This window comes from Colossoma macropomum, unplaced genomic scaffold (genome assembly GCF_904425465.1).
Source record: "Colossoma macropomum unplaced genomic scaffold, Colossoma_macropomum, whole genome shotgun sequence".
Classification (NCBI taxonomy): Eukaryota; Metazoa; Chordata; class Actinopteri; order Characiformes; family Serrasalmidae; genus Colossoma; species Colossoma macropomum.
This window is the reverse complement of record NW_023494785.1, coordinates 24,342,941-24,403,888: the sequence shown is the minus strand read 5'-3', so window position 1 is coordinate 24,403,888 and position 60,948 is coordinate 24,342,941. Positions and strand designations below refer to the sequence as shown.

Genomic DNA, 60,948 nt, shown 5'->3' with positions numbered 1-60,948 from the left:
GCCTCTGTATAGTAGAGCCAGCTGTGCTGGATCTGAACTCTCCATGTCCAGGAATTGGGCACCCGTGGTACAGTAGTTTTGGATGCAGCCAATCTGGTTTTTTTTTCTAGCTCAGCCAAATCAGATTTTAAAATATGCGTTTTATAACAATCTATTAGGTAAAAGTTTTAGAGAAACCTCATCATCTCCTGTCGTCTTTACAGCTGCACACCGGTTCCCTTTAAGAGCCGCCCACTGGTTCAGCCAATCAGCGCAGCGCTCGGCCGTTCCTCCCCTGACGTAGCGCTCCGTCTTCCTGTTGAGAGCGGCTATGATGGCGGCAGTGCGGCTTCTGTGCAGGACTGTGAGCTCCTCCTCATCCTCCTCCTCCTGTGTGCACAGCGGTTTGGGTGCAACGCTGCTCAGATTGTCCCCGAGCTGCTCGTCCAAACCGAAAACGCAAAAGAGGCATGCGGCTCACTTCACCTACCAGCCTGACCCCGTACCCACTAAACATGGTAGGACACGCAGGCGCTGCTGCTGGATTATGGCTTCACTTCGCTCCCTGTTTACAGCCAAGCACAGTCTGCTAACCACCACTGAGCTCATTTCACTTTAACACCAGTTCTGCTCTTCACTCAGAACATTTACGGTGTAGCTCACTGCAGAACGAAAGTCGTTTAGCTAAACGAGTTTTCCTTCTTTGACAGTGAGTTGTCTTTGAGCTGCATGATGGTTAAACTTGTAGGGCCTTTAAGTCAGGCCACTTTCAGCAGATGTTTACAGATTTTGTCACCACGTTTTTGCAGCAGCTAGTTCACTAACTTAGCCAGCTTACAATCCTTTACAAACCGAGTCCTATGAATACTGTCACTTGTTAGTTAAGTTACTGTAAATGCTTTTCAGACCAGTCGAGGTCCCTGTGATCTGTTTTGCCATCATGCTTTGTTTATTCAGTTTTCCATATTGCTTCTTTACTGTGTGGAAAGTTCTGATTCAGTGTGACGCTCCATGCACAACAGTCTATGCATTAAGACTGTTGTGCATGGAGTGTCACACTGAACCAAAACCTAACCATCAAACAGGGGATCAACTCTGATTGCTCTTATTCTGCTAAATTCCTAATGCTTTTTTCATCATGGCCATAGTCTAGCCTGTGTGTTTATTTCCTCCAGGCCCCACCGTGAAGATGAACCTATTCCAGTCTGTAACCAGTGCCTTGGACAACACACTTGCAAGTGATCCCACAGCAGGTATGACTGATCTTATCTGTTCTTCCTCACATATTTGGTTTGCTGAAGGCGCTTTTATAGGTTTAGGGTTATTTTTGCTCCCAAGAATCCATATCAAAAGTTGTATTGGTGTTTGTTCATGTTGCACAAATGGTCACTCTTTGCAATCTTTGGCATTCTTAGACATGTAACTGACTTGTAGCAAACTGTGGTTAGAAATATTAGTGAAAAATCTGGACCTTGGATGTTATTTTATGTTTGCCAAGTTAGTCTTCTGAATAGGTATAAATATGAAAAACACAAGAAATCTTTTAAAACAATATGGTAGCAGTGTTTTCACTGCATTCAAGGGAAATTCCAAAGATTTTTCAAAATTTCAGCAAAATTGCGTTGTCAGTATGTAAACAAAGTCTGAGAAATGTGTGCATTGCAGAGAAACCTACTGGTTCAGATTTCAGATTTCTTTACAGTGGAGGAGATCGGAACCCGTTACAGGGCAGTGTTGATAATGGTGAAATAGTAGTAAATCTGTGATGACATTAAATCTTACATGATTTTTGTTTCTGTTTAAAGTTATATTTGGGGAGGATGTGGCGTTCGGAGGAGTGTTTCGATGCACTGTTGGACTTCGGGACAAATATGGTGAGTGTCTCAGATAAATGATTACTCATGCAATTGAAAGATTATGGCTCAAGTTTACTTGATGTGTATTTCATAGACAATATTTAACACTAGATGGCAGCATCTTCCTACTTCTGAGATGCAAAAGGCTCATGAGACTGATTTAGTGATGAATAACACATTGATTGCCCTCTTGAGAGCTATAATTAGAGTTTTGATTTCCTATTATAAATATTTCTGTGTTAGGATCCATCCAGTCATTTGCTGAAACTTTATCACCCACAGAATCCTATTAAAACCACAATAAATTGTGAAAACTGTTCTCTGATTTTTCTTATGTAACATTTTAATACGTCCAGTGTTTTCTTTTCAAACTAAGCTTAAAGCACACACTAAACATTTTATGCATGACAAATATGCAAGTATACCAAATATGCAAGAAAAGACTATTTCTTGCTTTCTTTTTGCTAAGGGCTGTGTTCTAGTCAGTATTACATTGTCATCTATAATGTTACATAGACAGAGCCAAACTCAGTCGGGCTTTTTGGTTTTGTTCAAAAATTTGTTAAATAGTAAAAAAGTGTTTTATTTTTAAATTTCATCAGGTAACGTAGGTTCATTCTGTAGCTCTTTTGTTCAGTTGTCTACTTTTAGCCTTCACTACTTGGATATTAATAGCAATTTGATATTTTCAGCATGCTTCCATTAACATGATTATATTCACATTGCTGGACAAACATGGGATGATTCATGCATTGCTTAGCAACTTATAGTTAAAATAAACACAAGTTGGGTACTCTTGCTCCCACCGTCCCCATCTCTCTCTCTCTCTCTCTCCATCTCTCTCCGTCTCCATACCCCTCCCCCTTGCCTTTTGTTTTCATTGACGTCAGAGGTTTTGACCTTTTGTGAGGAATCATTATTTTCCATGCCAACTCGTTAGACAGGAGAGATGGCACATCAATGACTACCTGCACGAGTGACGCACAAAGACACACTCATACACACACGCGCACTGCTGAGCATTGCCTAGTGCCACTGCCGTCCACCTGTATTCCACATTTTGAGCTGTCATTTCTCCTCCCGCCAATCCACTTTAAATTACTCTCTCTGTGAAATCGATTGCACACGCCAGCCAGGAAACATTGCATTATCTCTGAAATGACTGTCACCATCTTGGTAAATGGAACCTACCTTGTGCACCGTATTCGCTTCTTTCCGTCCAAGAGAGATAGATTCATAATTCTGTGTTAATGGAGACGTCGCCTTTGGAGTTGACTGGAACTCTGAAATATCCATCAGATTCCTCTTTCTTTCCATAATTTCTCAGATTTTTTTTTTTTGTTCAAATGTCCTCACCTAATGGTCCATTTAAGCTACGATTTGTATGATTTCAGGTGATCAGGTGATATATGGGCAAGCCATGTTGTGAAATCAATTTGAATGGTTGGGTACAATGCAACATAGGCCAACACTTAGAGAAGATCAAACCAGAAGATCAGAATAGAGAGGCAGCTTGCGGCTTGGCATAAATTAAAAATAGACTCGCTGACCATATCTTGAGTCTAATTCTTGTGGTTTGTTGTTGGATTATAGGATAGAAAAGGAAAACACTGTTTTTGTGGTTGTGGATGACTCTGCTGTTTAAAGCTGCATTTACCTTCGCTTTGTTTCTTTACGTAGTTAAAAAAAAAAAATTAAATGACCAGTATTGGATCTGGTTTTATTCAAGTTTGTGTTGTCTGTTATGTCTGTTCTGTGATCCTCTGGCATCTGTATTACAGGTAAAAACAGTATCCATAGCTATCACTAACTTATCAGCTTTTCCCTCTCTGCTTTTCCTCACCAGGAAAAGACCGTGTGTTCAATACTCCACTATGTGAGCAGGGCATTGTAGGATTTGGCATAGGTGTAGCTGCCGCAGGAGCAACTGCCATTGCAGAGATTCAGTTTGCTGACTACATCTTCCCAGCTTTCGATCAGGTGGGTGCACAGTTATGAAGTGTGTTGTAAGGCTTTGAATTTTATAATGTTTTATTGTATAGATTTGACCTGTTCATACTAAAGAGTTGCATTGTGACAATAGCAGTGTTGTGTTTGTTTGTAGAAGTGTATGTACATCTTGTAAGCCTGTGCTGATTGAAGATTACCATCTCATATGAAACAAAAGATCCTGGTGTAGAGGTGCAGTGCCTCACACCTAGCAGTACTTGTGACTTTTACCTTGTAAAGATGAATGTGCTGTTAGCTGACTGACCTGTGGGGATAACGTGCGGATTTTGCTTACCTTGTGCTGAGCCCTGCACGTCCTTGCCTTACATAAGATGAATGATTTTTCGCTCCTTCATCAAGGCAACAGAGAATATCAGATGGGATAATGGGGGGAATATTTTACCACAGTGGGTCCTCATGCCTGAGTGATGACTGAGCTGGCCTCTGAGTCACATTGCCTCTCTGCGCTCTGTCAGGATGGAAAAGTGGCGTTACAGAGACCTGTGCAGCAGCTTAGGACAGTAATGACGTTTTTGCGAAGTATAGTCATTGTCTGCTTCTCTGGCTGTAATGTTAAGATTTTTGAGTGCTGAAAAACTGGACTTCGTTGTCCTCGTTGTCCTCTTTGTCTTGGTGTTGGTGCTGTTTAATTACTGAATCATTGTTAGCAGTTAAGTTAACCAGCTGCTGTTTAGTTTGTCTGAAGTTGATGTACAATCTGTTTATTTCTGTGGACTGTCAGAACCACTGTCCACAAATTATGTCACATGTGGTGATGGAATGGCTTTGAATAATAATAGATGTTGAGTTTAAAGACAAGAAGTCTGCCAAATTTCATACACATTAACCTTTTAAACTTGGTTTAGTGAGAAATACATTTTTAACAAGTGAATCAAAATACCTAGAAATAAGTAAAAAATTTGGCATAGATATCTTGTACTTGTTTTGTTGTTCATTTCGCTGAACTAAATAATTCAACAGCCACTACAGGGTGTTGGATTCTGAACTTGTCACCTTCTTTCACTGCTTGTGAATTTTCTTGTCTGGGAGCTACTTAGTAAACTTGTTTTTCCTTTCGAAGATTGTAAATGAAGCTGCCAAGTACCGATACCGTTCAGGTAACCTTTATGACTCTGGGAACCTGACCATCCGAGCACCGTGGGGCTGCGTGGGCCATGGGTCCCTCTACCACTCACAGAGCCCCGAAGCCTTCTTTGCCCACTGTCCTGGCCTTAAGGTAAGCCTTTACGAAACCAAGCCTGCGACAGGTTGCCCTTCATAATTCTACTTCTGTGATCTTTCCCACTAATGTCCTTTCCCTAATGTCTATAGGAAACACTTCTAAGCTCATGATATGAAGGAGAGACTAATCAAAGCAACAGTGGGTCTGAAAATAATGGAAAATTGGATATGAAACAAGAAGTGGAAGCAAAATGGGAAATTGGGGCTGCAATTGAAAGCTGATGCTGTGGTTACTTCTCAGCCACATCAGACCTAATTTTGCCTCTTTTGGAATTAATGTCAACAGGGTAAAAACACAGTGCCTAATTTTGTGTTGTTATGATGTACCTGTATGTAGACCAAGGCATTTTTTCACATTAGAGTGACCCTTGGTAATCATGAGCAAAATGAGCTGTAAAAAATATGAATTGCTTATCCTTTTGATCTTTCCTTCACAATATTAGCAAAAACCTAACCTTTATTTAAGGTATAATGATTGAAAGAAAAAACTAAATCTCGTCATGGAAAAAAAAAAAAAATTGGCACCCCTAGAAATTCTTAAGAATTAAATCTAACTGAAGAGTACTCCCATTCGTATTTTATGTTTTTATGTTCACCTGAGCAATTAGGAACACTTAAATGGTCAGCCATCGCTTCCTGTTTCACTGAAGTATAATTATGAGATGAAACACAGGCTAAATTCCCTCGGTCATCCATCATCATAAGAAAGACCAGAGACAGCAGCGATGTGCGACAAAAGGTTGTTGAGCTGCAAAAACCAGGAAACGGCTACAAGAAAATAGCTAAACAGTTGAAAATGTCCATTTCCACTATCAAGTCAATAAAGTTAAAAACAACTGGAGATGCTAAGAATCCGTCGGGAAGAGGATGTATGTCTATACTGATTTCACACACAGATAGCAGGCTGGTTTGAGTGGACAAAAAAATCTCCAAGAAACACAGGTGTGTAATTGCAGATAGTAGACACCAACTGTATAACCACAAGTCATTTAGAAGGGCTGCCAGAAGAGTGCCTCTGCTGACAAGGCCCAACAATATCAAGCTCCTACAGTCTGCAAAATGTTACTAGAACACAGTCCTATTGAAAGTTCTGTGGTCAGATGAGACCAAAATAGAGGTTTTTGGCAACAAACACCAGAGGTGAGTTAGTTGTAGACACAAAGACAGCCATGCAGAAAAGTACCTCATCCCCACTGTGAAGTATGGTGGTGGATTTGCGATACTGTGGGGCTGTTTTTCCTCCAAAGGGCCTGCACTTTTTATTTAGATACATGGTATCACAGACTCCATCAAGTACCGGCTGAAATAAAATGAAAACCTGACTGCTTCAGCCAGGAAGCTTAAACTGGGCCATAGTTTGGATCTTGCATGAGGACAGTGATCCAAAACACACATCAAATTCACCAAAAATGGTTCACTGACCACAGAATTAAGGACTTGCTATGGCCACCCCAGTCCCCTGATCTAAACAGCACAGAAACCTGTGGGATGAGCTGAAGAGGAGAGTCCACAGCCGGACCTCGGAATCTGAAAGTTCTGGAGAGGTTGTGTGTGAAGGAGTGGTCTCAGACCCTTTGCCATGTGTTCACCAGCCTCATTAAGCATTATAAGAGAAGGCTCAGAGCTGTGGTTTTTGCAAAGGAAGGCTGCCCAAAGTATTAAATCAAGGGGTGCCAATGATTGTGGCACAGAGATTTGAGAAAAATACTTATTTCCTGATATATTTAAGGGTTTATTTTCAGTTGTTGTACTTCAAGAAATGGTTAGATTTTTGTTAATATTTTGAATGAAAGATCACAAGGAAATACGATAAAGCATGTTTTTTAGATCCCGTTTGCCATGAGAAAGGCTAACTGAAATGTTAACTGCTGGATCCTATTTGACAGATACTGCAAATATCCATTTTTAATATTGTATTTCCAGAGTTTCAAACAACATCTGATATTCAAATTAGTATATGAAGTGTTACGTTGGCTCTATTTTTGACTCTGAGCTGAAAGCCCTTTTCAGGGAACACAGTCGCACAAATAAATCACTTCTGTGTGAGTAAAGAATGAGCTGAGCATGGATCAATATCAGACTCGCAGTAACCTGCATTTGAGCCAGCAGGCCTGATCTGACAGCTTACATGATTACGAGCCTGGCATTTAATGATTGCCTTCCACGGATACTGAGTGTCAAAAATGTCAACACTTTCTCATTGGAGTGGAGAGTGGACCACCCAGACCAACAATACACACTGTACAGCTCCTTAACTAAGTCTGATTCTAACGCTCGATAACGGACTCTTGTTCTGTTGTGCTTAGTTTGGAAAGGTCAAGCTGGTGGAAGCAGATCAAATCAAAATCGGGGGGAATTGCGTTTCTCGAGCATTTGTTTCTTGAGGCAGTTTTCTCTGCATGAATTTTTTTGCATTCTATTCCAGTGTAATTACATGTTGAGTTATGCAATAAACTGCATTTATAGTCGGTATCAATAGTTTCAAGTCTGCGTTTCTGGCATTTATTTCAATGTCAGGCAGTGACAAAATGTGGCGTTTTCACAAAACAAGGCTGTACACAAAAACTTTGTTTTTTATTAAATCATAATATAATATAATATAATATACATTCTGTTCTACTCCTGAATGTAAATGTGGATCTGCAATTCTGACAGAATTTCTCTACATGTTTCAGCCATAAGGGCTAAGTAGAATTACATGAGGGCTAATAGAATTACAGTGGTGCATTACAAATCTGTGATTTTTTTCATTTAAACCTGCAACCAAACGACAAAAACCTTTGGAAAAAAAAAAACGAAAGAAAAGTGAAAAGTAAAATGAAGAGGAAATATTCAAGTTTTTGCACGATTTTTAAGTCACTATTCAAAATGAACCAAATTTGTGAAATTGATCATGTTAAAGCCTTTGTACAAAAAGATTTATTTATTTATTATTTTTTTTTAACTTCAGTGGAACTCTAATTCCTTCCATTGAAATATGTTCATGCAACTGTCAGGGTTTGATGTGCTGATCAGAGGCGTTTGCACAAATTTATGCAGTCCAGGCCAGCTTGAGTGTACACTGTCAAACTGTCAGAAATTCTGAAATTCATTTAAACATTCGAAGATTCTACAGTTCATTTGAATTGGTGTATTATTTGTAATGGGAAAAAACTTTGTATGAAATAAGAAAGGAATGCAAAACAGAAGCATTTTCACAAGTAGTCTCAGACTTTTGGACCCCACTGTACACCATGCTTTTGTTTTCACCAGCGATATGACTTCTGAGGCTTAACCATGATTGTTATTTTTCTTTCCCAGTCTAACATCTGATTGCTTTCTCAGGTTGTTGTGCCTAGAGGTCCAATTCAGGCCAAGGGGCTGCTGTTGTCCTGCATTGCTGATAAGAACCCCTGCATCTTCTTTGAGCCCAAGATTCTATACAGAGCAGCAGGTTAGTTCCCGTCATGTATCTCAGGACTTTAAAAGTATTGTCTTTAAATCAGCAAGGAGTTCTTTGCAGTTATATGAATTGTTGTAGAAATTGATGCTGGTATGAAAAGTTTGAGGTTACTCCAATGTGGACAAAAAGCTCTCCCCCTTTTTTTTCCCACTGACGTGATTAAAAATGGACCCAAACAATTTGAGACAGTGAGGAGGGAAGGCAGCCTAAAAATGTCACAAGCCAGGCACTGCTCTTAAGAAATATTGCTGCTGTTAATTCCCCTTGTTGTGCTCAGTAGTACCGTTACTTGTGTTATGCAAGTTGACAAGGGTGTGCTTATTAGATTCATTTTACTGTGGAAAATAAGCTGGCTGTCAAAGGTATTTGTATGCGGCACATTCCAGGTGGACAAGGACATGCCATAAACGGCTGTACTGTGTACTGTGAAGAGTTAAGCCTCCTGAGCTTTTGGGCGTCAATAACTTATTTCCATGAGTGTTTCATGCTGCTGTAATGTTTAATAAGAATTTTATGTGTATTAGTAAAAATAAGGGCACTGGGCTGCTGTTGCAACTGCAGGGCCAGCATGGAGACAGAAGTGTGCACAGATTATCTGTTCTCTAAAATACAAAACAGGCTATTAACAGTGGTAGATAAGTTGTGGTATATGCTAATGTGGTCCTCAGATTGTTTCCACTATAGGTAGGTACATAACGTACGGTATAATGGCTCATTGTGATCATCTGTTTGAGTAAAGACAAAGGATCATGAGGATAATGATTGGCCTCTCAGTATGTTAATATTCTCATGTTAAATCTCTCAATGTAACAGTTTATCATGATAAAGCTGTGAGAGTGTGCATCATGGAGAATGACTGTTCCATTCGTTGTCCCATCTAGTGAAATTGCATTGTTTGAGCAACAAAGTTTGCAAACATTCAACGCCACCTAACTCGCTCCAGCACTCCTCCTGCCGCCCAGCTCTAGTGTTGTTAGTAAGTTGTGCAACAACATTTAGAGGCTTCATTTTTCCTTTGAATTTTGTTCAAAATATTGTGAAAATACTGAATCATGAACATGGTCAAACCATTTTGAGTACTGTCAAACCCCATCATTTATTTGTACTTGAAAATCACTTAATTTTAGAGCCTGAAGGATGGATCAGGTTGCCAGTTATATTACCGGATATTGTTTTGTGTTTTATCAGAATCGGCGGAAATATTGATAACAATTAGCCATTTATTTATTTATTTATTTATTTATGAGAGTCGCTTTGCTGAAAATCAAACTCACAATTTCTTGACGTTTTAAATATCACTCTTGTTTAAATATCACTCTTGTTTAAATATCACAGCAGTATAGCATGAACTGGTAAAAAACACTTAACAGAAACACTATCATGATTAAAATAGCAAAAACTATTCAAGCCTAACCTTCATTGTGAGTAATGCTGTAGTGCATTTTTTATGAAGAGAACTAATGTAAAAAAAAAGAAAAATAATACATAAGTATTATGTACAATGTAGCAATGAATTCTGGCTAGCTACATTACTTTAACATTTGTAAATTTCTGAAGTTTGACAGTTAAGAATATAAGTTAAAAATTATATTGTCTGCTATCAATTAACAGAATGTTTGGCCTTTTAAAATTGGTATTAGTATTGGCCACAGAATTGTCGTTTTGGTTGGAACCTGCTTCATCTATTATGAAGATGAAGGATTTTTAACAAGATCTAGATGCAAGAACCAGTAGTCACCAAATTATTAAAAATTTCAGATTTTGTAAGAATGCACATAAAAATACTTTGCTTGCTGTACACAAGTGAACTGAGCAGTGAGAAGGTGACGAAATCATTAATGGAAGGTTGTTGTTGTTGTTGTTGTGAAGCACCATTCATTCTCAGCTAGACCCCCAACATCATGAACAGGAAGCATGACAGCATCAGAGTAAATGATCTTTGTGAATAATTAGAAGTGATATCCTAAATTTACAGTGGTCAAAAAATGTCTCCATGTTTAATAAGTATTGACTTTCAAAGAATGAAGTGCAATTTCTCCTTCTAACTTCTCTCTTCAGCAATGATGTCATGCTGAAGTGATTGCAGTATGTAAAATATTCAGGAAATTTCAGTCAGATACATTTGTATGGGGTGAAAGAGAGAATAAAAGAGTGCCTTTGTTCTGGTTTAGGCAAGACATGTCAGCCCTCAACACTGTTTCTTTTGTATGAGTGGCGCACACTTCAAAAGCCACGCCTCCTCCTCCTCCTCCTCGCCATGCACAGACTGTACACTACAACTCTTACCTTTCAGCCATCAATTTTCTTAATCACAGCTATCATGGGTCGTTAAGGGTTTTGTACTTTATCTCAAATTCTAAATTATCTTCACAGCTAAATGCTATTTAATTACAGACTATTTTCATCCCTTTTGCTAAAGGTTCTTTTTACCTTATTGGCTCGTTTGATGTATTGTCCTCGTCTAGGTTTCCCTATCTCTCTGGCTGTTGTGGCAATATGAAGGGAAAAAAAAACAGCTCTCAAATGGATGGAAATTGCACATTCTGTGCAAGTACTTACAATTCCAGAAACGACCACTAAACATTATATTAGGTCTGCAAAGAGTAACTGGTTATTTACATATTAAAATATAATTTTTGCTCTGAAGTAGGGATTCAGTAGGTATTGAGCATTGGATAATTCTGTAGAGATCTTTGGCCAGTTTTTTTCTTAGTGTGGAAAACAGCCTGTGATTAATTTCAGTTTAAACATGACATTTCCCGTCTTACTGAGCTCATTTTTCAGTTGGTTAGTAATTTGTGTACAGTAGTTTCAGTCATGTCCAGTTGCTTGCTATGAAAGGAAGTTGGCTTTAGAATATCAGTAGTGCATTGTTATTTGTTTCACACCAAACTTGATATTAACACTGCTGCCCATCTAACTGTATTTACAAAAGTAGAGTGGTAACTGCAGGACACAGTGCCAAATCTCGATTCTTATTTTGGGACCTCGCTGGGGTTCGTTTGCTTTGAGAGTGTCACAGAGCAGAACTTAAAGTTCTGAGAAATAGGTTTAACGTGCCAGGCCTGTCAGCTCATAAGTTGATTTAATTCTTGGACAGCAACTCAAAGTCTAATCCTCTGATTTTGTTATAAAAATCACTTGAATATATCTGTGGTCTTTCTCGTTGGAAATGCTGAAACTTGCTCTTGGTTGAGGTTTTCATGCCTCAAGAGAAGGAAAGTGGCAGTCAACCAAAAGGTTGTCTGGATATGGAGACGAGGGGTCATAAGACTTCTTTGAGTGGTACTACTACTGCAGCCAGCAACCACTGTTATTGATGCATTGCTTGATTTCTCTGGAGCATTTTTATACGATGTTGAATCAGCCTCTGATGCCTAGCACTCAAACAAAGGGCTTCATTTAGGACTTGGTTTGAGAAGAAAATTAAAATCCACCTACTACATTTATTATATTCTTAATCTTAAAGAATTACATGGGTTCTCCAAAATCAGCCATTTTCTGTTTACATTTTTCTGTGGTAGCAGAACTTTTGCAGTCCAGATTTAAATTGGTTTGACTTATGCTTCATGACATGGTAATTTGTTGGCACTACATTGTGCAAGTATGGATTCTCTTTCAATCAGACTAACCCCATAAATGATTTATCCCTTGCTTTTTTTTAGTCATTCTTTTTGGCTTAACTAAAATAAACAGACCCTTTAATACATCTGTTGTCATTAGTGATTGGAGACATTTGCCTTTTTGGACATGTCTAAAGGGATGGCTTTGATTTATGGAATAGAGGTATGCCCTTCGACTCCCAGTGACTGATGAAGTCTTATGAAAATGCAGATTGTCCAGATTCTTTGGAGTGGTACTCTACTGGCTTCATATTCAGAGTTTCCAGTTGACATGTACTCTGTCATTATTGGAGACTCGGGACTCCCCCCTCCGGTTTAACGGCAGTATTCAAGTAAAAGAGTATGTGATCTAGACTGGGGTTTTTTATGCCATGGTTTTCTTGAAGCCTGTTTTCATGCATATGCCATTTCTTTCTGTTTTCTTTGTGCAGTGGAGCAGGTCCCCACCGAACCGTACCACATCCCCCTATCACAGGCTGAGGTTGTGCAGGAGGGAAGTGACATGACATTAGTTGCCTGGGGAACACAGGTAGGCCACATGAGCAGCAGGAGGAGGGCAAATGGGTTCACGCATGTGGATTCAGCCACAGCAACACGTGTGGAGCGGTACAGCAGGCTGAATGGACTCTAATTTAGACTCTGAGCTTTGTGACATTTCCAAGTAAAAGGCAGAACCATGGATTAAAACATGTTCTATCAAAAAGCTCAGCTCTCTTAGCAGGGGAGCTCCAAGGGATGTAGCCACTGGACACAGCGCTGACCTCTGTCCCTGACCAACTGCATATCCCTTCTCTGCGTGAACAGGCCGCGTCTGCTCGCTGGTCCTTTCTCCCTCTTATCTCCTCTATGTGCAGGATGGGATTATGATTTCAATAGCTCTCTGGGTGTCCAAAGCCTCGGCTCTCCCACTCGACAGGTTTATCCTGCCTGAAGCATAATTTACCTTCTCCCAAAGAGCAAAGGGGAGTAAGGGGCCGAGGGGAAAGTGAGAAAATCGCCTTCTTTCAAGCCAGTGTTTTGAGGAGTGGAGGAAAAAAAAATCTATTGAAGCAGTGGAAATCAAATCTTGTTGCGAAACGAACACTCTCCTCTTTCTCACTCCATTACCTCTCCTATTCATCAGCACTCAGACTCAATCTGTGGTGCTGAGACAGTTAATGAAGTAAAACTGAAGAGTTCCTCACTGCTTAAAGCTAAATAATGCATGAAGTGGATTGTTCAGGTCTGTCTTCTGTTGTTTCATGTTTGAATATATTCAAGCAGATGCTAAATCTCTACCTATATTATGTAATGCACAGTTTTGAAGTTTGGAGCTCCTCTGTTTAAAGAATAATCTGGTGTTCTTCAAACTAATTTCTGTGTGCCAGATCGATATTGTACAGCTGTTTACTGCACACAGTTCTCTATACTTAGTGAGAAGACAGAAGACCCATTTATTAGAAGCTCTTCTGTAATAGACGTGAATGGGCAGGTTCTGAAGCTTCTTTTATAAGCATGTTTTAACTGAACAGATTTTCTGTGCTATTTTTTAAGAATTGAGAAATGTTATTGAAATTATTATTTGTGAATAAAACAGATGTAGCAGATAGAAGTGAGGTTTAAAACACTACATCATTCTTTTTATGAGCACAGGAAAATTGAGTTACATGGTGTACCACTGCAGTGTTTCTTTTTCCAGGCTGATGCCAGATTTAATCTGATCTGTAGATTTGGGAGGAGAGTTGACCTGATGCATTCTTCTGCTCTGCAGGTCCATGTAATGAGGGAAGTTGCTACCATGGCACAGGAGAAGCTTGGTGTATCTTGTGAGGTCATTGACTTGCGGACCATTTTACCATGGGACATAGAGACCGTATGCAAGGTAAGGCACAGACTCTGTCTTTCACACACAAATGTTATTGTAGGTTAAGTGCAATGTCAAAGAATTATTGACCTACATTACTCAAGATGTATCTGCATAGGTACAGTGCTTCAGTGTGGGGAGACCATTTCAAAGAGAACAGACATCTGTGGTTTGTCCTCATGCAACGTTACCTTTGCTTCGAAATGTCAATGTAAACATAATTTGCTCATGCTTCAGTTGTATGCCATGCAAAATGTGAAAGTTTATATACAACTTCATGAACCTTAGACCTGTTTTTTACACAGCATAAAGTGCTTTCAGACAGTAAATTCTGTCTTTCTTCTATGTAATCTGTAGCATAACTCCATGTTTTTGCTTTTTAAAAGCTTGGTGTGATGTAGACTCAAATACTCTGTAAACTGTTGTCTTTTCAAATAGAGAATGTCTGGTTAAATCCTGGTTGTGTTAATGTTAATTGTTTTGTCATGAGTCATGAGGCAGAACTTAATAGAGCTCACCTCAGACAAACGCACTGTTAGCTAGTGATTACCTTTCAGAATTTTGAAACTGTGGCAGGAGAGCCCTGAAAATACGCAGGCCAATTGGTATCCTTCACATATTATTGTTTTGGCATTAGAGCTGAAAAAGTCTGCTAGTCTGTCACGGGTTGTTTGTTCGAAGCCGTCTTTTCAAATAAACAAAGTGATGTTCAAATATCACCCTATTAAACAGACTCCATTAAATTGAGTAGCATGTTTATGAAAATGTGCTTTTTGGCACTCCTGGGTAGTGGGAAGCTGACATAATGGGGAGTGAAGCTGTCTTTGCCTAAACAACAACTGTCGTATCCCCCTTTTATCTACCCCATGTTGACTTATTTTTTTTTTCTTTCCCATCATCTTTACTAGAGTTTGCTAGTGTTTCTAATTATAAGAGTAGAGAGTAGTAACAGCCATACAACTTTCAAAATTAAATCAGACGTTGCATTATTGGTAGCTGTGAGGAACTACCTTTAATCAAGCAATTAGCTGGTAGGGGGTTGGAATTAATGAGTGCCAAAATAATGAAATGAGCTGTTTGTTTCCATCCCAACTCTTGCCTTTTTTGTGTCAGAACTTAAAGCAGAAACATTTTGTAGCCAGATGTGCATTAAGGTCATAGAAAAGAGAAAACAAATGCAGAAATCTCAGTTGAAGCTTCCATAAAGGACTGAATCCATTGGAAACAGAGGATTTATATTTATAGATGTTTTGGGCTTGGGTGACTAACGGATGAAAGCATTGCTCTTCAAGTAAACAAATGCTAGAAAACAAGTTTGTCTGAACTCCTTTTTCCCTCACAAACATGCATCTCAGTATTTAAAGTTAAATGTGGAAACGTATCCTTGCCCATACATGTGGCTTGATATGTGATTTCCAAGCACAGCCATAAAGCATGAGGAGGTAGTGTGGGAAGGCCACCCCGTTGAGCTCAGAAAGCATGAATGTGCCTCTTCTAAGGGCTCTGATTTATTTTATTTTTTTTTCTTCTTTGTTTTGATCTTAATGTCTTCCCACATGGCTGTAAATGGTGATGAGGACCTTTGCGGGAAAATTGTGTTTGTGTGATGTGTGCATATTTGTGGAACACCCTAATATTCAGGGGGTTGCGCTTGAAGCAGAAGCTGAGTACCACCACTAGAGGTCCTTTTGGGAGTTCCTCACTGTGTGCTGCCGCTTTCATGTATGCCCACTGAAGCTGGCACGTATGGTGTGTGTGTATGTGTGTGTATGTGTGTGTGTATATATATATGTGTGTGTGTGTGTGTATGTATGTATGTATGTATGTATGTATATATGTATATGTATACGTGTGTATATTATATATACATATATCATTTTTTTTTTATGTACCTGCTGCATTGCTAACTCAGAATGAATATTGAGTGGTCATTGATCTGTTTTGGCTTTTTATTTTTAACCTTTGGCCTATCTGCCAATTTATTTTGCAGTGTTACACAGAAAGGGTGTTGCATTTTTTCTTAAAGCTAGTTTGTGTCGGGCTTACAGATCTAGAAGAAAAAAAATCAAGCCATGATGCCCTTGTATGAGGGCACCAGGGAATGGAGGAGATCAGATTGTTCCCTGAATTTTGTGCAATTCAATTAGCCTATTGGCCTGTAGCTCAGCTTTTAAAATACTCTACCCATAAATCTCCATAGAACATACTTTTGCCCTCTAAATTTTGTTCTTTTTCAGCTCTCTCTTGCCTTTCCCCCCCTCCACCAACTGTGTGAATAATGCATGAGAATGTTCTATGCCATGCTGTTTTATTTTTATTTGAAGCCCTCAAATCTGGCCATTTTCTAATGGCAAAACGAAGAGTTACAATTACCCCGAAATTTGAATAGTCTGGCAAGTCAGCTAGCATTTCTGTGCAGACAGTGAACTAAATCTAATGACCTGGCTCGCGTTCATTAGTTATTGCATTACCTTATGAACTAGATCCAGATGCTAAAATGAAATTGTGTCCAATTGAATGTGACTGAGTCTCCAGCTCACTATGAGTCAGAGTTTGCTCATGCACGCTGCTCGGTGTCCTCTGCATGTATGGAGACGTGGGTCTCGTCTGTGGATCAGTGTCCCGGTCATTAAAATAGGACTGCACTGGAACATGTTGTTTCTGGTTTCCTGTTGCTTTCTCTGGATGATCCACAGGACTGGTAATCAACTCTATGATCTATATATACCCGTGCCGCTTGTTGACAAAAGGAATCGGCTGAAATTGCAGTAAAACTGAGAAAAGCTGTTTTTTTTCCTCTCTGGTGTCTGGAACTGTTCAGTAAATGTAATAGTCGTTCATTTAAGGGATAAACAAAATGGCCAGTTTATCTCTGCCAGACCAGCAGCCTAGATGATATAATGTGGAAATATTTTGTTCCTCTTTTTTCTTTTTTTGTTTTATTAATCTTATTCCTTTATTCTTGCACATTACTTTGCTTACAGGGTTACCTACATTCTGCCTTCAGCCTGGTCCAGCCTCCAGTTTACATATAGAGTAATCTGCCTTTAAATGGCATATCTAGCTACCACATAATGGACACAAAAAATTAGCCTACTGACCTCAAGCTCACTTTGGAGAACGGGCATTCCATGTTGCCCTTGTTTTTCCTGCCACAAACGGCTCCAGCCTTTCCTCCTTCATTTTTTTTAAACTTTTTTTTTTTTCCCTCTTCCAGGCAAAACATTGCCACTTTTATGCTGAGGCCTTTTTCAGCAAACTGAACCAAACTGAATGTCATTCATTTCTTGCATCATAGGGCTGTTGCCAGAATATCTTTATTGTATAATCTGAGTTTCAGCACATGTGAACATAACTGATTTCACACAATTAGCCGCAGAATTTTGCCAAGATTTAATTTTCAGTATCTCATGCAGTGTGACAAATAGTAAACATATAAGACCGATGTTATTGTACAGATTACAGTGACTTATTACATTATAAACCTTCAAAAGCACTCATTTTTCAGTTATGCAACAGAGAACTTAAAGAAAGTCAAGCAGCCACCAAATTAGTTAAACTTAAAATTACCAAAAATTCGACATCTGTGTTCTTGTATTCTTCTCTTTCTTGGCACTCTTGTGTTTTTTCTTCTTATTATACAGGCTAGTGATGATGTTTGTTTGTTTGTTTGTTTGTTTGTTTGTTTATTTGACTGTCAGCTGACTAGTCAAGAGTGGACTTATTTAATGACGTACCAGCTGTAAGCTTGCTAGCTTTTTCTGCACAGGAAATGGAGTGCTTATAGCTAAATATAATAATAAACCTCTGAATTTGTAAAATTTGTCATTCTGCTATTCATTATGCTCAATGCAAAGTCTAAAGCACTCTGTTCTCTTGGAATAGTCAGTCTGTGACTAACATAACTTTATTTGTCTTACATAGCCACATGATTTTACTTACCCTGATATATACATACATGTTTAATTACAGATCCTTGACAAGACTCTGGTGGTGCTCTGTTTTTTAGGCTGCGTAATGACTCTTAAGCTTGAGTCACTCGTTGGGACCCGCTCCAGCCTCTCTTCTGAATCTGTGACTAAGCTGCAGGTTTTTATTAGCATATGGAAATAGGTACACTAACTGGAGGGACGTTTATTAGTTGTGTAGGTAATTGTGCTAAACAGTCTGCTTCCAAGCTTGACTACAGTGATGGGAGAACCGTGGTGCGTTATTGAGCTGTCTGTCCATTCGTTTTGACTGGGGATGGCACTTTCCTTGCAGTATGAAGGCCAGCAGGCAGTAAGACTTGGAAGAACTCGACTCCTACTACAATAGGGGTCTTGTTTCCATCTTAGGTCTAAACCCTGTATTTTTAATACTGCTTTGACTGCTCCATATTCTGTAAGTCACAACAGTAAAGCAACCCTTCCAAAGCAAACGCTCCAGCTTCTCCTGGTTAACGTGATCAAGATGTGCCTGGAGCTCAAAGGTTCACTGCTCTTGCGTATTCCCCCTAGTTAAACGCGTGGTAAAATGGTGCAGTAAGTTATATTTACACAGTGCTGCAGAGACTTGATTTGATATGTGGAAGAAGTTTGGATTATTCTGTTTTGACTGTTTTGTTCATTGGCGGTCCTCAGAATCTGATGTTTACGTGTCATAGCTTTTGGTGTTTCATTAGTGAACTAATGGTAACACACAAACACAAACGTCGAACACATGAACTTGAAGGGTCACTTTAAGGTTTTGACAGAAACATTTGATCTGATGTAGTCAGTCTGCTGGTCCTGTCTGTCTGCTGTAAACATACATAGGTCCTGCCCTCTGACCTTTGTTTCCCCAGTCATATAGTGTCCCTAGTTGACCCCTAGGGGTTTGTACGCGTGTCACTTGTATCTTTCACTGTTCGGGGGTGACAGATCAGGCCTTTTTTCTCATGTTGAGTGTTATGCTGTAGACGGACATATAGAGTCTTTCTTTCTTTCTTTTCTTTTCTTTCTTTTCTTTCTTTTCTTTTCTTTCTTTCTTTCTTTCTTTCTTCTTTCTTTCTTTTCTTTTCTTTCTTTCTTTCTTTCTTCTTTTGTCTTGCCTCCTCCTGCTTGTTCTTTTTGTTTATAGTTGTATTAAGGTTGTTTTTGGGAGTACTGCTCTCTAGATTAATTCCAAGAATGGGCTTTTAACTCCATGTGAGTCATCCAGAATGAGAGCATTGTTTTCTGTCACATTTTCTCAACTGGTCATAGTGAAGTTTAGGCTATCGCCCATCAGTGCGGCATTCAGATGTCCTCGCCCTGACCATGGGCCTGCGAGTGATTTTGAAATACATTTTCTTTACAGCAGAGTGAACCGTTTACACACCAGCTATCTCCCGCTTTGATGGTACTTCACTAAAATGCACGCAAGTTTAGCTACCCCCACAGTTTTCTTCACAGGACTGCTGCCTGCCTTCATACAAACCCTATTCCAGAAGAGTTGGGACAGTAGGTAAATGCAAATAGAAAGAAAAAGCAAAACAGAAAGCAGTGATTTATGAATCTACTTTGACCTGTATTTGAACAAAAACAGTATAAAGACAATATATTTAATAATTTATCAATTTTATTTTTTTAATAAACTTATAGAAATTCTGATGCCTGCAGCACATTCCATAAAAGTTGGGACAGGAGCAATTTAAGACTTTGAACACTGTGAAATATTCAAAAAACATCTTAAACAGGTGATGCAGTCATGTATGGATATAAAACCGCCATGCTTCTGTGATGGATATTACCACATGGGCTTGGGAAATCTTTGACAAACCATTCTCAGTAAAAACTTCATCGCTGCATCCACAGGTGCAAGTTAAGACTGTATTATGCACGGTGGAAGCCATATGCCAGCATCAAGAAATGCTGCCGACTTCTCTGGGCACAAGCTCATCTGAAATGGAATGATGCAAAGTGGGAATGTGTATTATGGTCTTACAATTTATGGGAATAATGGATGCTGACCATTCAGATTTTTACCAGTGTGAAGTTCGAAAGCTATCATTAATGCTGATCCCCATTTTGGAGCAATGTATGCTGTCTTTTAGGTGCTGTCTTTTAAAGGACACCATGCTTATTTCAACATGACAACAGCAAGCCACATTCTGCACGTTACAGTGGCGTGGCTGTGTAATTGGAGAAGGCGGGTGCTAGACTGGCCTGCCTGCAGTCCAGAACTGTCTGCCATTGAAAACGTATGTCTTATTAGGCTCATAATACAACAATAAAGGTACAGCGCACTTGCACGTGTGACTTGCATAACAGGAGAATGAATCTGTAACATGTCCCAACTTTTTTTGGAATGTGTTTGCAGACATATTTGGAATGAGCATATATTTACGAATATACAATAAAGTTCATAAAGTAAAACATTAAATATTGTGTTTTGTACCATTTCCAATTTAATACAGGTCAAACAAAATTTACTTATCACTGCTTTCTGATTTTATTAGCGTTTCACAAACTGTCCCAACGCTTTTGGAGTTTGTAGAAAATTAATTGGAAGTGGAACTAAAAGGCTGAAAATGCAATGAAAATGCATCGTTACATTCACCTTAGAACTTTTTGGCATGTAGCCACTAATAAAAAGACGGATGCCTTTGGTGATTTATTTATTTTACTCGAACATTTCTTGTAATGTGTAATTGGATTGTCATCTTTTGGCCTGTATTTGACATGTGAAAGGGGGGAAAAATAACTGAGGCTGTATATTGATGCAGTGCTGTTGGTTTAGGCTTGTTGGACTTCATAATGAAGGCACACTTCATTTAAGAACTCATTTTGGAACATGCTCTGGTATGCTTGTTTGTGCTGAGACTTCAACACTTACGATAATGATAAATCCGATTAATTGGGCAGGTATGAATGGTGTGTGTGTGTGTGTGTGTGTGTGTGTGTGTGTGTGTGTGTGTGTGTGTGTGTGTGTTACCTCTTGAGTCCTGTGGCTGTTGTGATTCTAGGAATCAAGACAGCTGACTACGTGCCAGACTCACCTAGCTGCCTCCCTCCATTTGCACAATGCTCACCTTATCAGCTTGTGTGCCTCATTTACTAAGTGCTCCTGCGCTATAATGCACATCTTATTGAAAGAACCCATAGTTCAGACCTGTTTATTTGTCAGGAAGCCAGGTGCACGTAATAAGAAACCGTATTAAAAGGCAGGGTTGTGCTTTAATGATGGGTCTGAAGTTCTTTTGCATGGGGGAGTATGTAAAAACCCATATTAAATGGACGTCCGTCTTCACTTGGGTAGTGACAATTCTCCTAAAACCATCTGTTATATAATATTAAAGGAAGCGTATTACTGTCTTTTCCACTGGAAATAAAGCCTTATGGCTTCAAAGAATCTTAATAAAAGAGTGCCTGAAATCTTATTGCTATTAGATTTGTTTTACTCTTTTATAGAAGCTCTGCTCTGGCTGGAAAATATGAAAACCTGAAGTTTGTTTGGCAAAGTTTCCCTGTTATGCGGCAGAGAAGAGCCACACCACGTTTCACCAACCTCTAGCGTACTTTATGGGGATCAGTATGTGCATACATAAACGAGACCCTATCAGCAAGTCCAGATGTGATAATGATGGAAGAATAAATAAGAAACCACAAAGCTCTGCAAACAAAAGTTTCAAAGGCAGACCTTTCTGCAAGTACACTCTGGTGCTCTATGGTCTGTTATCTACCTTCAAAGAGCAGTACAGTAAACAAAATTTTTAAAATGTCAAGCACCTCTTCAGAAAACCAAGGCTTCATTTTTGGATATAAAAGCGTTGTCCCTGTAAACTTGAACATTCTCTCACAAACATGCAAACGTGGCACTGTATACATTTTCACTATGTATTGAACTGCTGTTGACTGCCTTTTTAGGAGCATTTCCACTGTCTCACTCTTAATGGCCAATCAGACCTGCGGGTGACCTCACATCATGTAGGAGGCTGAAGTTTGCAGTGAAGTTTTTTGGAGGGAATAAGGCTGAGCTCTCTGGGGTGGTTGTGACTGTGCCAGTGCAGGCTCAGTCTTCCTCGTCTCTGACTCAGACTTGAGAAATGGGCCATGTTCCTTGCTTGATTTGTGTTCTGTTGCAAACACAATGTGGTCTGCCTCCAGTCTCTGGGTCTTTGGAAGGCCACGTGGAAATGCGTTGCAGTACGCGCTTCAATGCTCTTACCAGCACTGCACACACTTTATTAATTAAACACTTTATTGTTTGAGAGGCAGCCCGACAGAGCCAGAGAGAACAGTTTGTGCATGCAGTGCCTGTGTGTTGAATGGGTGCTTTAAGATCTTAAAGGAAATGGCTGTAAATGAAGAGCATTGCTTTTTGTGAGTAGAACAGAGTCTGGAAAATGTCCCTTGCATTTTGGCAGAGTCCTTTTTTTATTATTTGATTAAGGTGCTAAACAATTCACCTGTATTCTGTCAGTGTTTGTGTAGGTTTTTGAACATAATAGTATTCACTCATTTGTTACACTTTTCAAGGAGCGACACATGTAAACCTCACTGTAGGTGGTTCCAGTGCAAAAATGGCTCACTACTGGGGGTCTGACAGCATATTGTCAGTTTTGTGTCTTGAGTGTCAGGATTCAGTAATGCCATATTTAACGTAGGGTAAAGTTATTGTGGTCACTTCAGTCAAACAAGTTTCAGTTTCACCTGAGATTCTTTAGATGTGCAGATCAGCTCTGCTTTTACACGCTTCCACTACGCTATCACCCTCTGATCATGTGATACAGTCCCTCCTCTGAAACAGTCACAACAGCCACAGCATGGCAGAAGAAGCAGACAAAGCTTTTTCTTCCTCAGAAAGGTGAACACTCACATCTCACACAGCATGGAGAAGGAAAACAATGCTCTCTCTTACAAATACTTGGATGACATACAGTCACATCCTGCATGTGTGTGAAGTAAAATCAGGAGTTCATACTCAACCTTACTTGAGAACCTGGTTGTATTTAACAGTCAGCTTGGCTATCAGGCTTAATTTGACAAAAGTTCGTGTATAGACTCGAGCCGCATTGTGGTGAACCAGCAGCCTGAGGGGGAAAAGAGAACAATGCAGTTAGCTTAAAGATACAAATAATGGAAAATCTAATATACACACTAGAAAAATTTAGCATTATTGCTATGGGTGTTTTTTCATACACAAAGGCTGCTAATAAAGTAGATGTTTCCACATTCAGCCCTGTTACATAATGATATGCATGGCATGTTCATGATTGTATGATGATGAAGTGCAGGATATGCCACTTTTATATGGTTGTGTAGTAGTAGTAGTAGTAGTAGTAGTAGTAGTAGTAGTAGTAGTAGTAGTATGTTTCTTGCTTTATTTTATGTTGTTTGTGTTGGAGCACTGTCCCAGCTCTTGGAGTTAGTTGCAGCTCTCTTTGGTGGGGTTCTCAATCCCAGCCTTAATGGAAAATAATCCTGTATAAGAATGATGAGCATTGTTATATGAACAGTGTTAAAATGACATTAGGGTAAAATTATAATGAATTATGGCTACAGATAATATTTGGTAATCTTCAATAACTCAAATAATTTTTTGGATTAACAGTGTTTAGAGCTTTAACTCAAGTGACAGTGTTGGTCTTAACATCAGATAATCTGAATTTTTCCTGCTGCTTCAGATTACTAACAAGTTAACCTGTTCTCAACTGCATTTATTTCTTAGAAAACCTGAGAGTGCGTTAGCTTGCAGAAAAACTTCTTTGGACCACGCATGGTGCTCAGTTTAGTGCATGCTCTAGTAGGAAGAAGTCTTTAAACCGCATAAAAACCTTGAACATATAATTGTAAAACTTTAAGGCCTTGAAAGATCAGTGCTGATAGAACCCAAATAAATGAGCCTGTCTGTGTTTCAAAATACTGACGCCTTGAAGAGTAAACAGAATAAACCACAATGTGTTTAAATTCAAAAATTGACATTAACTATAGAACAGTGGCAGGATACGGGTTGTCTTTTTTTGGACACACTGTCACTCCCCTGCTCACTGACAAAAGCTGACCATTAAAATATATATATTTTTTTAACTTAACAAAGGTTTTCTTTTCTCTCTTTCCATATGTTTTAAGTTTCAACCTTATTTAGATTGGTCCCACAAAAGATACATATCATATGATTTATACTCTACTGTGGATTTTCTTTTATTAAATCATATAAATGGAGTACATTTCTTGAGCCTGTGACACTGATGTGGTGGTGGTGTGTTAGTGTGTCTTGCACTGGTACAAGCAGAGCAGATACAGCAGTGCTATATGTGTGTGTGTGCGTGTCTATCCAGAGAATATATTTCTCTCATGTTTTTTCTGACCAGTGGTTCATGATTTGACAGCTGGTCCTACTTTACAGTAAACTGGAATCAATCAGCATTTTTGCTTTTGAAATGTCATTTGCATTAATGATGTGTATGAAGATGCAGTCAAAGCATCTGCATTCAATGTGGAGGCGTAAGGAAGCCTGGTTAGTGTAAACAATGGCTTAGAGGCTGCAACATTTGTAAACCAGACAAATTGAAATCTAAACTTTGTGTACAATACTGTGCAAAAGCCTTGGCCATATGAGAAAATCTAAGAAACTCTAACAACTAACAATAAATTTCTGATTTATGTCAGTGCTTTATTTTAACAGTTTTCAAAGCCCTCATTTCCATGGAATCCCAGTATTTTACAGTTACTGTCCAGAAGCTGTTCTGTATTTATTCAGTATTTATGCTTGTCTGTGGTTATTCTAAAGCAATGTAGTGTTTTATTTTGTGGAAATTGAAAATAGTATTTCTGAGAGAGTGCCAGTGACCTGTGGTGTCCCCAAGGGTTCAGTGCTTGGGCCACTCTTATTCACTTTGTACATGCTGCCTCTTGGCCAAATACTACAAGACTGTGATATCTTACCACAGCTATGCAGATGATACGCAGATCTACTTGGCCCTCTCCCCAAACAACTATGGTCCCCTTGACTCACTTTATAAGTGCCTTCAGCACATCACTAACTGGATGGAACAAAACTTTCTGCAGTTGAATAAAGATAAAACAGATTATTTTGTTTGCCAATAACAATGACAGGCACAGACTAGCTGCCTATCTGGATTCAAGAGCCCTAAAATCTAAAGAACTAGTACATAACCTTGGTGTACTAGGAGTAAAAGATGGGAACACATCACCCCCATTCTTAAATCCTTACACTGGCTACCAGTCTGTTACAGAATAGACTTTTTAAGATACTATTACTGGTCCATTAATTGCTCAGTGGTGTAGGACCAGCATATTTATTATATATATTGCAGAGATATGAGCAGAACTGGAGGTGAAGACTAAACATGGAGAACCAGCATTTATCTACTGTAATGGAACCAGTTGACAGAGCAATAAAAGAGCTCCGATACTAGACACTTTTAAATCCAGAGTCAAAACGTTCCTATTTGAGCAGGCTTTCAGCACAGTTTAAAACACTGTTAGCCTTTCTAATCAAACCTCTAATTTTTTTATTTGATTTATTTAACAATCCTAATCTAACCTTTAATTTAACTTCTAATTTGATCTTTAATGATTTTCTCTTAAATTTGTTTTATTTGTTTTAATTGTTTTAATGTTGTTTTCAATTATATTTTTCTATTTGTGTTTACTTTTTTGGAATACAACACTGTATTTTCTGACTGTGTATTTGCTCATTTGTAAAGCATTTTGAATGACAGCAGTGTATGAAAGATGCTATACGAATAAACTTGCCTTGCCTTACTGGCAAAATACACACTTATTGCTGAGGTTTGTAAGCAATTTTCATGTTTTTTGCACAGCACTGTCCATTATATTTGCTGAACATTGATTTGTTTCTAAGCTAACATTTGGTTCACCAACAGATTTGATTATCCTGTATAGTTTACATTATTCTCTCTCTGGCGTTAACGAAATTGCAAAAAGTCTCCCCCTTCCACCCCATGCGCACCAGGGAAGGGTGGTGTGCTGGACTAATTTGGCTTGTGTTCACCACCTCAGTCATAAAGTGTGTTTGTTTTTTCTGTCTTTCATAAGACTCTGAAAGGTTTTGGTTTTACTCTAGAATGCTTTAGTGGATGATAGTTTTATGTAGTGAATTTTGTTTAGTGCATATTTTACAGCATCATAGTAAACACAGCTTGACTTACCACCTTTTTAATGTATTAGATGAAGAAGTGAAACTTTGCAGCTCGTGTGTTTGAACAACTATTTAACGTCCTGGCAGGGATCCTTCTCTCATTAGGCTACATCAGTCGATTACTTCAAACCAAACCAAACCAAAGCAAGCAAACAAACCTGGCGCAAATTTCAGCTCCTCCAGGATTTTTCAATTATTGTAATTTACAGCCAGCCCGTACTAGCTAGCCAGTCTGTCACCCATTGTCTTCTGTTGAATTCCACAGTATATAAGTTGGCCTGGTAATGATTAGCAGTCGCACTTTTCTTAAAGGGAGGGCACCAGTGCTGCTAGTCACAAGGTTAAAGTGTATATCTGCTGACAGGGACTCGCGATTGTAATATTTTTGGCTAGATACTTCTGAACATCACTGGAAACAATCGGGAGAAAATGGCAATAGAAGAAAGACTGGTGGCTTGGTTTTCATCCTGCATGTTTTATTATTGAAGCTGATATATATAATTACATTATTAATCCCCATCTGTCTGGCTTGGCCAGCCGGGCTGAGCTGAGGTGGGGAAGGGGGGCAGCTAGTACTGCAGAGCATGCCGGTTGGTCAGAGTATCATAACTCTGTCATGTGTTGTATTGCGGTGTTGTTTTGGTGGTTATATCAGTGGAAAATTACTCATGGTTGTTTTTCGGTGGCTGATCCAGGCATCAGCTTCTCGCGCAGGCTGAAATGTGGAGTAACCTGAAACCCGCCCTAAAAACCTACTGCACTGAGGGTTTTTTATTTTTATTTTTTTTATACATTATTTTTTTATGCGGTCCACACATAATCTCTGTATTCCTGCTAAAGACCTGCTTAGTGGGCCCTAAGAGCCCTGTGGCTTTTCTAAAGGTTCCCTCAGGACGTTAGGAGTAAGTGAAACAGCAGGCGAGCTGACTTCTCCACATGAAAACAGATCGTGGTCTGCAGAGCGCTGCACGTGGGCAGTGTGGCTTGATGCCAAACATGCTATCTACAGGCCATATTTATCAAGAATTCTGACAGGTTGTACACAAATGTGTACAACATGATTGGATCGATTTTAAGCCTCTCTTCCTGCTTTATTTACTGGGTCCTGTCTGTTTTGTTTCTCTTTCCTTTTCTCGCTTGGTATCATTCTCTCCTGCCTTTGCTTGCAGTGAGCTCACGTGCTATGTGCTTTCTCTTGCGCTTTCTCTCCCTCCCTCGTTCCTCTCATCAGATCTGCTTTTCCATTCAATCTCCTGCAGCTTCAGCCAGTGCTCACATTCCTCTGTTCAGCACTCGTGAGATTTCTAAAATTCCTCTCTGTGTCACCGGTTGGAAGCGAGCAGGCCGTCTGCACAGGCTCGTAAAAATGAGAAAAAGGACAAGTGGTTCCTTATTTTCAGCGACTTCTTTTCTCCATTTCGTTGTTTGGTTCAAGACTTCATTGCCTTCTCTGCATGCTCACGGCATGTTGTGAAGTTTATAATGATGTAGCTCCAAATATGAAGCACCTTTCTCATCAATCCATCTCTGCCGGCACTGTTTCCTCCATGAACTGTTACTAGAGCCAGCGAAAGCAGGAGACTGTAAATTAAAGTCGCCATAAATTGCTATCCTCATATCATGTCAGGCTTTTGCACACAAGTGTGTTTTGTGCATGCGTGTGCGTGCAAGTGGGAGACAGGCAAAGCCTGGATGCTCAGTGAGGGCTGCTGGCCATTCAACATCAAACCCCATTATGTTTGGCTATTGAGTAGATGAGCTGCTTGTTTCACTGTTTTCCACTCGCCGTGGTTGGAGTTTTTGGACAGTGCTTTGGACAGATTGAGATCATCGAGGTCACCGTTGAGGCAGATATCAGGGCTCTTGTGGAAAGCCAGGAGCTTGTTATTTGTATGCATACTCTTGTGATCCAGGAGGGCTTTGGTGTGAACTCATGGCCAGACTGCATTATGCATGTGGGGGGTGTTGTTTTTGTCTCATGGTTGGGGGCAGCATGCGTTGAAGAGAAGAGAGGCTCCATTTAGCCTGTGTGAATGGAGTGAGGCCTGTGTTGGCCCATGCTCTGGTGTAATCATGGGCTAACTGAACTGTGTTCCAGGACATGCATCAGAACCCAGAGCTAAAAGTGTCCCTCATGGCCTCCGTCCAAACCCTCTGGAGGTAGCGTCTGAGGAGCCATGTGGAAAGAGAGCCTTCGACGGTTCAGTTTGAAGACAGAGTATGCAGTTTCTATACTTCCCTCATCTGACAGAGATGCAAAACAGACTCATTCAGCTGATATTTCCCAGAGTGCTGTAAGCCACTTACTGCAAACACCACAAACAAATAGGCAATCTGAGCAGTCACTCGGGGACTGTAATCTACTGGATGTACATGCTCAATGGCAGATGGCAAAAAACAAATATTTAAACAAAAATTACTGACAGAATCAATGTCAAAGCAAAGAGGGCTTGAACTGAAACTGCTACTAGTTTTCCTTGTATGTTGTATGTCCACTGTTTTAAGCCCATTGCTGCCCAATTCTAGAGGAAAAAAAGCCAGGAAAACTTCCCAGTGATCCCACTATTCCTGCAGTGAGTGACTGGAGAAAGTTGATGCCGTTTACAGTGTGTGTTTAATGAATCTGTTTCCCTCTCAGGTCTGTGGTTTAAGCTGGTGGGTGGTGATGTACTGTAAGGGCTAAAGGTAGAGTACATCAGGCTTTAACTGGCCTGAATTGACTTTAATGGGATTTTATGGGATGTTTGGAGTTATTTCTGTCTGAGGTCTCCCCCTGGCATGCAAGCTCCTCAACAGCCAGTTCTGGCTGTGTGTGTGCGCGCTATGAAGAAACTGTGTGCTTTTGATTTTGATTTTGATCCAGCCTGCCTCTTTTTCTTTCTCTCTCTCTCTCTCTCTTCTCTCTCTCTCTCTCTCTCTCTCTCTCTCTCTCTCTCTCTCTCTCTCTCTCTCTCTCTCTCTCTTTTCTCTCTCTCTCTCTCTCTCTCTCTTTTTCTCTCTTTCTCTCTTTCTCTCTCTCTCTCTCTCTCTCTCTCTCTCTCTCTCTCTCTCTCTCTCTTCTCTCTTTCTCTCTTTTCTCCTCAGAACTAATCATGCCCTCCCTCTTTAAAGGGCTGTATAAGAAGTCAAGCTGCACTGAACTCTATTTGTCATGGAGATCACATTGTGGCATGTGAGTTATGACCAGCGGTGGCCCTCCAATTAGAGGCCCTATAACCACTCAAAGACAACGCTCTGTGGGCAGCCTGACTCCGCACTGGCGGCAGAATATTTCAACGCTCACTTCCTGTCATATTTTGATAGACTGTGCTCTGGAGGAGGCTCTGAGATCAGAACGGAGTGACAGACAGCGTTGCTGCATTACCCAGAATTAGGGCAGGGCAATATAGCAATAATATAATATTGCAGTACATTCTCACTTATAGATTTATTGATAGTTATCTATAATGACCACAAAATCAGTAGCTAGAATTTATCGTTTTTCATTCTTTTTGTGTGAAATAGCGTTCTTTAATCTGATCAGTGATCTGAAACTCCAGTCCTGGTTTTACTTCATTTACATATGCAACAGTGAGTGTGTGTGACTGATGCCACACAGGGAAAACAGCATCAGATGCAGTACCTTCTGTACAGTTTCTGTTTAGTGTAATCTTTATTCATTGTGAGTTCAATTCATGCTGAGTCTTTTTACATATAAAAAATAGATGAGATTTGTAAAGCACTAAAACTTTTGTATCAAGTCTTATACACTTTATTAGCAAATAACACTCTGATGGCAGGGGAACTGTATCTATTTAGTATTAAAAGTAACAAAGTTATAATTTTTTTTTATCCAAAGAGGTAGACATTGGGTAACAGCTCAATTTGTTTTCATTAAAGTTTTCTTACACACACAGTGCACCAATAAAAAAAACCCTGACAAGCTTGATTAATTGATAAAGATGAGGAAAAATAAATGGCATTTATAGCTAGTCAGCTCTGTGATACTATGAAATTTTAATTTCCCACTGTGGCACTCTAACACTGCTTGTTGTTTACAGTGTCTGTACAATTGGTCTAAGCCTGTATTTTATTTAAAAGCGTGCACATGGCCAGTGTCTTAGAAATATTGACAATAAGTTGATCGGCCCAGGAAGGCACATCGTACATAATTTGTCGAATATCGTGTGTGTGTGTGTGTACGTATGCGTGTGTGTGTGTGTGTGTACGTACACATACTATGAATGTGGTGTCAAAGTAAAGCCTAAAAACTAAGGCTCCATTCACACAGCAGGTAAAAGTGGCCCAAATCAGATTTTCTCACCAAATCTGAAATTTTTTATTTTTTTTTGGTTTGGCTGTTCACAATATCTTTCAAGCGTGACCTGTACGCGAATTAGTCTGAACAAATCACGCTCCTAAACTGACCCACATGCGCAAAAGAACAATGCTTCACGTTTCTTCACAGGGCGTGCCTATCCAGAGGTAAACAATTACGACTGCCAACGAACTCCAGTCAACTCCCAGAGGTTTCCCTTTCATCTTCACCAGCGTCACAGGAGCAATCATGAAGCTTCTTTGACTGACAGCTGGGCTCATTACCTAGAATGTGTTCGGGCTCACTGTAAAAAGGGCACAGTCACTTCTTTGGTTTGTTTCCTCAGATTCTTTAAACTTTGCTTTCAGACTTTTAACTTTTCTTTGACGCAGCAGCCTCGCTCTCCTACGGCCACGTTCAGCCGTTTCTTTCGAAATGTCTTCAAACTTGGAGGGGTTTTAGATAAGTCAGAAACATTTGTTACAGAAACATTAATTGTGAAGTTGGATTGATGTAAAAGTGGCATGAATTTCGATCTGGCTGTTCAGACTGAGTTGCGTTGCCACATATCAGAGACGTATCAGATTTCAGTACCACATATGAAAGTGTCTCAAAGCGGAATTGAAAATATCAGATTTAGTGTGTTTTTTTTGTTTTTTTTTGCTGTTTGGACTGCCACACAAATAAAATGTCTGTCACATATGAAAAAAAAACTCAGATTTGGGCCACTTTTAGCCTAAAAGCTTGTAGCTACCCAATGATTTTATGAGCAGCTTCTATATTACACACACACACACACACACACACACACACACACACACACACACACAATATGCAGTCCCTGTAGAGCCTTTCTGTCCCTGTGGTTTTTGTGTTAGTTTGTCAATGTGTGTGAGAGAGGAGAGAGAGCTTGCAGATCTGGTGAGTGTCCAGCCAAGGGCCTGGCGGCTGCCTTTTCTCCTGCCGTGGTGTGGTGGTAAGCGTAGGCAGAGTGAGAGCGACTCTCATTATGTTGGGTGTGTATGGGAATGGCTGTAAACATGACATTCCCCTTCTGCAAGCGGCCTGGCTTAATCATAGCCCTGTGGCACAATGAGCAGTAAAGGGAAGCCACCGCTGCCTCCGGAACCGAACCTTAGCACACAGAGGCACAGTAATGAAGGGCAGTGAGGACATTAACCCCTCTGACCACTCCACCTTCCCTTCCGCCTGTTCTCTCTTTGTCTCTCTCTGCCTTTTTCTCCCTCTTGCTCTTACTTCCCAACTCTCACTCTCACCCACATCTGCAGCCTCATTTGTCATGTCCTGTCATGTTCTTCTCACTTTGGTACTGTGTCCTCTCATTGTGTAATATCCACATAATAGCGCATAGTCTAGAATACCTTTTCTGTTGTTGTCTGGTTCGTTGTGTTTTTGCTGACTCTGCAGTTCTGCTGTAAATTTATCATGTAGGCTTAGTAGATGCTGAAGAGGCCAAGTCATGAACAGTTGCAACAAGTAAATCATTATGAACATAATTTCCCTGTGAAGACACTTGCTGTCAAACACTACCTTTTGAACCTTTTGATTTACACTCTTACTTTTTAGTCAAGTAGGGGAAAGATATGCCACGGGTTTGTTAACAGAATACAGCTGTTTACTCATATGTTGTGTATCGTTTGCAGCAGGAAAAGCAGGTTTTATGTGAATAATGATTTGACATTTGGTTTTCTTTTTTAAACTGCTGTAAAAGGCACATTTTGAAAATAATTGTCCTAAAGATGTTTTAAAGATTGGAGGTAGAGCAATCAGAAGCAACAAAAACACTCACACTGTATATGTGACATTACAACCACAACTAACTGGTGAACTAGCGCACTCAGTGTTCAAGCCTCAATCCAAACACAGTGGATGGTCTCCTTTTCTCGGCCGAAAAACAGGCCTGGAAATTTATTTATAGAAAATTATTGCACTTAAATTGCAATCGCAATTAAATGTTTTTTTCCCAAAGCATACAACCCTAGAATTTATCATTTTTGAGAGGTCACGAAAACCAACATATTTATGTATATCCAACATATTCAGCCTACTTTTATCTAGTCCACCCATTTTTGTTGAAGCTACTGGGAGTGATTTAAGGATAAGGAGTGTTTTATAAGGGTTAGGAATGGGACAACGGAAATATAACGATTAGCCTCGGCACGTCGATTTAAAGTAGGAGGGCTGCGCCTGGTGAATGCATGGATTACCCTGGAGAACAAACTGCAGATAAAAAAAAAAGAAAACTCATCCACAGTCATCTAAAGTGTAGAAGTATTTTAGACAGAGGCCTAGCTGCAAATTGTAAATGGCTTATCACAGCAGTGAAACTGCTGTACATGAACACTTGAAGCGAAAGCAACCTGGAGCACTTATCAAGATAGCAGCAAGACAGCACTGTAAAGGCCACAGCACACCAGACACGCCGCCCAGCACAGCATTGTGTAGGAGAGCACTACTATCAAATGCTTGCAGGGAGACGATGAACGGCAGGTTCTAGTTCATTTTTCCACTCCACTTGTATAAGTTGAGTGAAATAAAGCTTTCAGCATCCCTTACCACGCTTGGCATCAGTTTACTACCTCTTGATAGACTTCTGTTAATGTAGTAGTAGAAAATGCTAAGTGATGCTCTGTGACTTGCTGAGAAATTGAACAGTGTTCGGTGTCATCGCATATTACTCCAGTGATGTTAAATAAATCTTTTTTTTAAGTCCATTTTAAGTTTTCAAATCAAATACCTAAAGTAAAAAAATTATTCTCCAGTTCAGGGAAAGGTTTCCTATGACATGAGAGAGATTAATTTAAACAATGTGTCACAGCAGTCCTTTTGAATTTTAGGTCCAGTATTTTTCTGATCAAAGATCTGACAAATAGTATAATCAATAAATTACTGTTAGATTAATCTACTAATCGAAAAAGAATTGTTAGATTAATCAGTAACAATATAATTGTTCGTGCCAGCCCTAATAAGGTAATCAGAATAGATCTCATATGTGTTAAGTAAAAAAAAAAAATGTGTTATCAGTATTAAACACATATAGAACATAAAAGCACATTAATTTCTAAGTGGAGGGAAAAATGAACTAAAATGTCCTCATAGGGGAACAATAAAATACATGAGAAAAATGCATGACACGGGCCCTCAACCTGAAAGGTTGAATGCCGATGAGAGTTGAGATATGGTATATATTAATTTGGTATTATTAATAAACACTGTTCTTATCTGTTGTCCCCTCATTTTTGCATTTTTTTTGCAAAAAAGTCCAATTTTAAACAGCTTTCTATTCAACATATTAAGCTGTTGCTTAAAAAAGAAAATGTGCTTGTGTATTAAAAGCGTTTTTCATAATCATCAAACATTTGGGAGCAGTGTGAAATTATTTATTTATTTATTTATTTTTTTTTCAATTTCGCACTGTTTTTGCTTCGAGTGCACGTCTTCTCAGACTGGTACTTTTGACTATTTCAGTCTCCACAGTCAATTTACATCATAATGTCGAGCCTAAGTCTCCTGGTGGCAGAGAGAGAGTCTCAAGAATATAAAAAATCTTACAAAACCACACCCTGATCCCTGCTTCTCAGAACTCTTACCCTACTCTGGAGCCAACAGGGTTAAAGAACTGACCACAATTAGTATGTTTAGAACTCCCTGCTGTTAACTTCCCTTTAAAAACACAAGAGACCAGAGTTTTGTGCATATATGTGTGTGTGTGTGTGTGTGTGTGTGTGTGTGTGTGTGTGTGTGTTTGTGTGAGTGAGTGAGAGAGAGAGAGAGCACAGGAGCAAGTGTCCAAGAAAAACCTCCTCTCTCTATTTATTCATCATGCACAGTCCCGTGGGTCAGGCAGTCACTGAAGTGAGCAAGTTGGACAGCAGTGGTGTTGAGAGGCCAGAAGTAAATAAGCTGTTGGCTGACACCACTGACTGTTGCTTGTGCCCTTTTAAACGACCAAGGCATTGCAGAAGCGAATGTGTAGCGGCTGGCAGTTGAGAGAGAGATAAGTGCTGGAAAGTGTCGTCTCATGATGGACCGCACATTAGCTCTGAGTGTAGTGTAATTTAAGTCGTAACGAGGAGGATGTATGTTTCAGACGTGCCATTTGATCCCTTGTGACACACAATTGAAAACTATAGCCTTCTCCTTTGTCACTGTAGAGATTTGTGTATTCCTCCCAGTTATGATCCCAAGGACGGTTTGTTTCTGGCAGGACATTTTGAAGACGAGGCCAGTCGTAGACAGGCATAATGCAACTACCTGAGAGATGAATTTGACAGCAGTGTTGACAGGTAACGGTGTGATCCCACAGGATGTTATTGCTCACTCATAACAACAGACACTCTTTATGTCACACCACATACACACTTAGGCATGCTTTTTACAACTGAGTCACCGATGCAGGTCTGGTGGTTCACTTACAATGATGTTTTCTCATCAACAGCTTTTAACCTTTGTGTGGTGGTGTTGTTTTTGTTACTCAGTGGTCTAGTGGACCCACCGCATTATTGTTTTTAAATCAAAACAGTAACAATTTAAGTAAAAATACCTGATGTTTAAAATATCATAAGTGGTCAGCGTACTGTTATCCTTTTGCAGCTGTAGCCAGTCAGCAGCCTGTCCATGTTGTCCACCCTCACACACATGCACACGTATACAAACACATACACACACACACACACACACACACACACACACACACACACACACACACACACACACAACACACACATACTGAAGAGACACAGAACCTCCACAGTTTTAATAATATTAATTATAACATAATATTGTGTAGGAGGTGTACAGTGTGAAGTCATTGAAAATGTGTTATTTTATATGAAAATGAGCAAGGGCCAATGAATCTGGGGTTGAAATAATAATAATAATAATAATAATAATAATAATAAATCACATCATTTTTACTTTTGATAAACATTGAACATGAACACCATGCAAGGGTTAAGAAGGGTATCAGTCCCAAGCAAACCAACCATATGTACTTAAAATGGTTGAAACTGAGCAGGTGTGCGTGTGTTTTTTCCCCCTCCTCCCCCTTCATTCAGACATTTAGCAAATTTGAAAATTCAGAGGACAGAATGGTTTGGTTATATATTTAGCGAGTGATGCGTTTGATTGATGGACTAACAGTGCTTTGTGTACCCCTGTTATTGCATTCAGAGAGCTCTGTCCAACCACACATTGCATGATTCATGGTATAATTGGTTTTTAGCGCCTTTGTATGACACAGCGGTGTTGCTGGAAAATAAAACAAAAAGCTTGAAGCTGATCCTTAAATGGGCCACCAGATTCTCTCCCCCTGAGGGAAATTGAAATTCTGTCCCACCATACTGTAATAACAGTCCAGGATTCTTTGTGTCAGAAGCATCTGAGGAATGTGCTTGAGTTGATTTTGAACTGAGGTAATCTCTGCACCTTTCACGAGTGAAGTCCTAGCTGTCAGTCAGGGTTAATTCTAATGAAACCTGTTCACGCTGCAGCTGTGACACCTGTGGGGAGTGAGGGGTTGGGGTAAATAGAGCAACTTCACACTGGAGCAGGGATTTTTTTTTTCCCCGAAGTCATGTGTAGTTAACAACTTAAACATTCCACAAGGGACGGAATGTGTTCACTAGAGATGGTGGATACTTTTTCACTATTCATGATTTGAATCATTTTGCAGTTTGATAACCGTCAGTAGCTGTTATTAATTATTAATATTAATTTTAAGTACCTTTAAGTACCCTGATGTTTGCCACTCAATTTTATTTTTTTTTTTTAACACCACTTTTGTCATGCATTATTGGTTCATGCACATGAGAGCTAACAAAACATTTAGGGTGTTTACTTCAGGAATTTGGTGTTGCTTGAATGTGAAGACCAGTAAAAAAAATAAAATAAATAAAAAATGAGTACTGATAAAAGCAGATCATCGCAAGACAAAAATATTACAATAAAGCAGAGATGGAGCCAAACATTGGGTACATAAAAAATGAACTGTTTAGTGCATTAAGATGCATAAGTGCACTGTTGAGCTTAGCAGTAGCAAACAATTGGAAGACCACTGGAGAATGTTTTCACAATAATGAAAAACTATTGAGATCAAGATCACAGTCAAAGATTGTGTACTGATGGTTCAAATACTACCATAAAGTAAAGGGAACACCTGCAAGACCTTCGCAGAAAAGTGTTTAAAAAAATTAAAAAATAAATAAATAAAAACTGGTAAACCTCAACAAACTTATCTGATCTATCTATCTATCTATCTATCTAGTATATGGATTGTTCTGTCAGAGTTGAAAACACTTTTGGACATTTAACTGGTTTGGACTGTAGACTGAACTTCTGTTGCTTTGAATGACCCAACACCTTCATTATGTTTATTTTATTAAAACGAATGACTGAACATTCAGTTTTGTCACTAACAAATCATAACACTACTGAAACGTTACCAAATGTTTCAGCAATGACTGTTTCGGTAGCGACAACTTTGGATAATTTTAAGCATAGCTTAAAAAACGCTAGCCGGTACACGACTAGAATAGGAAACACAGCTTTGAAAAGTACTCATATATATGTGTGTGTGTGTGTGTGTGTGTGTGTGTGTGTGTGTGTGTGTATGTGTGTATATATATATATATATATATTTCCCCATTATTTCAGCTATGTCGGTATAAACCCAAGCCTCTAAACCTAAATCTAACATTTATAGCCATGTGTTACTCTCTCTAACCTACCGGCAGCTCTGGAGCCTCAGGTGTGTGTGTGTGTGTGTGTATATGTATGTGTGTGTATATGTATGTGTGTGTGTGTGTATGTATGTATATATATATATATATATATCTATCCCCATTATTTCAGCTATGTCAGTATAAACCCAAGCCTCTAAACCTAAATCTAACATTATAGCCATGTGTTACTCTCTCTAACCTACAGGCAGCTCTGGAGCCTCAGGAGGTTTGTTGTGACACTAGGGAAGTTATATGTGGAAAGGGGAGTGGGCTGCGGTGGGAGATGGTATCAGGTTGCCGTGGGGGCCTGCAGGGTGCTGCCTTGTGTCTGTACCTTTCACGTGCCTTGGCTGAGTCTCCTTATTGTGATGCACCATGTGGGGGGGACTGATGGGTCCAGAGCTTATAGCTCCTGCTCCTTCTCCATCTGCATAGGCCATTATCCGAATGGACACCACACCTCACACTGAATTTGAACAAATACTAAGCCCATGGTAATGTCATTAACTGTCAGAAGCTGACACAGTGTAACCCATGCTAAAAAGACTGAATGCTGCAAAGGAGATGCTATAATGCTCAGCGCAGACCATAGATCAGCTTCTGCAAGTCCTGCAGGTCTCCACATCTGCCAGTCAGTGTGCTTCTAGCCATGGACTCCTGCCAGTCGAACACTCGAATGAGCCTTACACTCCCAACAGAATACTTTACCACAAAAAATACTTGGACATTTTCACAATGCATGTCACAATATTGGGTTTTTCTAAGATTTAACTCTTAAATGCTGACAGAAGAGTGTCTCTTCCTGACATTTACCCTGCTCTTGAGTGTTAATGACCTGATTTTTGTTTGTTTCTTTTTGTCACAAACTGCTTTATTCAATAAGAAAACATATGAATGGGAATACAAGTCACACATCACTCACACTTTATTGCTTGGAAAAAATACAGTGCATCCAACAATAGAAGATACCTCATGTGTCTTTTACCGTGATAGAAACACAGTGTCACACAGACAAGTCCAGTTCTACATGCCGAAAGTGGTAAAATGATTCTACTGGGGATATGCATGTGACCTTTTCTGGCCAGAGCTTGTTGGGTTAATGTGGTTAATAAGTTGAAAGAAATGCAGAGTACCAAGAGATCAACTATACCACATTAACCTGTTTCTGCAGGCCCTCTAGTGGTCCTTCCACTGGTATACTGGAAGTCGGCTTGGGTATTTTTCATTAATATAATAAAGGTTAACTTTTTTCCCTGTAACTTGGTTATCAGATTTAACTAAGTCACTGTCCTCTCTCTCTCTTTATTTCTTTCTCTGAATTGTATCTCTGTGTTGGGCTGCTAGTGAGCAATAAGAGTTAAAGGCAAGGAGTGATAACCTCATGCTGTGAAAACAATTTGGACAGCACAGCTGTAGCTTTCTTCATGTAAAAAAAAAAAGCTACCATAATAGAAATTAGCATTTAAAAGTAATTTTATAGAAGTTGGCTTGGCTTGCTCAAATACCAACATTTAGCAATGAGTGTTTTAACTGTTCTTGTCTGAATTTGTCTGAATTTTTGAAAAGACGGGTATTTGAATGCTGTATCCCCAACAAAAATGTATTTAATATTATTAAAAATGAGCAACTGTACTAACACTAACAAAGCTCTGAAAGTACTCTGATGGTGATAACACAGTAATAAAACATTTAGCATGGGATTACTTATTCATTAACTCTTTGCAAGATAATTCTGAACCTTTTTATTTTGCTGTTTAATCTACAAACATTTACTTTTAAGTGGCCTTTTTTCTTCTAGCATAATGACATTTTGTTATGTTAGTGCCAGTGGTTTACTTTCACTTTCACATACTAGGTTTAACTTAAACACTGACATTTGAAGCTGGTAGGTCATTTAGTAAATATTCTTCTCTTGCTTTTACTTTGTTGTAGTTTTACAGCTGCCAGCTCCTTCTGTAGAGTTGTTTCCTTCAGGCACTTTATGTACATACATGTCTGCCATCAGCTGTAGTCCTTGTGGTGTGTTAGAGTGCAGATTTTTACAGTAGACATGAGGAGACAGTGAGCTGAAGGACGACGATCATCAGATGGCATTAGTTAACTCTAGCTCTTACTCGTCAGCTTGATGTGTCTGAGCTTCTAGACAGCTACACTATGTGGGAAATCTCTTGCAGTCAGTCTTCTTTAAGCACTGATGACACCCATGATGTGCTTGGAAAAGCGTAATTATTCCGGCATATCGCCTGTCCCTACTTGATGGGCCAGAATTCATTCATTATTAGCTACAGTTAGTAGAGTTTTTAGGTTAATTATTCCTTTAAAGCTGAAGCGGGTTCATTTCAAACTGAGGTTTTGTGTCCTAACAAATCAAGTAGAGTGACTGAGTAAGAAAATGCTGGAATCCAGGGTAATGGAGGTGCAGGCAGCGAGATAGAGCTGAAAGACGCAAAAGTATATGTGAGACAGCAGAGCCTTTTGCACTGTGGTATGCTGTGGGTGGAGCCTCTTCCTCCTGCAGTAATGTGGGGCTTCAGTGGAGTCAGATGAGATGCCTGTTGTCCTTGATCACTGTGTTCATCAGACTGTAGCAGCATGCAGGCCTCACTTTACATTCACATCACATCATTATCCTCAGTGGACACAACACGGAGAAGTACCTAGCTTCTTATCAAATCAACTCAGGGTGTGTGGCCTACTTATTTTTATTTTTCTTCCTCACTTGTGTGCGTCTGTGTAAATTGATGTGGCTTGTGTGTAGCATGACTCAAGTGCAGACTTTTGATGGGTAGAGAGTGTTATGCTTTTAATTACCCAGATTGAAGAACTCTTAATTAAGACCTTGCTTATTTGGGGCTGCCAAACCCTCTGCCTCTGTAAGCACTTGCTTTATAGAGGTGTGTTTTACCTCCATCTCCCTGAGTGTAAAGGGTCAGATGCTCTGCTGGCAGGATGACCCTTCCCTGCATCGCAGCCTCTGACTAATCCTGCGGTGGCTTTGTCAAGGGCAGCCAGCTGCGGCTGCCTGTTTATTTTTAACAGGCTAAGAGCAACATGGGGTGTTTTGAGTGAATTTGTAATCTGTATTTAAACACAGAGACATATGGTCATTATAAGGCATTACGGCGGCCCTCCGCCGAGGCTCAGGTTGTCATAGAAACATAGCAGTTCGTAGCTGTAGCTGTTTTTGTCTTGTAGCTGTTGTTACACTAGCAGCAGATGTTACCTGTTTTTGAGGTAAAGAGTTTAAAGGACATTTTGGGTGAAATTGGAAGAGAGTGATTGGATGATCTTTTACGTGCTGAATTATACAAATCCAACAATGCATTTACAGAGCCCAGACTTTTTATTGGTCGCTCTTAAGGCATGGATCACTGTTAGCTTTCAGTTTGATTCAGCATGTTAAAATGTAATAGTAAATATTAAGTGTGTGTGTGTGTGTGTGTGTGTGCTTGATTTTGTGCACCTTTAGCAGTGGGTAAAACATAAGAACTCAAGAAGAAACATACAAAGTAATTAGTAGGTGTGTCTACCTACTTTTGGTCACACAGTGCATTCAAAGTCACAGAAAATCAGGGTGAATTTGCCATCAGAAAATTCATGCAGATTCGTTTTCAGGAATTCTTAACAGTTAATTGACTAACTGCATAGGTGTTGTAATCATTGAGTAAATCATTAGATGATAACTAATGTTGTGCTCTGTTTCTGATCTGTAGTCGGTGGTGAAGACAGGGCGGCTGTTGATCAGTCATGAAGCTCCAGTGACCGGAGGCTTTGCTGCAGAGATCAGCTCTACTGTTCAGGTAAGAACCAAAGAGACTTTCAGATGTGGTATTTCAGATTTTTCAGTTTACAGTTTGTCACGATGATGGTGCTAGACAGTGTTAGGCCCAGTGTATTAACACATGGACCTGGAAACTGTTAATGCTGTTATTAATAGAATTTTATACATCTTATATCTATGTCTGTTGTGAAGAACTAAATTAATTAACTACAGTTGTGAGAATGTTCGTGAACCATTTTGAATGATCTGGATTTCTGAAGGTAATGCTCCTAAAATGTGATCTGATCATCACCCAAGCCATAAAATAAATAAATGGTTTGAACAATCAAAGTAGTTGTTGAAAATAATTATGTGAAGCCCTGGGATAATTTCCATTCAGTTCTGGCATGGTTTGACCTATAAATATATTTCATTATGTACTGCATGACACATTCTTGTTCAAGTACATTATGGTTCAGCTAATCACTTGTGAATCAATGCACCAGCAGCTGCAACAGGAATTGACTGAACATTCACAGGGTATTTCTGAGAGGAAAAAATGATTTCTAAAAACTTGGGCCTCCTTACATCCATTTACTTAGACAGGTAGTTTTACCAACCAAAGAAAAAGAATTAGGCAAAATCAGTGCAAGGCCACACCATACAATCTTTAAAGTGACAAAGAACCCTGGAGTGACCACTAAGGATCTGCAGGCGTTTTTGCTGCTTGATCACATCTGTGTTTGTGAGTCTACCAGAAGAAAAACTCTGAACAAGAGAGGTGTTTATGGGATGTTACCACCGAGGAAACCACTGCTCTCTATTGCTCTTTGGCTTGCAGTCATTGAGAGATTAACGAATTCCAGACTACATCAGACAATCGACTGTAGAAGGTCAGGGTGTCTGTCTGACCTTTCCTGTCATAATGAAATATATAGAGAAAGATTTAAAGATTTATTATTATTATTATTATTATTATTACTTATGATGAACATCAGAATATCCATGCAAAAATCTAGATAATTCTTACATTAATACAACATCTGCATAGAACAAACTTGAATGACACATTTCTACAAATTTTCATACATAATTACTACTCATTTACTGGATTTAATATATTAGGAAAAAAATACTAATAAAATACGTTATGTTCATAAGACTGGGCACCCTTTCAATCACTCCACTAGCGTTCTTTTATATTTTGTAAGGTCTTCGAGCCAAATTTAGTTAAATTCAGCAAATAAATAATAATTGCGCATTACAGTTTACAGAAGTATGCCATATCTATGTTTGCTCCATGCAGAGGTGGTGTTAAATTCTTTTCCCTTCGACATCAACAGAATGTATAACTTGATCAGGGGTGCCCAAACGTTTGCATACGTCTACATGTTTTATTTATTTTATCATATCATTTAGAGCAGACTCAGCCTTTCAGTAATACCAGTCGTTAAACACAAATTTTACATTTTAAAGATAAGCTGGTATGCAAGTGCAAAAAACTACACAACGGCAAATATTTTTTCTCAGTTTTTACTGAAAAAAGCGACAAAAACCTGTAGAGTGAAACAATTTGATTTAATAATCTTAACAGTGAACAACATTACCAACGAAAAAAAAATATTGTCTCTAGTTCAACTTCTTGAAGTTTGTATGTATTTAAATGTGTTTAGTTTAACTGTATTTATGTTTAGACATGTGTCGAGCATATTGCCGGTGGAATGCTGGGTCTTAAAGGGTTATTAGGGATGTTCCTTCTTCCCTCCTAACTATTTTGAAAGTCTTATCTACAAGCCATAGCCTCATTCTCCCTACAATGCATCATAAATCACCAGTATTTGGATATTTTAATGCTGTTTTGCCTTTTGTGTAGTTTTGAAGAGCTCTTAAATCTTAGTGTTTTTCTCTCTTGCTCTCTCGTATGATTGCTCTGTGGTTCTTGGTGAGGGGTTTAATAGGGTATGAATCATCTTTCTCTGTCTGATTCTGTTTTGGTCTTAGTTCCATTAGTCTCATAAATATACCATTAAAATGACCACCATTATTTCATCCTCTTGCTATGAGATGTCTGATGGTAAAGTTTAATATTAAGTGGGGTATTCTTTGGGTATTTATTGATGTAGTTGAACAAGTGAATTAAATAGACCTACCTATAAGTTAATGAAGTGTCTCAGGCCTAAATTCCGCCGTGGGTGGTGGCAGAGATTTGATTAGGCTTGATTTTATTGATCTTGTTAGACACCCAGAACAGAAATGGGCATACTGTTAAATAAGCAAATAAGTCATGTTTTGATTGTCCTCCTTGTCTGTTTGAACACGTATGTGTGTGTGTTTGTAAAGAAGCAGGAGAAAATGACCCAGGTTGAGGGCAGGTCTCTGGCAGAACAATGACTGAGTGATCGGACGTGGTGAGTCAGCTAGATGGAGCTGCTCTGTGTGCAGATAATGGGACGGAACAGGAAAGGTGCTAAAAATAAGGCTTTTAGCGGGACCATGCCTTGCGGTTCTTAGAGTGTAGCGTTTTAAGTCTACAATAACAAAGACTAATGAGCACGCCTTCATAGAAGCAACCAGAATGGCAAATCCAGAACCTATCAGTGATTGTCTGTCTCAAGGAACTTGTCTACAAATTAGGGTGTCAATGATTTAATAATTTTTCATTTGCAATAAACAGTTCTGAGTTGAATATGCAAGTTAATCATTCAAGATGAGGAGCATTTTGAATTGTAAACATGAGGCTGTTACTGGCAACTGGTTCCACTAGACAGGCCTAGTGTTTTTCTTTTCAGGAAGATGATTGCACAGCTACAAAGATGTACCATATTGAAAGCAAATATGGTAGATTTCTTTCGCACAGGGCTTTGAGGAAATCACATGTGGGTTGTGCAAAATTATAGAGAAGAACTGAATAGACAGTGACTGCTTTTGAGAGCTACGGAGGTACACTGAGCCAAAGCTAGCCCAGGTCATGGCATTTATTTATTTAGTTCTTTTTAACTTGGGCTACTTATGAGTGGTAAACTGTAACTGTAGAATTTTAGAATTTTAAGAATGTAGAACTTTTGGGAGCTCATCATTATTTTGTGCGCATGTTCCAGTCAAATTGTACAGCTTTATAGTATTTGGTCATATAATCATTAACATCTTATAGTTAGTAGCCCTTTAAGACAAACAATTCAAGAATAACATTTCTCTGCATAAAATAGCAAAGACCTTTTGCTTTTCATCGTCTACAGTACATAATATCATTAAAAGCTTCAGAGAATCCAGAGAAATCTTTGTATGCAAGGCTGAAAACAAGTATTGGCTGGCTGTGATATCCGGGCTCTCAGGCACACACAATTCTGTAGTGGAAATCACTGCATGAGCTCAGGAACACTTCTGAAAAACACTGTCTGTGAACACACTTCATCACTGCATCCACAAATGCTAGTTAAAACTCTATGTAAAGAAGAAACCGTATATAAACAGGACCCAGAAATACCGCCACATTATCTGGGTCTGAGCTCATTTAAGATGGACTGAGGTGAAGTGGAACAGTGTGCTGTTGTCCGCCGAATCAAAATTTGAACTTCTTTTTGAAAATCATGGACACTGCATCTTCCGGGCTAAAGACTATCAGGCTTGTTATCAGTGCACAGTTCAAAAGCCAGTATTCATGATAGTATAGGGGTGCATTAGTGCACATGGCATGGGTGACTGGCACATCTGTGAAGGCACCATTACTGCTGAATGATATATACAGGTTATGCTGCTGCTGCATATGCTACATCTTTTTCAGGGAAGGCCTCACTTATTTCAGCAAGACAATGTCATCCACATTCTGCGTGTGTTACAGTAGCCTGGCTCTGTGGTAAAAGAGTCGGGGTGCTAAACTGGCTTAGGTAGACTCAGCGAAGTATGGAATGGAGAGGGGTATGAGCCCTCACCACTCCCTTCAGCGAGTCTTACAGTGACTCCCTGAGACTGGAAGAGGAGTTCTGTGTCCTGTTATTTCTGGACTCATGGCTGGAACAAGAGGATTTTTTTAGGTCAATCTGGCTATTCCTGGACACCTCAGTGGAATAGTTGGATTATTGTTTCTCTCCTTTTCGCTCATGAAGTAGTTGGAGATGTGTGAGGCACGAAGGCTTCCTTTCCTGACTGGAGCTGGAGTGTCTTTGTGTCTTTGATTGGCATGGTGAGGTGTGTGTGCGTGTGTGTGCGTGTGTGTGCGTGTGCGTGTCGTGCGTGTGCGTGCGTGCGTGTGTGTGCGTGCGTGTGCGTGCGTGTGTGTGCGTGCGTGTGCGTGCGTGCGTGTGCGTGCATACGTGTGCGTGCGTGTACGCCTGTGTGTGTGTGAGGAAGAAGTTATGGGTGAGCTCATGTATGTATTTGAATGGGCCTCCGGGGCAGATGGAGAGAAACGGTGAACAGTGTCTTTTTGACTTTTTACATAACATATTAGAGATGGTAGCACCTAAGCATCAAAAAGTGTTACTGCTTCATTAAGGTATAGGGATATTAAAGGTCGAAACATAGTGCAATATCAGTTCAAAAGGATTAATGCCATGTTTTTCATCCTCTGACTCTCTATCACATAAATAACCAAGCTGATGCTCTACCACAAGCTCAGAATGTCAGCATGTCTATACATTCCAGAGTGACTCCAAGTTCTAGGAAAATGTTAAATTCCTACCACATGCTGTATGGTCTTGCCATAACCTGCTACTCCTCGGAGCACACTCCTCAGCCTTATGCCGTCTTCATAGCAGACCTACCACATTTTACAAGAGCCCAGCTTTGCTGGTCTTCAATTGCAGCCAGAAGCTTGTAATTTTAGATCAATAAGAATGAAGCGTTAAAGTACAAGAGCACTTAATGCGGAGTTGTGGAGATGAACAGCACATGAAAGTCGGTTAACCCCACTCAGACCTTGCTTGAAGGGCACGGTCATTTGTCATCATTGTGAACAGGGTCAGACCACCTCATTTTTGGTGTATATTTATACAGCACATTTATGGAGGAAGCTTGATGCACATTTTAGAAAGTAATTCAAACTGAATACTTGAGTTTAAAGTTGTACAGTCTCTGTGGGGAGTAATGTGAAAGATTGCTAGAACACTGTGAAAACAGCAGTGAAACTGGAGATTAATTTGAATATGATAGCACCATCTATCTCTTTTTTTCTTTCCTGAAATTAGTGACCCGGAGAGCTCTGATCATTTATTCATTTAGTGCTGCCAGGACTGTTAGCTAAAAGAGAGAAAATTGATGTGTCTAATAAAATAGTCTAATGTTTTTGCTTATTTGGTTTGAGATCTGTTGACTTAATGGGTCAGTACATCCTGCTTATCACTACCTAGATTTGGCCAGCTGATTAACAGTATTAAATGTTCCTTTCCATGTCCAAGTAATCAAGTACATCCTTCATCAGATGGTGGTGTAGTGAGAAATATTATTTTAGATTCTTCGAAGACCTGCTTTATTTTCTTTTTAATGCATAGAAGGTATTGATTGCTGTACTGTTCAACATCTACATCAGTGTTGAGGCAGTTTTGTGGTAAATATGAAACGAATGTGATGCTAGTTCATTTAATGGCTCCGTAAGTTCATTCTGGATGTAATACATTCAAGTTATAGATATTGAAGGTTTCTCTGGGGGGAAAAAAGGGAATTTTGTGCAGCTGCGGTCATGTAAACCAATCAGGTGTTCCATGGTTTGTGTTATAATTTTGTAGATTTTATTAAACAGTAGAAGCTAATTGCCGTTAATAAATAAGTTATTACGAAGAGAAATCTCAAGGGCTTGTGCAGAAGTCACTGTTTGGTACAATTTCCGTGAGATCACAAACGTAGGATGAGGCACAGAGGTGAGCTAAGTTATGATTCCAGGCTGCTTGTGCCTGCAGTTGACCCATGTGTTCAAGCATTTTAGTAACATTTGCCCTCTTTGTCTTAATATTCTTCAGTCAGACAGAGTTCAGCAAAGACTCACCATAAAATATTGTGACTTAAACTGTTTCTGAATGAGTGTTTTTTTGTGCGCAGCAAGCATGAAATCACTATACACTAAATCTTCTTCACAAATAAGAAAATGCCAGACAGACAGAGAGGTCCAAAATGTGGCTATCCTCATCTGACTTTGGGCTCCACAGGGAAGCAGTTCTCAATTGTCTTTTTTGGCTTTCACGCTTGGTAATACTGGCATTTCCGCATCACTCTACACTTTCAGTAATCTCCAATCTGCGGCTGTCACTGACAGAAGGTGTTTTTTTTCTCTGACAGTAGAGTAGACAAAATTTATAACTGCAGCTTTGAGCTCTGAAATCATATTTTTAAATCATGCCTCAATGCAAAACTCTATCCACATTCGCCTTGCCATGTTGCCATATTTTTATACTGACATTTAAAGTACACTGCATGTAATCATGCACTTCCCGCAGATAAACACTGATTTTAGTGAAACTGGAGTTCTGCGGAAGTTCGCTGTCCAGATGCGGTGGCTTGCTACCAGACTGTACTTTTCTTGTGCCCTTCCTGTAAGCTTATTTAGAGAGATTTTTTTCTTTTTTATTACAGAAAAAAACACTCTAGGCTGTGGAAGGTCAGAGGAGAAACTGTTGTCTAGACATATGCTGGCTTGGCAGGTGGACTTAACTGTTTTAGGGCTAAGTAAAGACTTAAATGACATAAAATTACGCCTTGCTGCAAATCATGAAGAGATGGCCTCTGGCTGCTGCTGGGTTGGTATTGGGGAGATGTAGGCCCCCAGGAGAGAGCTGGAGAAAGGCTCCTCTGGGGTTTTACCGAACTATTGACAAAGGAGGACTTTTTATTTTCCTAAATTTATAGTCTGATCATAGAATTAAGCCACTTCACTCAGTGCTAACAGCCTGAAATCTCATCTAGCAGCAGATGTTTCTTTAAATATGTGGGCTTGATGGGACACATCTGTGTAAGAGTAATTGTCCTGTGTTCTGTGAGATTGCTTGTGTTATATGACAGATATATATTTGTTTTCAGCTGTGACATAACAGCTACAGCGTGTCAACATTGGACTATTTTTTTTTCGTAATGCTAGTTCATGCTTGAGCTTAAGCCTTCACAGAAAAGCCAAACTTATTATTACAGATATCTGCAGGCATCAACAGTAAGAAACTGACAGGAAAACAGTACCGGCACATAAATCCAGTGATCTTGAATGCAGTGATTTCTATGGGGTATATATTTAAATACGCTTGAATTCAAGCAAACATTCAAATATTGATATCAGTACCCTTCTGTAGTAGGATTCAGTTAAAATAGAAGCTGAAACACTTCCTCACCAGATTCTACACGCAATTTGTACTTGCACATCGCAAAGCATGTGTCTGCGCTTCAGCTGTGCTGTGAGAGTAGTTTAGGGAATATATCACCATTATGCCATTTTGTTGTTTAATAGAAGTAAAATACACAAGCTGCTCTTTACACGTCTAGATAATCGACCAACAGAACTGGTCTAAAATTACTTAGAATAAAATTGTATTATATTCATCTGCGTTGAAAGTTAAGAGATTTTATTTTTTTTTCTCACAGATTTAATGTTTGTTTTGACAGTGACAAGATGCTGTTTTGGGGACAGCCTTTACTCATGTTGCTAATAAAGAGGAAGCGAGTAAAAAGGAGGAAAGCACTGGTTGAAATGTCCCACATCCATTAGGCCAAATGACTGTTAGTTAAGTAGGGCGGATTGCCGGAGGTGAAATTTGTCAAGCGTTTGGATTGCAGGAAGAGAAGGCCTGCCAAGTGGATACAGGTCAAAAAAGAGAGAAACATGCTATAAGGTATGTGGGGAGGATCCTGCAGGCTCCCCACTATAGATAGTCTCCAAAATAGCTGATGCTGCTTAGGCTCAGTGTGCTAATCTGAATCTGATATATCCTGTTCTCCAGTGTGTTTTTTGAACAGGCCATGAAATAATACATTGCCCAAGGGGCTTCTCTTAGAGCTCGACTTTTTCAACCATTGCCAGAAAACATGAGCGCGGGCATGTGCTGTTTGACTGGATTGAAAAGCCACGTGTGAGATGATTCACACTGCTCCTCACCTCACCTTGCTTAAGGGCAGTCAGTGAAGGGTCAAAGAGGACACCATCATGTAGTTAAATTACCTTTTTTTTTTCATTCTCTATAAGGGTCACCAAAATAAAGAAAAAGAAAGAGAAGAAAAAAATCAGACGTATTGGCTTTGTGCACTGTCTGATACAGCAGTGTTTTGAGTGGCTTTGATGAAAGTGAGTGTGGGTCAGTCTGGCTTGGGCTTTTTTCTGGCTCCCCTTTACTGGCTCAGCCTCCCTCTTCAGTTGCCGTGTGGGACAAGACACAAGACAACTCTGCCAGAGCTTATGAAACACACATCCCTAACCTGAAGAAAGAAGAAAGTTTGCATCAGTTTGTTCTCCTTCTGCAGTCCTAGATACAGGCTTTATATTTACTACTCTCAAAGCAGTACTCTTGTGGCTTTTAGTTATGATTGCCAAGAAGAAAAACAAAAACAAGGCAATTTCCTCAACGCAGATTAAGTGTAGCCCCCATTGGGCTTACACTGAAGAGTGAGCGAAGCCCATAACACAACCATCAACATTTTTGCGTGCTTGGATTAGCCAGATATGCACATAACAAATGCACACAGTTCATGCAGTTGTCAGTAAATTATGTTATGTTTGTATTTGCAGGAGCAATGTTTCCTAAACCTGGAGGCACCCATCACCAGAGTCTGTGGATACGACACCCCTTTCCCTCACATTTTCGAACCCTTCTACATCCCAGACAAATGGAAGTGTTTTGAGGCTGTAAAACGAATGATCAACTACTGATATCAGGTAAGGTTTAAATGCAGAAAATAAGATTCAAATCAAGGTTGTCCAATTTTGGTGTGACTGCAGATTTTCATTCCAAACAAGCAGCAGCACAACTGATTCTACTCATTAAATCAGTTGGTCTCATTCTTCAAATAGCTGACCGCGTGTGCTCATGCTTTATTGGCATGAAAACCTGCAGCCATGCTCTCCCTTTGTGGATACAACTGGACACCGACACTTTGTGGATAAGGCTGGGCACCATTTCTACAAAATAACTACAATTAACATGCAACAAAAAACAACTTTTTTTCCCCCTCATAACGTAATTGAAAACAGGAACACAATTACTTTCTGCTTCCAGAGCGAAAGCCGTGTGGATCATCAAACCAATAAAAAAAAATATTGCTATTTTAATATGCCTAATATCATTACGGTACACTATATCTAAAAACCATTATTCCATTCCAACCAGTTACCAGCTGGAGAGAGGGTGCCGAATACAAGAAAAATGTTTCATTTCTAACTAGAGTGAAATAATGGCTGTTAACCAGTTAGCTACCATTTAATGCTATTTTTGTTGCTGTTTTCTATCACATTTGTTAAAAAAAATCCTCTTTTTGAGTTTTTGTTTTTCTTTCCTGTACTATTTCAAATCCCTGCCTCTAAGTACATCAGTAATCTTTGTGGAATCCCAAGAAGCTCTTGAGAAAGTTTTCAACTAGAGGCTTCAGTCAGTCTGAGTTTACCCTCATTAGCTTGTAATCAGATTTATTTTTTACTCATGCTTTTATTTTATGGTAGTGATGTTGCCCATTTAAGCCTGAGAAACCAATGAGTATTGTGGGATTAAATGATCTGATGTGGCATCACCACTTTTGTCTTCCTCTGACTGGTTTAATATATGTTTAACCGTGGGTGTCATTTTAAGTACAGTCATAAAAAGCAATGGGGGGGATGTGGTCATAAGAATGAGTAGGAATTAACCATGAGTAAAAGTTTCCCTTACATTATTTCTCACTTTTCTTCAAAAGTCACTAAACTTTAATCCAAGAATTTTGTCTTTTTTAAATGATGTGATTTGATGAATTGTGCTTTGTATGACCAGTAACATTTTGATTTCTAATTATCTTTAAATGCTTGCTGTGTTGAGTTTTTGCTGTCTCTGTGGAAATGTGGAACAAATTTTTCTCTCTTTAGCTCTAGAATTTATAGGCACTTTATCATGCAGCTCTCTCTCTCTCATGCTTTCTGTCTGTAGATTGTGGACATGATGACCTCAGCACGGAGTTGCTGCCCCTGACAGACTGTTACTTGTGCGTTTTTTGAAATGGACATGAACTTCAGTGATCAGCTATGTGGAACACTATACATGAACACTAATAAAACATATATCTAGTGGGTGCTTTTTTTGTAGTTAGTGATCAAATGTTTCCATTTTTGCTGTTAAGAATGTCATCCCTCTTTTTGTTGATCCCTTTGTTTTGTTTTATTAAAAATCCCTTGGTGTTTGTTTTCTGAGGGAATTAAAAGGATTGATCGTGCTGTTGTACAGTGAATCCTCAGACTCCTGCTGTTGCTGTCTGTCTGTCTGTCTCACACTGATGCATTTTTCTTTTTTGCAGTCAGTTAACAACATGCTGTAGTTTCAGCTCTTTCTTACCTCTAGAAAACTGTGATGCTTCATCAAAATAGAAAATAATCCATGCGTACTGATGTTCTGTTTTTTGTTTTACTTTTAACCGTCAGTAGTTATTTAATTGTTGAAATACAGCAAAACTGACCAGATTAGATCAGTGGTTTTCTGAAGCACTAAATTTTCCAAGTCATGCTTGTGATGCAGAGTTACAGAAGGAGTTTGTTACGGAATTAATTGGTCCAACATGTAGATTTCGTGATTATTGCCAATCCTTTCTTGTCCCACTTCTATGACTCTTTACACACAAGCATATTTGCTCAGTCTTCTTTTCAGCTGTGTGGAGTTTGTCTGGACTTTCTCAAAATAATGTGGACTTCTCCATGGTAATATATGTAGTGACATACTTGACACCTTCTCTTACTGTAAAGGAAAGCTTCGTTCTGCTAAGAGAGTCAATGTGACACATACCCAAAGGCAGGAATCATACATCATGTGTCAAGTATTGTATGTTTATGTGTATAAAGTGATGTGTGCAGGTCTGGGTCTGCATATAGGTGCAGTTTTTAGTGCTGGCCTGCCTTCACAAGTACTATTTGCATGCAGAGGACAGCTCAAAACTGTTCATCTCATTACTCTTTTTGACATGAATACCTGTGCCAGAATTTCTTGATACAACCTTACAAAATCTCATATGAGGCCTTTAATAAATACAGGTAGCTCGCTGTTTAGAAACTGTCCTTAGTTATGATGCTGCACATTGTGTACCTCTCCTCATTTCATTTCAGTGGGAGGTTGTGGCTTTGGCATCAAACATGAAAAGGAAATCAACATAGTAACCATTCAAAAAGCTGCTGAGACAATGTTACTAATCACCAAGTATCAACAAACCTCATGAACGCATCGAAGATGGTTTTCAGTGCCCTTAAGCCTTCTTGCCACAAATTATAGTGAGGATGCAAAGATAAAATAGTATCTGTCATTTTGGTTGGAGTGAAAGCGGGCCCTGACCACATTGGAAGAGTAGGGCTCTCCCTTGGGCGAGGTAGTGAATATGACCTTTGGTTGATTGGGTATTATAGCGCTTACCAGACATAGTGCCATTATTTTTCTACATATACATCTGGCTGAATGTCATTAGTGTTCTATTTTTAGGTGTAATTATATTCCTATGTCATAAATTGTGTAGAAGTAAGCCATTTATGTACAGTAAAGAAACATGCTTAATACTAGTTCATAGCCATAGGCATAATAACTGCTCTCAAATAGTGTGCATGCCTCAATTTTTGCTTTTTTGTTTTTCGGCATTGATGTCAGCGTTGGAGGTATTAGAGATGCAACATATATCATGGCTTTGTGTGTGTGTGTGTGTGTGTGTATGTGTGTGTATGTATATATATATATAAGGGGTGGGAATCTCTAGGCACCTCACGATTCGATTACGATTCAGAGGGCTGCGATGCAATTATAAAATAATTATCGATGCATCTTTTTTTTCTATATAGCATTTATATTTTCTCACTGTGTGAGCTCAAATTTCAAGTTCAGGTTTCAAGTTTTTTTGTCATTTGCACAACATGTCAGGACATTTATGCATTGAAATGCTTGTGGTGAGGCTCAGGTAATCACTACAGAAAGTAAATAAGTAAAAATAAAAATACAAGAAAAACCAACGGAAATATATTAAATATACACAAAATATACACAGAATATAGAGACAATATACATTTTAAAGTGACTGTTTGGAGCACGAGATTTCATCACTCATCTGTGATAAAATGCGCAGTTACACTGAAATAAGATCCAGTGGCAGTGGATGTCCACGCAGCACGTTACAGCTATTCTACCTGTTTTCTTTAGTGATTTTATAACTTTGGTTTTGGTCTCGTTGTAGAGACGGGGGGGGATCGCTGTGTCAGTAAAATATCTTCTAGACGGGACATGTGCAACATAGCGTGGAAGCCCTGTTTAGCAACGATTGAGAACCGGCGTGCAGACTACAGGTCACCTAGCAACGATGCATTATTCGCGTTTATAAGCAGCGCAGTTGGTTTCCTGGTACGTTAAATCTGCAACGAGAGACTGTCAAACACTAAAAAGTGGCGAAGCCTTTAGTCAGCTTCTCTTTCGAATTCTCCCGTTCCACCTTAAATGGTGCCGCGTTTACATTCGGCGCCTCAGGATTTAAGGTGGAACGGGTAAATTCAAACAAGAAGCTGGAAAATAAGAAGCGACTTCAGCCTCGTAAAACTGTCGAACGTTGAGAGACATTTAACTGATCAACTTCTGAGGAAAGGTTTTCTGGCGGAGATGGGAGGAAAGCGGCTATAGCTGAGCTAAAGCTTAAAGCACAGCAAAGTAAATCTGTGTTTTCATTTATATTGTTTAGTCTATACTGGACATTATCACATACTGAGACATACTGGACATTAAATGTTGTGGCTCCCAAGATGGTTTGATTTTTGTTGAAAGGACAAAATGTCTCTTCTTAACATTTGGGTTGTGACTCCTGATCTAACCTGGCTTTTAATGCAGAGGGAGCCGGTCGGATTTCTCGCTCATCCAGTTGTGTTTTTGTCATGTGCCGCCACAGACTGTCCGGGCGCTGCACTTACCCACTTCCAAGTTCCGCCTTTTGCGTTCTGTCAACATTACGTTATAAATTAAATATTTAGAAAATCGATTTTTGACATTTGTGAATCGATTAAGAATCGTTCACGTCCGCATCGCAATGCATCTAAGAATCGATTTTTTTCCCGCACCCCAATTTTATTTTTATCTCAACTTTTAACTTGTTTAAGATACTCGGACCTGTTCTTGAATGTTCTTTTTAAAGGGGCTGTGGAGACAAGTCCTCAGATTAACAGGCTTTTGTCTGTGCATCCTTTAATTTATGATTCCAATTATGATTCAGCTATTTTGAGTCAAGACTAGCTTAGAGAAAGTAGTATTTGGAGGGTTTAGAACAGGATGGATTCACAGGAGCTGCTGGGGCTTCTGGCAAATCTCTACTTCATTTGGTTCGCCTCTGTAAGACGCCTCAGCCCTTAACACCTCCCCTGGGAGGCTATTTGGACGGGGCCTCTTCCCTCTGTTTCACTCTTCTGTGCTCCTCTTCCTTACACATGGGAACCCTGTGACCCAAAGAGAATAATAATAGAAATGACATCCAAGTTTTTGTCATCTTTCCTGATGTGGTGCTGGATCTCTCTTTTCTGGAAAATGAAAGTTTCTTTGCTCGTGGTAAGATGTATGGGGAAAGGTTTAAACAAACTTTTAGCTGGAGGCTGCAGCAACAAGTACCTGCAGACCAGTTGTGCAACAGTTTTTTAAAAAATGACACTTTGGACTACAGATGTAGCATTGATGCCAGTACTGGGGACAGAATTCTGAACTTATGGCTTTGAGAAAGCAACTAAACTAGAACTGACTATGAGAATGTGGTATTTAAAATAATCCCTGTATATGACTGTATATGGTTGGATGTCACAGTGCTTCTTCCTGATGTTCCCCCTCTTCGTTTTCACTTCCTTATAGGAAAAATTTGTTTATTTTATTGACATACGAAGATGACAGGGTGGACAAGGACATCACAAATAGACTTGGGTATGACAGCGCACTAGAACCCAGTTTTTTTTTTTTTAACTGAAGAAAATACTTAAATGACATTTATTGAGAACATTTTATTTAAAAAGCACTATAAGTTTTTTTGTTAAAATTAAAAGTAGCATTACTGAGTCAGGAAAAAAAACGCTAATATATGGTGTGTGTGGATGTGTGCTGCTGTTTTTACATATTAACATATTGGAGGCAGTCATAGGCTGGAGGTTAGGGAACCAGCCTTGTGAGCAGAAGGTCGCCGGTTTGATCCCCTGAGCCGACTGTGCATGACTGAGGTGCCCTTGAGCAAGGCACCTAACCCCCAGCTGCTCCGCTGTGGATAGGGCTGCCCACTGCTCTGGGCAAGTGTGCTCACTGCCCCCTAGTGTGTGTTGTTTCATGGATAGGCAACATTGCGGGGTGAAATTTCCTCATTGTGGGACTAATAAGGGTGTCTTAATCTTAAAACATCACATTCAGAGGCTCAAATAGCTCGATGTTGAGGTCTCAAAGGTAAAATCAACATTATACTGACGAAAATATGATGACAATATTAGATAATTCACTTACATTCTCGGAAGATGCGTCCTTCACCAAGTTTTGACTGAGTTCACCAAGTTTTCCTGATTCATCCGCTCACTGAAAAAGGGTCCAATGTGAAAACCGATATTACAAACTGTCCTTCCACACATTGCAGGCAATTGCCCATTCCCACCAGAGAGGTCTCCAAATCCCCAAATCTTACATTTAACATCAAATTAACATCAAATCTGAAAACAAAATGTAAAAGGTTCACATTTGTTGTTGTAGCAAGACCTTACTATAAATTACATAATAAAGTGTTAAGAATGGGCATCAGCTCCCAGAATTTATAGCAAAATACCATAACATATCGTAATTTAATAAAATAGTATGTTATTATAAAAATTTATTGTTAAATCACAGTATTTGTCCACAGTGTGTCCACCTTGACAGGGGGAGATGCATGACAGGGTGGATGTGTTTAGTGTTAAATTATTTAAAATGACCTTATACTGTTTCACAAACATACTTCAATATTTAGAAAATTTATGAAGTATCTGAATAGTTTACCATGACAAGGTTGACAAGTTAAACTTGACCACATGAAGCTACAACTAAATTCATGAAAATTAGGAAACAAATTGTAGTTACTTTCTGTGCATGCACAGTTGTTATTAACTTTATCAAAAGAAAACAACATGGTGGTTTTAATACAAATCTACATGCAGTAACCCCAATGTGACGGGGTTGGCAGCAATTTCAGGGACCCATATAAAATGTTTAATACAGAATGAAAAGTACAGCAAAAGATCTAAACAGTGAAATACTGTTTGTGCCTGTAAGAAAATATGGAGAATGTACTACATTTTTGTTTTTCAACCACTTAACCCTTACTGCAGATGATCAGACAGCACCAGACACGTCAAAATCTCCCACATCCAATCAAAGTAAGTGGTTCATAATGTGTAAAATGCTTCTTAAAGCATATGTTATGATGCTATTATATTGATACTCGATCAGAACATTTGGGAAACATTTTGCAATATTTTTATGAAACTGGAGTGATTATATTAGGAACAGTAAAAGCACCTTATACTGATAACACCAATAGATTGTGACAGTTTGGAGTAGCTGCACGTAAGTCTTTTAATCGGCTAGAGGGGTATAAAGCCCCTACCATTGTGCTGTGAAGCAGTTAAACTGCATTTTGATGTGAGGGATCACCATCCAATACCTTTGGGATGAGTTAGAGTGATGAATTGGATCCAAAACTAATCATCCAACATCAGTATCTGACCTCACTAATGCTCTTGTGGCTGAATGCAATCAAATCTCACAGCAGTGTTCCAACATCCAGTATAAAGCATTCCCAGAAGAATAGAAGTTACTGCAGTAAAGAGACAAAGTTTTAACCAGCAATGTTTGCTTTGGCCATCAACATTTTCAATACCTTGCAGTGGGCAAAGTGACGATTCATCAAATATCACCCCCCCCCACACACACACACACACACACACACACAAAAAGTTACTAGTACAGTTTTAGTTGTTTGTTAGTCTAAGATGTGTTTCCATGTCAGCTGTGTTTATGGGTTATTTAGTGTGGGTTTAGTGTTTACCATAAGTAAATGCTGTATGGCTAGCAGTTACCTTCCATCCATGGTTATTGAGTGGCCTTTTCTGTTTTGTTCAATAAAAGAGCGTTTTCATCAAGCAGAAAAATGGCATTTTATGATTCTTCTTCTGAGCCGACGCCACAGTTCCTTATAGCTCATTGGTATTCAAACTGGCGCAACAGGTCAGTTAACCACTGCTTCATTTCCAAAATGATCGCTGCAGGAGTTTGCATATTGACGTTTATTTTTGTTGGAGGGGGCCTTATGGAGAAAAAGATAAAAAGATGAATAATTGAAGCTCCACAAAACCTCCTGAAGATTGTCATGATCATGATAAGCATTGAACACTTTTAACTGTTTCTGTGATTTTTTTTTTTCAGCAGATGATTATTTTTCCCTCTTTGCAGCAAGAATGAGATAGGAAATGAACAGGAACAGAAAAAGAAAGAAGAAAAAGTATAAATGTAGGCTATATTAGTAAGTTAATTATTGGTCAGTGGTCATGATTCAGCACTTTTAAAGGGGTGCTCCAATCATGAATATTTCAGATCCTGTACTGTGCCTTATTATGCTCGGATGACATGCAAATTACCACCATCAAAAGTCTGTCTCTGTCTCTAAATACTTTGGAGTAAAATTAAGGGAGAATTGCCATAAAATAAAAAAGGGTTCCCACACCTTTGCTCCCCTACTTGCTTGGCACGCTCCTGGCCCACTATGGATTTTTCCGTAGGTGGAGTGTCAAAATTATCACTGTATGGATCCACTGTTTTAACGTCATAGACACATTTCAGCAGCTAGTATGATCATGTTGGATACAATTGTTTATAAATAAGGATATTTCAGATTGAAGCAAATAAGCTGCCCCTTTCTCCTTCTCCCCTTCTGCTTCTCGAATCTGTGTGACATGGGCCCTGGTGCTAACTAATGGTTGCTAAGAGGAGGCAGAAAAACACTGGTCAGCGGAGGTAATTTGGCTGACAGTTGGACTGAACGACTGTTTATACACAAATGCCATCCTGTTAGAGACAGGGCAGCTCTGTCTCGTGTGACGTCAGTGGTGCTGATTGCGTGTGACAATGAAATAATTTCCATCTCTAGTTTAAGGAGTCTTTCATGTAATGGTCCACACTTAAGCCTCGTAGCAAACAAAGCACGTCACACTCTCAGTCTCTGAGTGCTAGGTGCGTGCATGCTGGCTATTGGCCAGACAATCACCACCGAGGGCATTCTTTGTGTTTCTTAGCCCTTTACAAATCCAGTTCTTCCTAGCCTTTCGAAGAGCTTTGTGTAGGCTGATATAATATTACATGCACACCATCTGGAGGAAGGTGACTGAAAAAAAAACAGGTTTTAGCACAGACTGGCTGCTGGTCAGTGGTATAAACACTATGAATGGATTTAAAAGACATGAATAACCTCAAAATGTAAGGGTAATTGGTCCTAACAAGAACGGACAGAACATGATTTATCTCAAAGCATTAAACACTGTAAGACCTTTTTTTGAAATAATAAAAATGAAAAATAATGTAGAGAAATTGCCTGGAAAATTAAAGATCAGTCTGAATCAGTAGCCAGACTGTTGAGGGATGTTTCATTGAATCTTCTTTTCTCTCACTTCTAGTGGAAAAATAGGAACTTAATACACTCACACACATACATTATCTAAGCCGCTTATCCTTCTGGGTCACGGGGGATGCTGGAGCCTATCCCAGCGATCACTGGGAGGAAAGCTGGAAACTCCCTGGACGGGTCGCCAGTCCCTCACAGGACAGGGGACTTCATATGTAAAGTGAGAAGTATGGATTCCTTAAACATAGACACAAACGCAGCATTAACAGTTAAATTGCATGATTTCGTATAGCCTTTCAACATTTTTAAATCACACAGCCTTTCCACTTGATGGATTTTCTTCCTCCTCTTCTGAAGCCTGTCTCCTGCTGTTTAATATCTGAGTGTTATAGTCTTTGATGCGTATTCAAATGCTGGTGACCATATGAAAAGCATTAATTCAGTGAAAAAAAGGGGATATTCAGACAGAGATGAATGTTAGTGGGTGTCAGCACTTCCAGAGTGTGCTCCAAGAGGCCTGATAATATCAAAGGCAACTAGCCAGCATTCTCAGAATCCATTTAGAAGGCATAGATAAAAGTCAAAAATGCACATGGACATCCCTAGCTGAGGAAATTCAGAGTCTTTTATCCCGCTTCTGATTTGTTCTGACTGCTATGCTGTGTAAAATTTTAACTTTTGACCATGTTTCATGCTATTCTGTGTGTCCATCACTCAAAGTAATGTGTTTTCTTAGATTTCATTTGTCCAGGCATGAGCTCGAGCTTTTTCATCCAACCAACCTTTGTATCACTTGCTTTTTTAATGCTTTTGTAAACTCGATAGTGAGTACTTAAGCCCTGCCTGAGCAGAGTGTTTGTCAGAAATGGCTGCAGCGGTGCTGAAGGATCCAACACTGAGGAATTTGGGTGAAGAGAGGGGATGAGTCATTTGAGGTCAGTGAGGGAATAGGATGAGGAGGGATGCATTCCTTTTTTCTTGAGTACGAGCTCACACAGACTCCAATTACAGATGGAAGCAGCAGGACAAGCCCAGGCAGATGGGCACAATAGGAGCTACATCTTGCCTAGCTATCAGAAGAATACTGAATTTGGACTGCCACTCCACTCGTACATGTGGAAACAATTCTTTTGTAATATTGACTTCTGTTTGAAGTAAAGGGATGGGACTGCTTACAGTGACCTACTGTGTGTGGTACTACGCTGCTGATGAAGAATCCTCCATTGTCTCTATTTTTGTGTTAAAGTTACATAATTCAGTGTCAGTTTGTTGATTCAACAACATCATTTGCCTGCTGGTTACCTTACCCATTTCTAAAGCATAAAATACAAGGTTGTTTGCCCAGTGTAACTGGACTGAGATCATAGAAACTAAATGGGGCATTTTGATTACACTCTCACAAAGCATGGAGGACTCGAGTACTCAACCGCAATAAAGTAATTCACATTTGAGTGGCAATAACAAAACTTTCTCAGGCTGTTTTACAATGTGCTGATTCTGCAGTACTGGTAGGCTTTGTGAATAAATCTGTAGACCTTGAAATGCCATTTAAGGATTGCCACCATCTGTGCAAACTGAATTTGCATTAAGACTCTAGAAATCCCTAGACAAAGCTTAATAGGTGCAGAAGTAAAAGTAATACTGCTTATTAATAAACGAAGCAGAGCTTGTACTTGTATGCCTCTGTGCAAAGATATACACCGACCAGCCTGTTCATTATGACCATTATGATCCTTGTTTCTACACTCACTGTCCATTTTATCAGCTCCACTTACTTTATAGGTGCACTTTGTAGTTCTACAATTACAGACTGTAGTCCATCTGTTTCTCTGCATACTTTGTTAGCCCCCATATTCTTCATTAGTCAGGACCCCCACAGGACCACCACAGAGCAGGTGTTATTTGGGTAGTGGATCATTCTCAGCACTGCAGTGACACTGACGTTGTAGTGCTTTGTTAGTATGTCTTGTGCTGGTACGAGTGGATCAGACACAGCAGTGCTACTGGAGCTTTTAAACACCTCACTGCTGTTACTGATCCACTCGTACCAGCACAATAAACTAACACACCACAATCACATCAGTCACTGCAGTGCTGAGAATGATCCACCACCCAAGTAATACCTGCTCTGTGGGGATCCTGACCATTGAAGAACAAGGTAAAAGGAGGGTAACAAAGTATGAAGAGAAACAGACGGACTACAGTCTGTAATTGTAGAACTACAAAGAACACCTAAGTAAGAGTATAGATAGAAGGAGCTGTGCTTAATCAAGTGGTCGGTC

At 39.4% G+C, this 60,948-nt stretch overlaps 1 protein-coding gene across 1 annotated transcript; it reads left to right on the top strand.

The window, feature by feature from the left end:
- The first annotated feature begins 279 nt into the window (after nucleotides 1–279).
- Nucleotides 280–51,288, top strand: bckdhb (branched chain keto acid dehydrogenase E1 subunit beta). Its single transcript, XM_036588168.1, has 11 exons — nucleotides 280–497; nucleotides 1,155–1,232; nucleotides 1,785–1,853; nucleotides 3,682–3,815; nucleotides 4,906–5,061; nucleotides 8,391–8,499; nucleotides 12,563–12,660; nucleotides 13,882–13,992; nucleotides 40,857–40,943; nucleotides 49,599–49,745; nucleotides 50,983–51,288. The coding sequence occupies exons 1-10, from the start codon at nucleotides 311–313 to the stop codon at nucleotides 49,737–49,739; spliced, it is 1,170 nt and encodes a 389-aa protein (XP_036444061.1). The 5' UTR covers nucleotides 280–310; the 3' UTR covers nucleotides 49,740–49,745; nucleotides 50,983–51,288.
- Nucleotides 51,289–60,948: the final 9,660 nt, after the last annotated feature.

Bases quoted from the DNA above. Each gene is read 5' to 3' on its own strand.
- bckdhb (XM_036588168.1), top strand. From the start codon at position 311: ATGATGGCGGCAGTGCGGCTTCTGTGCAGGACTGTGAGCTCCTCCTCA. The intron at 1,233-1,784 runs GTATGACTGATC...TTCTGTTTAAAG, and splicing joins TGCAAGTGATCCCACAGCAG to TTATATTTGGGGAGGATGTG. The intron at 8,500-12,562 runs GTTAGTTCCCGT...TTCTTTGTGCAG, and splicing joins GATTCTATACAGAGCAGCAG to TGGAGCAGGTCCCCACCGAA.